The sequence below is a fragment of the Thalassophryne amazonica genome, chromosome 9, assembly GCF_902500255.1.
Source record: "Thalassophryne amazonica chromosome 9, fThaAma1.1, whole genome shotgun sequence".
NCBI classification, from domain to species: domain Eukaryota; kingdom Metazoa; phylum Chordata; class Actinopteri; order Batrachoidiformes; family Batrachoididae; genus Thalassophryne; species Thalassophryne amazonica.
In genome coordinates, this window is record NC_047111.1 from 66,014,029 (window position 1) to 66,086,117 (window position 72,089).

The window sequence follows — 72,089 nt, forward strand, 5'->3', positions numbered from 1 at the left end:
GGTTCTCCATGTTTGCATAGCTTCCTCTGCAGCTTCATGTAGTGGATGAGGTTTTAATCAGATGAGATTTTCATAGCTTTACACCATCTCAATGCCAGAGGAGTCTGGATATGAAAAGAGTTTGTGGGAATATGAAAAATGAGATTAAAAAGGCATCCCAACAGCCAGGGGCTGTGAGCATGGACCGGGCCGCTGGGCCACCCGCCCTCGACCGCCACCCAATCCTCTCTGCACCCGACCCCCATGGCCCCCTCTGCAGGTGGTGAACCCACAGGAGGGCGGGCCCACATCACTCTTTCGGGCTGAGCCCGGCCGGGCCCCATGGGCTAAGGCCCAACCACCAGGCGCTTGCACGCGAGCCCCAACCCCAGGCCTGGCTCCAGGGTGGGACCCCGGCTCTGCCATAAGGGGCGACGTCATGGTCCTTGATCTTTTACTGATCATGGAGGTTCTGGGGCGGTTTGCAGCCGAGTGTGAAGCGTCCGGGATGAAAATCAGCACCTCCAAATCCGAGGCCATGGTTCTCGACCGGAAAAAGGTGCTTTGCCCTCTTCAGGTCGGTGGAGTGTCCTTGCCTCAAGTGGAGGAGTTTAAGTATCTCGGGGTCTTGTTCACGAGTGAGGGCGGATGGAGCGTGAGATCGATAGACGGATCGGTGCAGCATCTGCAGTGATGCGGTCGCTGTATCGGACCGTCATGGTGAAGAGAGAGCTGAGTAGGGGGGCAAAGCTCTCAATTTACCGATCGATCTACGTTCCGATCCTCACCTATGGTCATGAGATTTGGCTCATGACCGAAAGAACGAGATCGCAAGTACAAGCGGCCGAGATGAGTTTCCTCCGCAGGGTGGTGGGGCGCTCCCTTAGAGATAGGGTGAGGAGCTCGGTTACTCGGGAGGAGCTCGGCGTCGAGCCGCTGCTCCTCCACGTCAAAAGGAGCCAGTTGAGGTGGCTCGGGCATCTTTTCCGGATGCCCCCTGGACGCCTTGCTGGAGAGGTGTTCCGGGCACGTCCCACTGGGAGGAGGCCCCAGGGAAGACCCAGGACACGCTGGAGGGACTACATCTCTCGGCTGGCTTGGGAACGCCTTGGGGTTCCCCCGGAGGAGCTGGAGGAGGTGTGTGTGGATCGGGAGGTCTGGGCGGCTTTGCTTGAGCTGCTGCCCCCGCGACCCGACTCCGGATAAAGCGGAAGAAAATGGATGGATGGATGGATGGATGGAGATTAAAAAGGCCTGTAACAGCGTATAGTGACCTTCACTGAAACTCCTACCTGTGAGTTCTTATGCTTTTGTCATCTTGTTAAGGTTGAGACGTAGACTGACATGTATGCCCTAATATGTGTATGTGATGCACAAGCAATTCAGTACAAATGGGAAACTGACATTGAAGGTAAAGCCTGCCATCTAGTGGACCATTTACACATTGCAGGTCAACAGCCAGGTACATTAACCAGATTTTGTATTTGATTTTTACCGTCACACTTTTTCATTTTACTTGTACAACAAAGTTATACAAGTATAGCAACAAATTTGACGTTATTATTCTGTTATGCATTGTTATTGACTATTTTTGGACTAGTCTGTCCTCCAGTTGTAATCTTCTCTGCTTCACAATCAACTCGGCAAGTTTCAGCTGTCCCAGAATTTTGATAAAATGTGTGTTTGATGTTTGTCCTTTCTTCAGTGGGTTAGCAGGAAATCTCATTTGAGATTCCCAAACATAACAAAAATCAAATGTGATTATGATTGGAAAGTTGACCTTAATATCTTAAAAGTTAACCAATCCTCACCAAAATCAAATCACGTCTTCACATCAAAAGGCTCAATGTACGGTCAAGTTCATAAGTATTTGGACAGTGGCACAGTTTGGTTATTTTGCCCGGGGCACTCCATCATAGTGGAGTTCACATTAAAGAGTGAAGTTGTAGTGTAGGCTTTTCACTTTAATTCAAAAAGTTAAAGAAAAATAACAGGAACCATTTAGGAAGCAGCCATTTTTTTTAAGTCCTTCCATTTTTACAAACCATACATGATTGGACAAGTTAAGTATAACATTTGTTGTTAATAATAATAAAAAAAAATCAACACTGTGACAACACAAGAAGGACTCTGCAGTTGTGAGGGAAGCCACCAAAATACCATGACAAGTCTGAAGGTGTTATAGGCTTGAGTGACCATTCAAAGCTGTGTGGTGGTGCGGACAAACCAGTCTCACGAGTTTTTTTTCATGCTCCCGTCACGCAATGAGACAAATTTTCGTGACTTTTTTTTTTAAATCTTACTATTATTAACCTTCTTCTGCTCACCCTAATCATAACTCCCCCCAGACCCCCGCAGCACTTTTAAATTCGTGCACCCCTCACGGAATGTCCTAAAAAAAAAAAAAGTGAACTTTCCACCACCAGAAGTCACGTGGGAGACCTTAGTTAAGATTTGATCTGTTTTCTTGTCTTAAAATCCTTCTTGATCTACTCCACTATGAACCTGTGACAGCTAGGTGACGAAACAGATGAATGTTGCAGTGGCACAATTTCTCCGGTCACAAAAACGGACTGTAACTGGGTTCTTGGTAGTTTCCCTCATAATCACCTTGGTCGCGCCGTTTTTGAGACCTGCCTGCTCCAAACAGTCTCTATCTATCTATCTATCTATCTATCTATCTATCTATCTATCTATCTACAGTGGTTTCAGTTGCTGCGCACAGACACGTGATTCTTGGACGTTAGCAGCCGTTTGTGGATCAGTTGATCCGTTTTCGTACATCCTCAGATGTTGGTTGGTTCACCGTGTGGAACACAGGCAGAGGTCGCTCGCTGTTTGTCTTAAAAAAAAAAAAAAAAATCCACAAAAGCACAGCTTGTGATAACTGGATTAATACAGTCTGTGATCAGTAGGTCAGCCGGTCGGAGCAGAGTTTAAAGGTTGCTGTTTGCTGTTAGCGTTAGCCATAAATGCTAATTAAGGTGAGTTTGTGGATGTGGCAGCTTTATTTAGCATCCTGTGAACTCTACTGGGCGTTTTCGCTGCATTATTCTGCTTTACACATGATGGACAGTGCTAAATTCCTGTTACCATGGCAACGTCATACCGTCGCATGCGTCTCGTGTGTGTGTGTGTGTGTGTGTGTGTGTGTGTGTGTGTGTGTGTGTGTGTGTGTGTGTGTGTGTGTGTGTGTAAATGTCTGATTAGCAATTGGGGAGTTGAACCCATGATGTTCTAGGTCACCACTTATCTGTTTCAGTTGAATAATTCCAAGAGTTCCACACTCCCCTCGCCTCCACACTGAACTCTTTGTTTGAAGAGAGACAGACAGAGATTGAATGGCGAGAAGCAGCTCCTCGCCTTTTAAAAGAACAGGTGCAGAAACGCTAATTCAATTTATTAAATTTATATAGCAACAAATCACAACAAAAGATGGCTCAAGGTGCTTCATACAAGTAAGGTCTAACCTTACTAACCCCTAGCGCAAGCACACAGGCGACAGTGCACTTGCTTCCAAAACAGAAGGTTCTGGGTTCAAGGCCAACTGTGCCCATTCTCCATGTAATTTGGAGGTGCATTAGGAAGGGTATCAGGCATAAAACGTGTGCCAAATCCACACGTCCACAGCTGTCATGGCCTTGAATATAAAGGTAGAAGCTGGAAGAACTTACTGGATCACACATGAAAAGGAATACACCCCCCACCTATGCAAAAAAGATTACAGAAGAAAGCATCTGAAGTAAGAGAACTCAAACATAAAAATTCACGCATTCAAGGTGAATGGCAACATTTTCATATACATACACTATAAATTTCAGTGAATTTTTACTGTGTTGCTCCATTGGCCCTGAGGCATTACAACATACATAATTACACCCAGTCCCATTCATGTATATCACATTGCATTAAAGGCCTCATTTGTATCTAAACCATTTTAAACTTGATTTTTAATTCTTTGTGATTTCCTATTTCTGAACATTTATTTGCAATTGATATCCTATTTAATAGTTAATAGTTAGTTAATCAGTTGTGATTACAATTCACCAATTTTGCAATTATCTGGTTCATTACTGACATTTTTAAGATACTAAACATATATTAATCATTTCTGGAATTATTTCAGATGGTATTATTCCTAAATTAATACCTTGGGCTCAGGCTTGGGTTGTGGTGTTGATGGATATAGTGGTGATTTGAGTTATGGTCTGGGGGCATTTGGATAGTCATTCATGCTGCCTGTGTGGTTGTATCAACTTCACAAATTTTAAAACCTGCTGTTGTAACATTCCACCAACAGGCATGACAGGTGTCTTTTCTCTTTCATTTGGATGTAATTTGTGTCAGTATGATGCAAACTGGTATTTAAAGGTGACTTCAGTGATTTTTCAACTTGGGCTCAAGTTTTCAAAGTTTTTGGGTTCATCGCTTCACTCTGGACAAAAACAGCTTTAATCAATCCAGGTTTGATTTGGAATGCAAACACCAATTATAGTTATTTGCTTACCTTAGCCAATTCTGTGGCGCTGGTCTCCACTGAGTCATTACAAGATCATTGTTGATATTCTGGGGTTTTTGCCTGTTGTAAAGTGTAGACAGAGTCCCTCATCAATAATCAACTTATAATGACCGAGTGGGGATCAGCAATGCTGAATGGGCAGCTTAGGTAAGTGACTAATTGTAGGGATTTTCTCGATGCTATCAGATGCTTCTTACTGTATTTTCACCTATTCGGTGTTGACAAGAAGCAGGTTACTGTGAGTGTTTTAACTTGCCCTAAGCAATTGCTCTGTGTCACTAGTAAGCCTGTGTCATTGTTTATATTGCACATCAATACTGGACAGATTAAAATCATGTTTTGTCCTGACTGAAAAGGTTCATCCAAAACATCTCAAAATAGAGGCCAGGTTAAAAAATTCTGGAATTCTCCTTCAATGTGGAATACATTCTTGACATTTAGTCATTTGACCAACGAACAATACACAAACACAAACAAATCAGTAAATTATACACATTGTGAAATCAACCCCAAATAGTACTTTTGTGGCACAAAGCAAAAGTTCTCCACACATATTAAAGTAATCACTGTCCAAAGTCACCATATCATATGCCTTACCCAAGATGTTGGTATATTTTTGTTCTTATATTGGATTTTGTTATGTATAGATGGTGTGAAACACTAAAAATGTATGCATGCTTTAAAAAAAATTTACACACACACACACACACACACATATATATATACTCAACAAAAATATAAACGCAACACTTTTGGTTTTGCTCCCATTTTGTATGAGATGAACTCAAAGATCTAAAACTTTTTCCACATACACAATATCACCATTTCCCTCAAATATTGTTCACAAACCAGTCTAAATCTGATAGTGAGCACTTCTCCTTTGCTGAGATAATCCATCCCACCTCACAGGTGTGCCATATCAGGATGCTGATTAGACACCATGATTAGTGCACAGGTGTGCCTTAGACTGCCCACAATAAAAGGCCACTCTGAAAGGTGCAGTTTTGTTTTATTGGGGGGGGGGGGATACCAGTCAGTATCTGGTGTGACCACCATTTGCCTCATGCAGTGCAACACATCTCCTTCACATCATCCGTGAAGAGAAGACCTCTCCAACGTGCCAAACGCCAGTGAATGTGAGCATTTGCCCACTCAAGTCGGTTACGACGACGAACTGGAGTCAGGTCGAGACCCCGATGAGGACAACGAGCATGCAGATGAGCTTCCCTGAGACGGTTTCTGACAGTTTGTGCAAAATTTCTTTGGTTATGCAAACCGATTGTTCCAGCAGCTGTCCGAGTGGCTGGTCTCAGACGATCTTGGAGGTGAACATGCTGGATGTGGAGGTCCTGGGCTGGTGTGATTACACGTGGTCTGCGGTTGTGAGGCTGGTTGGATATACTGCCAAATTCTCTGAAACGACTTTGGAGACGGCTTATGGTAGAGACATGAACATTCAATACACGAGCAACAGCTCTGGTTGACATTCCTGCTGTCAGCATGCCAACTGCACGCTCCCTCAAATCTTGCGACATCTGTGGCATTGTGCTGTGTGATAAAACTGCACCTTTCAGAGTGGCCTTTTATTGTGGGCAGTCTAAGGCACACCTGTGCACTAATCATGGTGTCTAATCAGCATCCTGATATGGCACACCTGTGAGGTGGGATGGATTATCTCAGCAAAGGAGAAGTGCTCACTATCACAGATTTAGACTGGTTTGTGAACAATATTTGAGAGAAATGGTGATATTGTGTATGTGGAAAAAGCTTTAGATCTTTGAGTTCATCTCATACAAAATGGGAGCAAAACCAAAAGTGTTGCGTTTATATTTTTGTTGAGTATATATATATATATATATATATATATATATATATATATATATATATATATATATATATATATATATATACGAGGTCTGTCCAAAAAGTAACAGACCTTTTTATTTTTTCAAAAACAACACCAACACCTCCGTGTTGGAAACCATTCGGAAGATTCAGACAGCTTTCGATGGCTTTTCAGTCGAGTGAGTATCCGAGAAATTGTGTAACAGCTGGACATGCCACAACATGTCCTGTGAGACTTCCAACACGGAGGTGTTTTTTTTTTTTGCGCGCAATGAGCGGCTCTGTGCCGACATGCGAAATCCTCCGCACGTCTTTCATTACAAAATCTCCTGTAACAGTGGAATGTGCCGCAAAAGTGCTATGTCCAGCTCTCTTGCCATTTCTGGTAGTCACACGATGTCCTGGATCAGCACAGCATTCAGTTTAGAAATGATCTGGTCGTTCCAGCCTGTCGATGGCCGCTCGGTGCGCCGCACGCCCTCCACCGCTGTGGGCCGTCTTTAAAAAGGTTTTAACACTCCTTAATCCGTGTGACGCCGGCAGAATCTTCACCGAAATCCATCTGAATCTTTCGAATGGTTTCCAACTGGCTGTCTCTAACAGTTTCTGAAAAAATTTTCATGGAACAAAGCGACAGCCTCTCAGCCATTTCACTAACAATAAAAATCCAACGAGGGGGCTGGACCAGTGCTCACTCAAAGCCTGCCCACAGGCGAATGACACAACCGACAGGCGTGAAAAAACTCACGCATGCGCACGAAGGTTCAAGCTTGACTGATGCAATCACACGTGATTCAAAGCCATATAGTTTTTGAAAAAAATAAAAAGTCCATTACTTTTTGGACAGACCTCGTGTATATATATATATACGAGGTCTATTAGAAAAGTATCCAACCTTATTTTTTTCAAAAACCATATGGATTTGAATCACGTGTGATTGTGTCAGCCAAGCTTGAACCTCCGTGCCCATGCGTGACTTTTTTCACGCCTGTCGGTTGCGTCATTCGCCTGTGAGCACACTTTGAGTGAGGAGTGGTCCACCCCTCTCGTCGTTTTTTTTTATTGTTTAGGAATGGCTCAGAGACTGCCGCTTTGCTTGATCAAAATTTTTTCAGAAACTGTGAGGCACATCCAAGTGGACACCATTCGAGAAATTCATATGGTTTTTGGTGAAAATTTTATGGGCTTCAAAGAGATTACGGAGTGTTACTGTTGCTTTAAGGACGGCCCAGAGCGACTGGTGATGCGCCACGCTCTGAAGCCGCCATCGACAGGCTGAGCGACCATTTCATTTCTAAACCTGATGGCTGTATGGATCCGTGACCATCGTGTGCAATTTCTCTGGTTATCACAAGAGCTGGACATCAACCATTTTCCGGCAGATTTCACTTTTAACAAGAGATTTTGTCATGGAAAGCTGAGCGGAGGCTTCACGCGTCACGATGGATTCGCTACTGGAACGAGACAAAACCACCTCCATTTTGGTCTCACAGGATGGCTTTGAGATGGCGTTCAGAAAGCTGTCGGTGGTTTTTCCATTGAGTGATTATCCGAGAAATTGTGGATGTGCCGGGACATGCCAGAACATGTCCTGTGAGGCTTCATCACGGCGTTGCTTTGCGCCATGCGGCACCGCCGCGACGCGCGGAATTCCTCCGCACGTCTGTCTCAATGTGCCGAAAAAGTGCTGATGTCCACGTCTTTTCACAATTCCTGTGCTAGCCAGATGACCTCCCGGATAAAACACAGCATCCAGTTTGGAAATGAACGGCACATTCCACTGTTACAGTTTTTGTCATGGAAAGAGGAGCAGAGGCTTCGCGGGTTGCGGCGGTACCGCATGGCTCAAAGCAACGCCGTGATGAAGCCTCACAGGACATGTTCTGACATGTCCAGGCACATCCACAATTTCTCGGATAATCACTCGATGGAAAAACCACCAACAGCTGTCTGAACGCCATCTCAAAACCGTCCTGTGAGACCAAAACGGAGGTGGTTTTGTCTCGTTCTAGTAGCGAATCCATCGTGACGCGCGAAGCCTCCGCTCGGCTTTCCATGACAAAATCTCTTGTTAAAAGCGAAATCTGACGGAAAATGGTTGACGTCCAGCTGTTGTGATAACCAGAGAAATTGCACATGATGGTCACGGATCCATACAGCCATCCATTTAGAAATGAAATGGTTGCTCAGCCTGTTGATGGCGGCTTCGGAGCGCGGCGCAACACCAGTTGATCTGGGCCGTCCTTAAAGCGACAGTAACACTCCGTAATCTCTTTGAAGCTCATAAAATTTTCACCAAAACCATCTGAATTTCTCGAATGGTGTCCACTTTGATGTCCCTCACAGTTTCTGAAAAAATTTTGATCAAGCAAAGCGGCAGTCTCTGAGCCATTCCTAAACAATGAAGAAAACGACGAGAGGGGTGGACCACTCCTCACTCAAAGCCTGCTCAAAGGCGAATGATGCAACCGACAGGCGTGAAAAAACTCACGTATGCGTACGAAGGTTCAAGCTTGGCTGACGCAATCACACGTGATTCAAATCCATATGGTTTTTGAAAAAAATAATAAGGTCGGATACTTTTCTAATAGACCTCGTGTGTGTGTGTGTGTGTATATATATATATATATCAATCAATCAATCAATCAGTTTTTTATATAGCGCCAAATCACAACAAACAGTTGCCCCAAGGCGCTTTATATTGTAAGGCAAGGCCATACAATAATTATGTAAAACCCCAACGGTCAAATGACCCCCTGTGAGCAAGCACTTGGCTACAGTGGGAAGGAAAAACTCCCTTTTAACAGGAAGAAACCTCCAGCAGAACCAGGCTCAGGGAGGGGCAGTCTTCTGCTGGGACTGGTTGGGGCTGAGGGAGAGAACCAGGAAAAAGACATGCTGTGGAGGGGAGCAGAGATCGATCACTAATGATTAAATGCAGAGTGGTGCATACAGAGCAAAAAGAGAAAGAAACAGTGCATCATGGGAACCCCCCAGCAGTCTACGTCTATAGCAGCATAACAAAGGGATGGTTCAGGGTCACCTGATCCAGCCCTAACTATAAACTTTAGCAAAAAGGAAAGTTTTAAGCCTAATCTTAAAAGTAGAGAGGGTGTCTGTCTCCCTGATCTGAATTGGGAGCTGGTTCCACAGGAGAGGAGCCTAGGAACTACAAGTAAGCCTGCAGTCTGAGAGCGAAGCGCTCTATTGGGGTGATATGGTACTACGAGGTCCCTAAGATAAGATGGGACCTAATTATTCAAAACCTTATAAGTAAGAAGAAGAATTTTAAATTCTATTCTAGAATTAACAGGAAGCCAATGAAGAGAGGCCAATATGGGTGAGATATGCTCTCTCCTTCTAGTCCCCGTTAGTACTCTAGCTGCAGCATTTTGAATTAACTGAAGGCTTTTTAGGGAACTTTTAGGACAACCTGATAATAATGAATTACAATAGTCCAGCCTAGAGGAAATAAATGCGTGAATTAGTTTTTCAGCATCACTCTGAGACAAGACCTTTCTAATTTTAGAGATATTATGTAAATGCAAAAAAGCAGTCCTACATATTTGTTTAATATGCGCTTTGAATGACATATCCTGATCAAAAATGACTCCAAGATTTCTCACAGTATTACTAGAGGTCAGGGTAATGCCATCCAGAGTAAGGATCTGGTTAGACACCATGTTTCTAAGATTTGTGGGGCCAAGTACAATAACTTCAGTTTTATCTGAGTTTAAAAGCAGGAAATTAGAGGTCATCCATGTCTTTATGTCTGTAAGACAATCCTGCAGTTTAGCTAATTGGTGTGTGTCCTCTGGCTTCATGGATAGATAAAGCTGGGTATCATCTGCGTAACAATGAAAATTTAAGCAATACCGTCTAATAATACTGCCTAAGGGAAGCATGTATAAAGTGAATAAAATTGGTCCTAGCACAGAACCTTGTGGAACTCCATAATTAACTTTAGTCTGTGAAGAAGATTCCCCATTTACATGAACAAATTGTAATCTATTAGACAAATATTATTCAAACCACCGCAGCGCAGTGCCTTTAATACCTATGGCATGCTCTAATCTCTGTAATAAAATTTTATGGTCAACAGTATCAAAAGCAGCACTGAGGTCTAACAGAACAAGCACAGAGATGAGTCCACTGTCCAAGGCCATAAGAAGATCATTTGTAACCTTCACTAATGCTGTTTCTGTACTATGATGAAGTCTGAAACCTGACTGAAACTCTTCAAATAGACCATTCCTCTGCAGATGATCAGTTAGCTGTTTTACAACTACCCTTTCAAGACTTTTTGAGAGAAAAGGAAGGTTGGAGATTGGCCTATAATTAGCTAAGATAGCTGGGTCAAGTGATGGCTTTTTAAGTAATGGTTTAATTACTGCCACCTTAAAAGCCTGTGGTACATAGCCAACTAACAAAGATAGATTGATCATATTTAAGATCGAAGCATTAAATAATGGTAGGGCTTCCTTGAGCAGCCTGGTAGGAATGGGGTCTAATAAACATGTTGATGGTTTGGATGAAGTAACTAATGAAAATAACTCAGACAGAACAATCAGAGAGAAAGAGTCTAACCAAATACCGGCATCACTGAAAGCAGCCAAAGATAACGATACGTCTTTGGGATGGTTATGAGTAATTTTTTCTCTAATAGTTAAAATTTTGTTAGCAAAGAAAGTCATGAAGTCATTACTAGTTAAAGTTAATGGAATACTCGGCTCAATAGAGCTCTGACTCTTTGTCAGCCTGGCTACAGTGCTGAAAAGAAACCTGGGGTTGTTCTTATTTTCTTCAATTAGTGATGAGTAGAAAGATGTCCTAGCTTTACGGAGGGCTTTTTTATAGAGCAACAGACTCTTTTTCCAGGCTAAGTGAAGATCTTCTAAATTAGTGAGACGCCATTTCCTCTCCAACTTACGGGTTATCTGCTTTAAGCTACGAGTTTGTGAGTTATACCACGGAGTCAGGCACTTCTGATTTAAAGCTCTCTTTTTCAGAGGAGCTACAGCATCCAAAGTTGTCTTCAATGAGGATGTAAAACTATTGATGAGATACTCTATCTCACTTACAGAGTTTAGGTAGCTACTCTGCACTGTGTTGGTATATGGCATTAGAGAACATAAAGAAGGAATCATATCCTTAAACCTAGTTACAGCGCTTTCTGAAAGACTTCTAGTGTAATGAAACTTATTCCCCACTGCTGGGTAGTCCATCAGAGTAAATGTAAATGTTATTAAGAAATGATCAGACAGAAGGGAGTTTTCAGGGAATACTGTTAAGTCTTCTATTTCCATACCATAAGTCAGAACAAGATCTAAGAAATGATTAAAGTGGTGGGTGGACTCATTTACGTTTTGAGCAAAGCCAATAGAGTCTAATAATAGATTAAATGCAGTGTTGAGGCTGTCATTCTCAGCATCTGTGTGGATGTTAAAATCGCCCACTATAATTATCTGAGCTAAGCACTAAGTCAGACAAAAGGTCTGAAAATTCACAGAGAAACTCACAGTAACGACCAGGTGGACGATAGATAATAACAAATAAAACTGGTTTTTGGGACTTCCAATTTGGATGGACAAGACTAAGAGTCAAGCTTTCAAATGAATTAAAGCTCTGTCTGGGTTTTTGATTAATTAATAAGCTGGAATGGAAGATTGCTGCTAATCCTCCGCCCCGGCCCGTGCTACGAGCATTCTGACAGTTAGTGTGACTCGGGGGTGTTGACTCATTTAAACTAACATATTCATCCTGCTGTAACCAGGTTTCTGTAAGGCAGAATAAATCAATATCTTGATCAATTATTATATCATTTACCAACAGGGACTTAGAAGAGAGAGACCTAATGTTTAATAGACCACATTTAACTGTTTTAGTCTGTGGTGCAGTTGAAGGTGCTATATTATTTTTTCTTTTTGAATTTTTATTCTTAAATAGATTTTTGCTGGTTATTGGTGGTCTGGGAGCAGACACCGTCTCTACGGGGATGGGGTAATGAGGGGATGGCAGGGGGAGAGAAGCTGCAGAGAGGTGTGTAAGACTACAACTCTGCATCCTGGTCCCAACCCTGGATAGTCACGGTTTGGAGGATTTAAGAAAATTGGCCAGATTTCTAAAAATGAGAGCTGCTCCATCCAAAGTGGGATGGATGCCGTCTCTCCTAACAAGACCAGGTTTTCCCCAGAAGCTTTGCCAATTATCTATGAAGCCCACCTCATTTTTTGGACACCACTCAGACAGCCAGCAATTCAAGGAGAACATGCGGCTAAACATGTCACTCCCGGTCCGATTGGGGAGGGGCCCAGAGAAAACTACAGAGTCCAACATTGTTTATATGTATGTGTATATATATATATATATATATATATGTATGTGTGAAGGGGGGGTATCATTTATTTATTCATTCATTCATTCATTAGGTGTTTATGTGTGTAACAAGCAACTTAGTTGGCCTGTCTGTCTCTATTTTATGTTTTGGTTATGGTACATGTTAAAAGATACCAACATGGTCCAAAATACAAAGTTCACTGGTCCTCATCTGCATCTATTAGTACCCAAAATTTCAGAGCTTAATATGTAGTAGTTTTTAGAGACTTATGGAAATTTTGACTGACTCTCTCACTGACTGGCCCCATTTATGATGTGCTTGCCCTGTTAATTTTATCCTTTTATTTGCATGCTTTTTAGTCAGTGTTTGTGTAAAATGCTTTTCGTTTTCTTTTCTCCTCATGTTGAGATGGACTGTCTGGGTAAAGAAAACATCCCACCCACTGCCAGAGCAGAAGCACTGCAGGTCAAGAGGACCAAACAGCGGACAGTGCTCGGTGTGTTGCCAGAAAACGAGTTGCTCAGCCAGTCCCTTGGACAGGTAACACGGTGGATAACAATAATGTTTGTACAAGTGAGCTCAGTTTGTATTTGATCAAATTTCAACTCATCCTCCCCAGTCAACAAAGCACAGCTCCATCTTGGACGGCTCTCAGTTCACGTTCTCCAGCACCGTGTCCAGCGCTAGCTGTGACGTCTTCATCGATGAGGCCTGTGAAGTTGTTATTTCTGCTTCTGGTGTAGAAGTGGTCTCAGACTCCAGTTTCCCAAATGCCAAATCTGCTGCCCAAAAAAATCAAGACTGGAGATACCTTCTGCAGCTGAGTTCAAGTGAGGATACGCACCGAATCAGCTAATCAGCAAAACTAACTTTTTCGTTAGTGGACTGGCATGGATTTTAGTTAACTCTAAAATCCATTAGCGGAAAAATGGGCTTCCACGAAATATATTTCCACTAACTTTAAGTCGGCTCCTTTTTTTTTTTTCTTTTTTTTTAAGAACGTTTAAACCTTGGTTACCTCCATGTTTATGCTACATGTTAATTTTCAGCTCTTTAGGTCAGCTTTTCAGGGTTTTAGACCCAATTACCCAAAGGCACCTAAATTCATGCAATAAAAGTTAGTGGTTAGTGGTTATTAGTAGCTTCAGCTAAATGTGTTATTGGTATCAGTTATTATTTCAGTTACCAGATTAGCGGTTATTGAAGCTAACCTTCAGGATAGTTTTGCCAGTCAGCCAGGTGTTTGTAACACCTTCAGCTTCCACCTCTTGACCACCTGTTGGTTTGTAGGTCCATGGCAGGACTCCTCTGACCCAGATGATCCGCTGACATCAGAAGAACTCCCCAGTGTGTCAGATTATGCAGAGGACATTCACATTAACCTGAGGAAGAGGGAGGTGTGAAATTACAGTCGATTGACCGTGAATATCCTCATACATTCTCTCCAAATATCTGAAGCATGATGCTTGTTGCAAACCTAGGTGAAGTTCAAGCCCAAACTGGGCTACCTGGAGAAGCATGCAGAGCTGACCAGTGATATGCGGTTGGTCGTTGTGGATTGGCTGGTGGAAGTGGTTCAGGAGTACAAGTTTGGTTCTGAAACGTTGTACCTCGCTGTCAACTACTTGGACCGCTTTCTCTCAGGGACAGTAAATGTGAGACGGAGCAAGTTACAACTCGTTGGCACAGTTGCACTACTCGTTGCTGCGTAAGAACACATTTAAGTGTTTGATTCCACTGCCTGACCGATAAGTATTCGTAATGTCACCAAAATTACGAGGGGCTGTGCAAGTCATAATTCATTGTTAGGCTCTCGCAATCACATGTTCTCCTTCCCTAATCATGTACAGTCAGGTTCATAAGTATTTGGACAGCACCGCCATTTTCTTTTGTCATTTACTTCACCACAACATTGAAGTTGAAATCATATGATCCAGATGTGTTTGTAGTGCAGACTTTCAACCTTAATTCAAGGGGTTTAACAAAATATTGCATAAAGCATTTAAGAATTACAACCTTTTTTAATGCATAGTCCATCAATTTTCAGAGCCATTGGGCAACAGGCAACAGAGATAATCTGTGTCTTTGACTAGCAACTCAGCCCAGTCTCACACTTTTTTGTGCCCCCATCATGAAAATGGGGTGCTTTTCATGACACATTTTTTTTTTATTTTAGTGTTTATAAACCTCCCCTTCTCCTAACACTAACCATAACGTGTCTCCCATCCCCTAACCACAACCCCCCAGACTCCCCATCACCCCGCATTTCATGCCCCGTCACAAAAAGCGGCCCATTTTCATGGTGATATCACAAACCCATAGATTAATTTACTTTTCGTAATGCTATCACAAACTAAGAGGAGGAGAACATTTCCACAAACAGCGGAAGAAGAGGAAAAATAGAAGGGTGGAAATGAGAGTGGGGACTTTGAATGTTGGTAGTATGCCTTGTAAAGGGAGAGAGCTGGCTGATATGATGGAGAGGAGATAGGTAGACATATTGTGTGTGCATGAGACCAAGTGGAAGGGAGGTAAGAGCAGGAGCATCGGCGGTGGGTTCAAGTTGTTGTGTCATGGTGAGGATAGGAAGAGAAATGGTGCTGGAGTCATTTTAAAGGAAGAGTATGTTAAAAGTGTGTTGGAGGTTAAGCGAGTGTCTGACAGGGTGATGAGTGTGAAGTTGGAAATTGAAGGGATGATGATGAATATCATCAGTGCATATGCCCCACGTGTAGGTTGTGAGATGAAGGAGATAGAAGCTTTCTGGAGTGTGTTAGATGAGGTGGTGGAGAGTGTGCCCAAGCATGAAAGAGTGGTGATAGGAGTGGACTTCAGTGGGCATGTTGGTGAAGGGAACAGAGGTGATGAGGAAGTAATGGGCAGATATGGTATCAAGGATAGGAATGTGGAAGGACAGATGGTAGTTGATTTTGCAAAAAGGATGGACATTGCTGTGGTGAATACCTACTTCAAGAAAAGGGTAACATATAAGAGTGGAGGAAGGTGCACACAGGTGGACTACATTCTTTATAAGAGATGCAAACTAAAAGAAATCAGAGACTGTAAGGTGGTGGCAGTAGAGAGTGTCATTAGACAGCATAGGATGGTTGTTTGTAGGATGATTTTAGAGGTAAAGAAGAAGAGGGTGAGAGCTCAATAAAGGATCAGATGGTGGAAGCTGAAGGAGGAAGACTTGTGTGAAATTTAGCGAGCAGGTGAGAGAAGCACTGGATGGAGGGGAAGCAATTTTGGACAACTGGAAAAGTACTGCAGACATGGTGAGGGAGACAACTAGGACAGTATTGGGTGTGACATCTGGACAGTGGAAGGAAGACAAGGAGACTTGGTGGTGGAATAAAGAGGTCCAGAAAAGCATAAGGAGAAAGAGTTTGGTGAAAAAGCTTTGGGGTAGTCGGAGAGATGAAGAAAGTAGACAGGAGTACAAGGAGATGAGGCATAAGGCGAAAATAGAAGTGGCAAAAGCGAAGGAAAAGGCATATTGCGAGCTGTACAAGAAGTTTAATAATAAGGAAGGAGAAAAGGACTTGTATCGATTGGCCAGACAAAGGGACAGAGCTGGAAAGGATGTGCAACAGGCTAGGGTGGTAAAAGATGCACATGGTAATGTGCTGACAAGTGAGGAGTATGTGCTGAGAAGGTGGAAGGAATATTTTGAAGAGCTGATAAATAAAGAAAATGAGTGAGAGAAAAGGCTGGATGATGTGGTGAGAGTAAATCAGGAAGTACAAGAGATTAGTAAGGAAGAAGTGAGGGCTGCTATGAAGAGGATGAAGAGTGGAAAGGTAGTTGGTCCAGATGACATTCCAGTGGAGGCATGGAAATGTCTAGGAGAGATGGCAGTAGAGTTTCTAACCAGATTGTTTAATAAAATCTTGTAAAGTGAGAGGATGGCTGAGAAGTGGAGACGAAGTGTGCTGGTTCCTATTTTCAAGAACAAGCGTGATGTGCAGAGCTGCAGTAACTACAGAGGCATAACGTTAATCAGCCACAGCATGAAGTTATGGGAAAGAGTAGTAGAAGCTAGGCTTATAAAACAGGTGAAGATCTGTGAGCAGCAATATGGTTTCATGCTGAGAAAGAGCACTACAGATGCAATGTTTGCTCTGAGAATACTGTACAGAGAAGGCCAGAAAGAGTTACATTGTGTGTTTGTGGACTTAGAAAAAGCTTATGATAGGGTGCCAAGAGAAGAGCTGTGGTATTGTATGAGGAAGTCTGGAGTGGCCGAGAAGTATGTGAGAGTAGTGCAGGACATGTACAAGAATAGTGTGACAGAGGTGAGATGCGCAGTCGGAATGACAGACTTATTCAAGGTGGAGGTGGGATTACACAAAAGATCAGCTCTGAGTCCTTTCTTGTTTGCAGTGGTTATGGACAGGTTGACGGATGAGATCAGACAGGAGTCCCCATGGACTACAATGTTTGCAGATGACGTGATCTGTAGTGAGAGTAGAGAGCAAGTTGAATCTGGTCTGGAGAAGTGGAGATATGCTTTGGAGAGAAGGGGAATGAAAGTCAGTAGAAGCAAGACTGAGTACATGTGTGAATGGGAGGGAGCCCAGTGGAATAGTGCAGTTACAAGGAGTAGAAGTGGTGAAAGTAGATGAGTTTAAATATTTGGGGTCAGCTGTAATGGAGTGTAAGTAATGTAAGTAATGGAGAGTGTGGTAGAGAGGTGAAGAGAGTGCAGGCAGGGTGGAGTGGGTGGAGAAAGGTGGCAGGAGTGATTTGTGACCAAAGAATATCAGCAAGAGTGAAGGGGAAAGTTTACAAAACAGTAGTGTGACCAGCTTTGTTGTATGGTTTAGAGACGGTGGCATTAACAAAAACACAGGAGCCAGAGCTGGAGGTGGCAGAGCTGAAGATGTTGAGATTCTCTTTGGGAGTGACGAGAATGGACAAGATTAGGAATGAACATATCAGAGGGACAGCTCAGGTGGGACGGTTTGGAGACAAAGTCAGTCAGGCGAGATAGAGATGGTTTGGACATGTGCAGAGGAGGGAGGGAGAAGGATGCTGAGGATAGAGCGACCAGGCAGGAGGAGAAGAGGGAGGCCAAAGAGGAGGTTTATGGATGTGCTGAGGGAGGACATGCAGGTGGTTGGTGTGACAGAGGAAGATACAGAGGACAGGGTGAGATGGAAACAAGTGATCTGCTGTGGCGACCCCTAACGGGAACAGCTGAAAGACAAAGAAAAAGAATGCTATCACGAACTGCTGTGAGACGTCTCTGAATCCAACATCCACTATTCATCGAGCAGCTGACAGACACGTCTACTGCATATTACAAAAATCAAAACAAAGTTGCTTTATGGATTGATCTAATGCAGTAAAATTCAGCAAATTTGAATGAGTTTTAATGTGTTTTAAATGTTTTTTTTAATCTATCCTTTACACAGTTATACTGAGCATATGTATGTGTGATAGATGGGAATGTGTGATTGGGAACACACAGATGTGAGAGTCTAAAAATCAGTTACAGCTTGGATGACCCTTCACAGAAAAAGTACTCACTTTAGGAATGATGGTAAACTACAGCCATGTCGTTGTCACATTGTCTGTCACCTTGTAGGAAACATGAGGAGATCTATCCTCCTCCATTGGAAGAGTTTGTGTACATCACAGACAGCGCCTACACAAAGAAGCAGCTGATCCGGGCAGAGAATGTTCTGCTAAAGGTGCTGGCCTTTAGGTTGGCGACACCAACTCCATTTCAGTTTCTTCACCAGTACATGTGCATTAGCGTGGTTTGTGTCAACACAGCAAATCTCGCACAGGTGAGTCTGATACGTCAAATATCAGCCAGACTTTCAGTTTAGGGCCGTGATGCAGGGAGATCATTCCACAGAACAGGGACATGATAATTCGGGGGCATATTGTTGGGAAAGTGTAAGTACACGGACCCACAACAGGGGGCGCAAATGAACGGACAATGAAGAAAGTCAAATAACAAAGCTTTACTGTTGTGAACACGCACAACAAACACAACAAATTACAATTTCGGTCACAAGTCGAATTCCAACGGTGTCGTGTGGGCAGGCTCGACGATAGGAGACGTCTGTCCAAGTCGAACCGGAACCACCCGATTTCCTCCACCACCGAACCCCGGGAATACTGGAGCCACCAAGTCCCGAACTCCCAGGTGGTCACTGCCTCCGCTCGTCGGATCCGGTACTGCTGGCGAGGAACAGAAACAGTCAGATGTGGGTGCGGCTGCACCCAACAACACGTGGGGTGGAAACACCACCTCCACCTCTAATCAGACACAACACTGTAATGTAGGAATAAGAGTACTTATCCAAATACGTCCTTCTCAGTCTTCAGTTGTTTTACACACAAGCAACAAGGTATTAATCCGTATGGCTGGCTGAGTTCGTTACCTCCTTGGTAGAGCGATATCTCGGCAATGAGGTGGAGATGCCGTCCAGCTGATATACCCCTCCGCTGATGGATGTCAGCTGTCTCAGTTGATAGGTGACGGCTGTCACCTTGGCTGCTCCTGTGAGGCGGCAGCGCCCTCTGGTGCCTGGAGCCCGCACTCCAGGCAGGGCGCCCTCTGGTGGTGGTGGGCCAGCAGTACCTCCTCTTCAGCGGTCCACACAACACATATTCAGAAATTCATTTTATGGAAATCCATTGATACTGTGGTCAAAGGTTTTTGACACCATCACTTAATGGTTGAATCTATTATTTTATTTTGAGTTTATTTATTATTATTATTTATTATTGAGTATTATTTTATTTTGAGTTCAGATCGGCCTCCCCGACCTGAACCCGAGTGGTGTTCAGTTGTTGGACTTCTGTGCTAGTCACAGTTTGTCCATCACGAACACCATGTTCGAGCACAAGGGTGCCCATAAGTGCACGTGGACACCCCAGGCTCGGGTCTGGGAGAAGTTCAGGGAGGCCATGGAGGAGGACTATCGGTCGGCCTTGAAGAAATTCTGGCAAACCGTCTGACGCCTCAGGAGGCGGAAGCAGCTCTCCACCAGCACTGTCTACGGTGCGGGTGGGGAGCTGTTGACCCTGACCGGGGATGTTGTCGGGCGGTGGAAGGAATACTTTGAGGATCTCCTCAATCTCATCGTCACGTCTTCCAAAGAGGAAGCAGAGACTGGGGACTCAGAGGCAGACTCATCCATTACCCAGGCCGAAGTCACAGAGGTGGTTAGAAAGCTCCTCGGTGGCAAGGCTCCTGGGGTGGATGAAATCCGTCCTGAGTACCTTAAGTCTCTGGATGTTGTGGGACTGTCTTGGCTGACACGCCTCTGCAACATCGCGTGGCGGTCGGGGACAGTGCCTCTGGATTGGCAGGCTGGGGTGGTGGTCCCTCTGTTTAAGAAGGGGGACCGGAGGGTGTGTTCCAACTACAGGGGAATCACACTCCTCAGCCTCCCCGGTAAGGTCTATTCCAGAGTACTGGAGAGGAGAATTCGACCGATAGTCGAACCTTGGATTCAGGAGGAGCAGTGTGGTTTTCGTCCTGGTCACAGCACACTGGACCAGCTCTACACGCTCCATCGGGTGCTCGAGGGTTCATGGGAGTTCGCCCAACCAGTCCACATGTGCTTTGTGGATCTGGAGAAGGCGTTTGACCATGTCCCTCGGGGCACCCTGTGGGGGGTGCTCTGGTAGTACGGGGTCCTTTGCTAAGGGCTTTCCGGTCCCTGTACGACCGCAGCAGGAGCTTGGTTCGCATTGCCGGTAGTAAGTCAAACCTGTTTCCGGTGCATGTTGGCTTCCGCCAGGGCTGCCCTTTGTCACCGGTTCTGTTCATTACCTTTATGGGCAGAATTTCTAGGCACAGCCAGGGTGTAGAGGGGGTCTGGTTTGGGAACCACAGAATCTTGTCTCTGCTGTTTGCAGACGATGTGGTTCTGTTGGCTTCGTCAAATCAGGACCTTCAGCGTGCACTGGGGCAGTTTGCAGCCAAGTGTGAAGCGTCCGGGATGAAAATCAGCACCTCCAAATCCGAGGCCATGGTTCTCGACCGGAAAAAGGTGCTTTGCCCTCTTCAGGTCAGTGGAGTGTCCTTGCCTCAAGTGGAGGAGTTTAAGTATCTCTGGGTCTTGTTCACGAGTGAGGGACGGATGGAGCGTGAGATTGATAGATGGATCGCCGCAGCATCTGCAGTGATGCGGTCACTGTATTGGACCGTTGTGGTGAAGAGAGAGCTGAGTAGGGGGGCAAAGCTCTCGATTTACCGATCAATCCATGTTCCGATCCTCACCTATGGTCATGAGATTTGGCTCATGACCAAAAGAACGAGATCACGAGTACAAGCGGGCCGAGATGAGTTTCCTCCGCAGGGTGGCTGGGCGCTCCCTTAGAGATAGGGTGAGGAGCTCGGTCACTCGGGAGGAGCTCGGAGTCGAGCCCCTGCTCCTCCACGTTGAAAGGAGCCAGTTGAGGTGGCTCGGGCATCTTTTCTGGATGCCCCCTGGACGCCTCGCTGGAGAGGTGTTCCGGGCATGTCCCATTGGGGGAAGACCCAGGACACGCTGGAGGGACTACGTGTCTCGGCTGGCTTGGGAACGCCTTGGGGTTCCCCTGGAGGAGCTGGGCGAGGTGTGTGTGGATCGGGAGGTCTGGGCTGCTTTGCTTGAGCTGCTGCACCCGCGACCCGACTCCAGATAAAGCGGAAGAAAATGGATGGACGGATATTTTGAGTTTTAAGCATTATTGAAACAAATATTTCCTAAATCGGTTCATTTCATGTTTTGTGCATCAAATTCCAAATAAATTAGCTCATTCAGTGTTTAATGTATTTCAGAACACTGAATTGTTTTATGAAACAATTCTTTCTCTTAGTGATTTGCAACATTGACAAATTTTTTCAGCAATCAGTTTATGTTGTTTCAAGGCTTTTGAAGCAAGGAATGGTTTTTTGAAGTAATTGGATTATTTTGTGTTTGAAATACTGACTCATTTCCTGCAGCAATTTGATTCAAATTTCCAGCATTTCGAACAGTGGCTTATGTTCTGAAGCAGTTGCTTTATTTAGTGATTCTGGTGTTTTGGAACAGTGAATATTCTCCTGGGATAGTTATAATATTTTTGTGTTTTGAAGTATTTTGAAATATTGAATAATTTTCTGAGGCAGGTGGTTCATTTAGTGTTTCAAGTGTGGCCTTAGCATTGAGCAGGACACTGAGATTAGCAACAAGGCTGCACAAGCAATTTGATAGGCCTGTCTGTACCTATTTGTTAATTTGTGGTTATTTTTGCATGTTAAAAAAATTGCAACATGGCCCAAAACCTGTGATTCACTGGCCCCTTACCCGTATCTATCAGAAACAAAAATTTCAGAGCCGAACATGCAGCCATTTTTATGGTGTTACTTACAGAAATTTTACAGACCTGCTCGTTCACTTGCAATGTATATCATAGGGAATAAGGCCGTAGATCTAGGTTATTAGATTTATTTGGCAATAAAAGTAGGGGAAACCGGGGCACGGTGAATCACGGGCCACATTGAATCTGTAGCTTTATCTGCAAAACTACATATATATTTGCAGCAGTTATGCCATATTTTTATGCATAAAGACATCCCCCTTATAAATTAGTTTTTTGTTTTTGGATACATTAAGGGTAAAACTAAGTGGCAAGTGAAATCAGTTTTTTCCTATCAAAAGTCAATTTTGTGGATGTCAGTGTCTTATTTCTCACAGCAGAGGAAAGGTGGCCCAAAAATGTTATTAGTTAGAAGACTACCCCCATCCAACTGATGAGCATGTGTTATGTCTTCTCCAGACTATCAGCTATTTGATAACATGTCTCGTGTGTCACATGCACCCGGGGCACAGTGAATCAGTCTAGAAAGTGATTTTCTAAGCCCCAGTATCAAGTGGATGACAAATATTACTTGTTGAAACTTATACATTTATTTTTACATTAATTATTTTTATAATTTCTTTATATAACTGAAATTGTGACAGTTGTAAAGGACTTGTATCACTATATAAGACACTCACACATTACATAGCTGGTTTGCTGCATTATAGTTTGTATATGCATCAGCATATATTTAATCATTTTGAAGAAATCTTTATAATCATGTGTTTATTCATTATACATTTCTAAGTTGATTCACTGTGCCCCATGAATTAGTGTCTAGGACACAGTGAATCAAAAATTTTAAAATCAATTTGTAAATTACACTTGGGGAGAAATAAATACCACAGCCTTATAAACAATAACTTGCTGTATTAAATCCACAATATAATGACCTAAACCTATGCATAATGTGTTTATGCTGCCACAAAACAACATTTCTGATCCACTGTGCCTCAGCTCCCCCTACATGTACATAAAATAAATATCGAAAGATCTAAAGCAAAATAACACCCTTTCTTTGTATTTGACCATCAATTCAATTTTTCAATTTCAATTTATTTTCATTTATATAGCGCCAAATCACAACAGAGTTGACTCAAAGCGCTTCACACAGATAAGGTCTAACCTTACCAACCCCCAGAGCAACAGTGGTAAGGAAAAACTCCCTCAAGCAGACCAGACTCAAAGGGGTGACCCTCTGCTTGGGCCACCCCTTTGAGAGGGGTGGCCCAAGCAGAGGGGGCCAACAGAACATAATTAAAAAGCAGAGGGGGCTAACAAAACATAAATTACAGAAACAATTCACAGAACAATTCATGGACGAATATACAAGAAATGCTATTGGCGCACAGGACAGGAGGATCGCCAACACGAATACAACTCCCATCTCTGGATGGAGCTGCACCTTAAACAGAGAGAAAAAACAGAATCAGGCATCAGAAAGACAAAAAATACTGTATAATTTTCCATCATTAAACAACAAGAAAAACAGAGAAATACTAAGGTGATCGCCGGCCACTAGCCCTAAACTTCACTAAAAGACCCAGAATTTAGGTAAAGTTGAGGCCGCGGCCCGCTCCAATTACTAATAAATGAATTAAAAGAGTAAAAAGCGTAAAACAAAACTGTACCAGTATGCTAGCCATATGAAAGGGAAAATAAGTGCGTCTTAAGTCTGGACTTGAAAATCTCCACAGAATCTGATTGTTTTATTGACGCAGGGAGATCATTCCACAGAACAGGGGCAGGATAAGAGAAAGCTCTGTGACCCGCAGACTTCTTATTCACCTTAGGGACACAAAGTAGTCCTGCACCCTGAGAACGTAAAGCCCAGGCCGGTACGTAAGGTTTAATTAGGTCAGCTAGGTAGGGAGGTGCCAGTCCATGAATAATTTTATAGGTTAATAGCAGAACCTTAAAATCTGATCTCACTGGGACAGGAAGCCAGTGAAGGGATGCCAAAATGGGTGTAATGTGGTTGTACTTTCTGCTTTGTGTCAAAAGTCTGGCTGCAGCATTTTGATCCAATTGGAGACCCCTAATGCTAGACTGCGGTAAACCAGAAAATAGAACATTGCAGTAGTCCAATCTAGAAGAGATAAATGTATGGATCAGGGTCTCAGCATCAGCCATAGACAGGATGGGACGAATCTTCGCTATATTTCGCAGGTGGAAGAAAGCAGTCCTAGTAATATTTCTAAAGTGGAGGCCAAAGGACAAGGAAGGATCAAAAATTACCCCAAGGTTCCTCACTTTGTCAGTGTGATGTATGACACACGAGCCGAGGCTGAGCGTTAACTGGTCAAATTGATGCCGATGTCTCACTGGACCAAGAACCATCATTTCAGTCTTATCAGAGTTTAAAAGTAGGAAGTTTCTAGACATCCAACTTCTCACTGCTGCATCTCATCTGCACCATCATTTTATAACTGAATTCTTTTTTTAAGCAGTTGGCTCATATGTTTAACATTTATATACACTCAACAAAAATATAAACGCAACACTTTTGGTTTTGCTCCCATTTTGTATGAGATGAACTCAAAGATCTAAAACTTTTTCCACATACACAATATCACCATTTCCCTCAAATATTGTTCACAAACCAGTCTAAATCTGTGATAGTGAGCACTTCTCCTTTGCTGAGATAATCCATCCCACCTCACAGGTGTGCCATATCAAGATGCTGATTAGACACCATGATTAGTGCACAGGTGTGCCTTAGACTGTCCACATTAAAAGGCCACTCTGAAAGGTGCAGTTTCGTTTTATTGGGGGGGATACCAGTCAGTATCTGGTGTGACCACCATTTGCCTCATGCAGTCCAACACATCTCCTTCGCATAGAGTTGATCAGGTTGTCAATTGTGGCCTGTGGAATGTTGGTCCACTCCTCTTCAATGGCTGTGCGAAGTTGCTGGATATTGGCAGGAACTGGTACACACTGTCGTATACGCCGGTCCAGAGCATCCCAAACATGCTCAATGGGTGACATGTCCGGTGAGTATGCCGGCCATGCAAGAACTGGGACATTTTCAGCTTCCAAGAATTGTGTACAGATGCTTGCAACATGGGGCCGTGCATTATCCTGCTGCAACATGAGGTGATGTTCTTGGATGTATGGCACAACAATTGGCCTCAGGATCTCGTCACGGTATCTCTGTGCATTCAAAATGCCATCAATAAAATGCACCTGTGTTCTTCGTCTATAACAGACGCCTGCCCATACCATAACCCCACCGCCACCATGGGCCACTCGGTCCACAACATTGACATCAGAAAACTGCTCACCCACACGACGCCACACACGCTGTCTGCCATCTGCCCTGAACAGTGTGAACCGGGATTCATCCGTTAAGAGAACACCTCTCCAACGTGCCAAACGCCAGCGAATGTGAGCATTTGCCCACTCAAGTCAGTTACGACGACGAACTGGAGTCAGGTCGAGACCCTGATGAGGACGACGAGCATGCAGATGAGCTTCCCTGAGACAGTTTCTGACAGTTTGTGCAGAAATTCTTTGGTTATGCAAAGCGATTGTTTCAGCAGTTCTCCGAGTGGCTGGTCTCGGACGATCTTGGAGGTGAACATGCTCGATGTGGAGGTCCTGGGCTGGTGTGGTTACACGTGGTCTGCGGTTGTGAGGCTGGTTGGATGTACTGCCAAATTCTCTGAAACGCCTTTGGAGACGGCTTATGGTAGAGAAATGAACATTCAGTACACGAGCAACAGCTCTGGTTGACATTCCTGCTGTCAGCATGCCAACTGCACGCTCCCTCAAATCTTGCAACATCTGTGGCATTGTGCTGTGTGATAAAACTGCACCTTTCAGAGTGGCCTTTTATTGTGGGCAGTCTAAGGCACACCTGTGCACTAATCATGGTGTCTAATCAGCATCTTGGTATGGCACACCTGTGAGGTGGGATGGATTATCTCAGCAAAGGAGAAGTGCTCACTATCACAGATTTAGACTGGTTTGTGAACAATATTTGAGGGAAATGGTGATATTGTGTATGTGGAAAAAGTTTTAGATCTTTGAGTTCAACTCATACAAAATGGGAGCAAAACCAAAAGTGTTGCGTTTATATTTTTGTTGAGTGTATTTATTTGCTTGTTTTAAAATCATCTTTCTGCCATCACTATGTCGACACCTATGTTCTGACTTGAAGGTGTGTTTCAGTATGTGGCAGAGTTGAGCCTGCTGGAGTTGGATCCCTTCCTGAAGTACGCTGCATCTCTGGTGGCTGCTGCAGCCTTTTGTTTAGCAAACTATACCATGAACAAATCTCTCTGGGTACGTTTGACAACATTTTACATGCATTATAGTCTAAAATAGTAGTTAAAACTTTAACTATATTTTCATATTTTAAGCCGGAGTCCTTACAGGCTTTCACCGGTTACAGCATTGGTGACATCATGCCGTGTCTGACTGACCTCCACACACTGTACCTGAGGGCAGAAAGTCACCAGCAACAGGCCATCAGGGATAAATATAAGAGTTCAAGGTAGGTGGTGCAGCTCCACTTCTTTAATATCCAGATAAACCCTCACTCTATCTGGCTCTTGCTCTGCACTTGTGTAAAGTCCCAGTTTAGTTTTTTTTTTTTTTTGGTGTGACTGATTTCTTGATAAATCAGGGTATTTGCAGGGAATTTCACATCAGAAATTATTTACTTTGATATCACCCCATTTACACCGAGTCCAAAACCGAGTTGCGATCGAAAAATGGCCTCTGCTCGCCGTCGCTCTCACTGACTCCCAATGGGGTTGTAGGCTGGTCTGATAAAAGATCCTTCTTGGTCACCATCACTCCCCATCAGTCTCCAACAGGTGTGCAGGTGTATTGAACTGGTCAAAACACTCACACAAGTTGTGCTACCAGTTAACAGATACAGGGGTCTCAGTCTTGATAAACTCTCACATCTCAACTCACTCTCAACCTGATGCTATGAGTCGTAATAGACTCTCAATTGAATCTGTATGGGGTTGCATCAATGATCGCGAATATTAAGATATTTTTCACTTGCACATTTCAGTCACAATGCAAGCTTGGTGTAAACGCAAATAACAGATCACAGTGGACACCAGCCAAGACTTGTGAGAGTTGACAAAATGTCATGACCTTGTAGGTCGTATATGGGTCTCAGTCTGGTGTGAACGGGACATAAACAAATGCTGTCTTTGGAGAACCGCAGTGAATCAGAGCTGGTATTTTCAACTGTGAAGACTTTGTAAGACTTTGTATCCTTCACCCAGAATGTAAATGAGACCCTTTCTGAAACAGAAATAAGCAAATCCACAAACTATAAAGCAACATTTTTACACACATAACGTCTATTAGATTTAATTGCATTAATTAATGTATATGGGATCAAGTGCAAAATAACATCTGCATTTTAACACAGGGATCTCCAATTGTTGGTCTGTGAACCAGATACGTCTTGTAAGCCAGTGGTTTATGAACCACGACACACCATATTCTGTATTATTAAATAGGGTTTGTATTTTCTTTCTGCTTGTGTGGGATGTGCTTTAATACAAAACATGATAAACCATCATCTTCTGCATCTAATCTGTCGGTGCAATTATCAACTAACAAAACAAAAAGTTTGATATTGCTCGATAGTCTCAGTGCCCCAGGGGTGTATTGTGTCCCTTTGACCACTAGATGGGGTGTTTGCTGCTTGTTTTTATTGTTTCAACAAAGCACTGGATCATATTCTCATGGAAATGGTTCATTTGGTTCAACGTTTTAGAAAGCTTTATTTACAACATTTGTGAGTGTGGGATATTTCGAGACAGGTTTAAGCTTCAAATCCACCCATGAGTGCAATTTGGTGGGGGATGGGGAGACATGTCCCCCCCCACCTTTTCAACCAGGGGGGACAGAATATGGTATGTCTCCCCCCACCTTCTGACATATATGTGTGTACTTGAAACATGCTATGCCAGTCTTATGTGCAAACCATGTCAGTCTTATGTGCAAAACCATGTCAGAATAGTATCTTTGTTTCTGCAAGTTTGTATTTTTAGCAGCATTGACTTGTTTACAACACCTGTTTCTTTTTTGTCACATTCGGAATTTTCTGGGACTGCATTTGCCCAGATTTGAAACCAAAAATAGTTGCCTCTAGGGACTAGTGTCTACTATCAATGGACCATATACTAATTTACTAAATTCTGAAAGTTAGAAAAGGAAATCAGAAAAGCTATCTGGGACCTCAGAAAGCCCATCTGCAATTATTGCGTGATCTCCAAAATCAGTCTATGCAAGTGAAATTATGTTCAGTATGAGTGTTGTCATTAGTGCCACTTCGAAAATTAAATTCGTGATAAGTAATTTATCCTAAACTTATGATCTGTTGTTTTTTCAAACTTATGCAAAAACAGATCTTGAGAAAAAAAATACAGTATGCGATAGTTAATAATTATTAAGAGCCTGTTCTTTCATATTTCTGAATACATTTTACCACATTGCAGTTGTTTTTTTAATGAGAACTCAACCTATCATTCTTTTTGAGTTCTACACATGTGGTGATAACTTATTTACACCAGGATGTTAATAAAATCAATGCTGGCTATTCTCAGAATAAAGTACTTATATCCACAGTTTCATATTGCATAAGTCAAATGGTGTTCACTTTATGGTCTTCTCAAAACATTAAAATTACTGTTCTGGATGCTCAGAATGCATCTGAGCTTATCTAGAAACCGTTGGCTTCTGGGGGCCTAAAGCGGCCCCCAGACCCCCAGCCTATGGGCTTCAGCCCTGCGGGCCTCGCACTTTATCCCCCCAATTTCTAGTTCTAAATTGCACTCTTAAATCTACCTCCTCCTGGCAACACCTTTAAAAACCTGGCTCCTGGTCATCAGGAAGTTTGAGTTTGTGTCTCTGAATTTATAGCCCTGATGATATCTGGGACTCCTTATGACGTTCTATTTCCAAACAGGTGTTATTAACGGATGCAGAGCAAAATGCTTCGAGATGCAACAAGGAAGAACTACAACCAATCTGAGCATACAAGCCGCTATGAACATTAGTAACATGACGCAGTGAATACAGTAGTGGTGTGATTCAGCCTGCTGCTTTATTTGCATTGAGGTTGTTAACATATCATAAAATCAACACTACAAGTACTTGCAAGATGGCTAACATGGATGAATGGATGAGATTTATTGTCATTGTCATTACAAGTGTAACAACGAGATTACGTCCACACACAAATTACCACAGACAAGATACAGCATTTAATCCACAATTATTACTTGTTTACCGTAATAATGGAACACATCAGAATCAAGACAACACATATACATTTGACATCGTTTATGTGCACTAAACTTGAAACAGTCCATTTTCTGAATTGAGGTGATGTGAGTGTGTGGTAGCCACTGCAACTGGAGTCGCGCTGCCGCCAGCTTTGGGGGAACGGGGACCTACCGCAGCTAAAACTGCGCAGCCCCCGGATGGGAAAAGGGGTGGCGTGAGCGGTGGCCGGGATGGGGTGTGTGATGGGGGCAGGAGGGGAGGTAGGGGGGAGGTGGGGCATGCTTCAGTCTTTGTCCATGTGTGAGTCAGTATCTTTCCTTGTGTGCTGGAGTTAGAGAGATAAGGAGGCAGTCAATCTTCCCAAGGCCGTAGAGATTCTTCTGGAGGAAAACAGCGGGGCATTTGTCCTTCAAAGGCTGATAAGCCTGCCGTGTTTGTGGTTGAGCAGTGAAAACACTTTTACAGCTTCACATGAACAAACCAGATCTCAATATATAAATTTTCCTGGTCTCTGAAATCTTTCACCTTCCCCTGCAAGGTGCGCATTTGCGGCAAGATGTTATCCAATTTGCGTCTGAGTTCAAGGGTTAACACAGTCTGAGAATGCATTGCCTTGCCCAACTCAGTAATCATGATGGACAAGCGAGGGGTCGTGGTTGTTGCGGCAGGCGTCTTGCCAATCTTCCGGTAGGTCAGGGCAGCACATAAGCCAATAAGTACCAGCCCTCCTACTATGAAACCAAATATGAATAAATCCTCGACGTCCTCCACAGAGAATGGTGCAAAGCATGCGACACCCCACTTCTCCCAGGCGTCGAGAACATAGCCAGCAGGGTAGATTCCATCTGGGCATGCAGGGTCCCCCACCCCTGATCTTCTTTTAGAAAAAATGGTGTCAATAGCGTTCAGAGACCAGCTGATCAATTCCATGGTTAATCCAATCTAGTTTGAAGAATTCACAGTGTGGTGAAGTAGGGACTTTTAAGGTTGGAGCAGAGATAGAGGAGAGAGGAGGCAATGCGACCGCCCTCGCCAGAGTCCCAAGCAGCTGTACTAATCTAATCTAACATAACTACAGCTATGCTAGGCCATGTTATAGGAAACTAGTTGCAACTTCCATTTCTTATGGCTTGAAGTTCAACACAATACACAGACCTTTGGTCTTTGTTTTTTTTTTTTTTTTGGAGCCAGCTCTTAGCATTTGTACATAAGGTGAAGTTTATTCACGATGCTCCCCATATGGTTTTCTTAGAAAAACTTGGAGATTAAAGCTACAGTGTGTAGGATTTGTGGGTGTTTGTGGGGCAGAAATGAAATGTTGCATTCATAACCATCTGTTCATTTGTGTGTAATTACCTGCAACAATCAATCAATGTGTTTTCATAAGATTAGAATGACCCCCTCATGTCTACATGGGAGTTGACATGGAGGCTGCCATGTTGCGTTGCCATGTTGATACATAAGCCCGAAAAAGGACATACCCCCTCCCTCCTTTCGCATTTTTGCAGGATGACCAGAAGTGTCACGCACACTGTTTCGTAGTGGCAGGACACAAATGCAGGATTCAGATGTTAAAGCTTCAGAGATTAATCTTGAGTCAGGCTGGGTTTGATACACAGAAAGGCAGGCTGTTAAGAGCAACAGTGTCTGAAACATCAGGCAGAGACAAAATCTAAAAAGCAGGCAGACTGGTCAGTACATGGGTAAGCAACAAAACAGGACAAAATACTCTGAAGACAAAATAAGGCTTGAAAGAGGCACAAGGCACAACAATCTCACAAACGCCTAAGGTAAAGGGCGTGATTTAAATAAAGGGAGTGATTGGCGATTATCGGCCCAGCTGATTATCAGTCCATCGGCTGGGCCAATTATCAGTCTATCCCATCGGCTTGGCTGATTATTGGTCTATCACTAGATAAAACCTACCTCTTAAAATATAAATTGTTGTGAATGGCCCATCCAAGTTTCAGCTTAGTGGAAATCAGCTGCAAAGAGAGAGAGAGAACAGACGTATCTGCAAGAGCAAATCAAATACAACCTCAAATATGAGATTTGTCTGGTTCCCAATTTACTGATTTTAGGTTTCAGGAAGCGATCAGAGACAGATTTTCAAAAGATAAAAAGAAGAAAAAGCACCATTATGAAACAAAAATATGAACTTCAAGAACATAACTTTCTACCTCACTGAGACTTTATCTAGAAGCAATAAATAATAATTTATTTCATTGTTGCCTCTACAGGTATTGTGGTGTTTCATGGATTACGCCACCTGTTGTCCTTTCCCCCTGAATCTCCTCTCCGCCGTATTTCTGATGCTTCTGCCAGAACATGATTCATATTCCCAAAGTGCCACACCCTTCTGCACCTCTGCACATTTTAATAACACAAAGTCTTTTAATAAATAGGTGGATGCAAATGCAGCAATGTTATTAACAGCATAATTAATTGGTTTTAATGCCTGTAGGTCTTCATGCAGTAAGATTTTAACATTGGGGAGTCATATTTGTTCCGTGTGTATTAAAACAATTCATTATAACTGTTTCAATCAGGTTTTTCTAAAAACATTGTCCACATGTAGAAAATATTCCTGTGCTGTTTAGATATATATTCACTTGTAAATATTTGTACCTCACCAAACCACCAGGCTTCATGTGTTGTCACTGCATTTTGTGTTTTAAGTCAGTTTGAAGCCTGGATGTTACCACAAACATCATCTTATCACCTGCTGTATAACTACTACTTTTTTAGCTTTTTGTGGTCAAGATATGTAAACATAAAACAATAAAAATATGACTTACTTTACCACTGATTTCTTAGAAATAAATTGGTTTCTTCTGCTGGGGTGGAGTGGATGCCTGTGTTTTATTGTGAAAGTGAGCTTTTGTCATTCTGGTTAGTGTGACGCTTGTGTTTAGTCACAGGAGGTGTGCCACCATCACGCAGTGAACAGTGCATAAGGAAGACCTACATTTAAACACCGAAGAATTTGGGAAACACAAATCGTGTAATTCGTTTATTGTTCAGATCTTTCCATTCCGGGGACTTTTAACGCTATCTGGGTAAGTTTCCAATATTTTTTTTAATGTCATGGTGTGTGCCTGTCTGTCTGTTTTGTTTTCTGAACCCAAATATACTCATTGATTGTTTTGTTTTTCTAAAGGTCAATTGGGCACTGGAACCTATCCTAGTGGTCACTGGGTAATATAAGACTTGACAATAGGATATTTTTAAGCATATATATATATATAATGACTTGACAATAGGATATTTTTAAGCATATATATATATAATGACTTGACAATGGGATATTTTTATGCTTCAATATATATATGATATTGGTGTACTTGTTTCAGTGTGGAGGGTTCCTGGTTCAAACCCCACCCCTGCCACATTTCTTCATGCAATGAGGAGTTGTGTCAGGAAGGGCAAACTTGTGCCAAATCAACATGCAGATCCACCTTGGATCTGCTGTGGTGACCAAAAGTGAAAGCAAGGGAGCAGCCGAGGGGTCTTACTAATATATATGTATGTGTGTGTGTGTGTGTGTGTGTGTGTGTGTGTATATATATATATATACATATATATATATATATACACACAACACACGACTGTCACATTTCTATTTCAAATATTAACGTTGGTGTTCTGTACAGACTTCTGCTGACTGCTCATACAGACACATTGTGATGTTGTCATTCAGGTAAAACCTGATCTACCTGATCAGGTAAAACCTGATCATCTGTTACCAGATTATCACAGCTGCCAACAAGATGTACATGACAAGGATTTTTCAAACATTAACTCATCTTTGCCTGTTGTCAAAAGTCAGCTTTTTTTGTCAACAGAAATAACAGCTTTTACTCTTTTTAACACCTTTCATGTTTTTCACCTGTTTCTGCTACATCGGATAAAAGTAAAGCGTTTTTAAGGGGGTCACCTGGTGCAAAGCTACTTCTTGTGCACAGCTCCCTCTTCCTTTAGGCGTGTGACTGGCAACAGCTTTTTTTTTTTCCATTTAAAGTGACAGGCACAGAAACAGACTTGACATTGGGATATTCTTAGGCTGCACCAACTCAGCATCTATTGGGATTTTGGGGGATTTTAACTATATCCAATTTAACCATATCATCATTTATATTTTATTGTGGAAAATCTGAAGTTGTTTTGTAAAAACAGTTTTGTTAGTATAAAAATTCACGTCTTGCTCGCTGTCATTTTTTTTTTTTTTTTTTTTGTGGTGTCTGTGTCCCGTCCGTTCTGCAGTATGGCCGAGCCTGCTGAGCTGCTGATGATCAGGGATCAGTATGAGGTGGCCTTTCATTCTGTGAGTCGTGGCCTGACTGCCGAAGAGGCTGGCAGAAAGGATGAAGCCATGGAGTGTTACAGAAAAGGGCAACAGCACCTCAAACAAGGAGTAGAAGTTCCTACAGGAGGAGAGAGGCAGCAGGGAGCCGCCTGGGACACAGCCAGGCAGTTGCAGCAGAAGATGAGAGATGCTCTAAACAAGGTCAGCGCCCATCTGTCTGACATGGAGACCTCTGAGGTGAAAGCAGGAGGCCAGAGGCTGCTGCTGGGTCTTCCTTCAAATTTTTCTACCAACCCGGCAGCAGGCAGTCAAGCTCCTCATAGCTACCTCCACCGTTTGTACCCCGCCGTCCCAAACGCAGCCCCTCCTCCTAATCACACACCCCCTGCCAGACCTCCTCCTCCTGTTCCTGTTTCAACCACACACAAGCCCGCTGAAGCAGCTCCAGGAACTATGTCCAAGCCTGCAGACCATCCTCCAGTCTATACGCCACAGGCCACAGATGGCCACCGCAACCTGGCGTCAGGACACCAGGGAGCAGTTGGAACTGAGCTGCTTTTCATACCCTCTGGGGTACAGATGTTTTTCGTGGCACCAAACGGGCAGGTCAGCTCCCTGTTTCATCCGAGTTACCTTTGCATCATCACCTTTGACGATCAGCACAATGGTAGACCCTCGTCCTTTCTGCATGTAAGAATCTGTGAAATTACTGTGAAGCATTAAGCATTTGTTCTCAGCGTTTGGTCTGCAGGCACGAAGAGCATTATCATACAGTTTAACAGCAAAATTCACTTTGAGTTACTTAATGAAGTGAAACAAACTTGACTGATTCTTGGTGACTGTAGCAGACATAATGACATGCAGACACAGTCAGGGATAGATCCTCAAATTTTTTATATGGAAAACTACAAATTACTTTGGTTTTAGATCTTCACGTTTCTCCAAAGTCAAGATTTGCATTAATGTTAAAAAAACAAACAAGCAAAAACATCAAAGAACATGCAGTATGACTGAACTGAAGTCAAATAAACTGGAGCTTCACATATTTATTAATTCATTATTTTAAATTAATAATAATAATTATTATTTTTTAGGAAATGTATGTGTGTATTTATCTGTCTGTCTTTTTTTACACAATAGAATACGTAATTCCTTTTAGTTGATGTTTTGCATTTGATAGGAAAACCAGGCTTTGCTTAATCAGTTTTATTTTCAATTATCAAGTGATCAATTGTTTGGAATAGTACACTCTAAAAAAATGAACCGCTGTCTCATTGAGGAAAAGTGATGTATCAATTTGCATTTGATTTTTTTACACTCAACAAAAATATAAACGCAACACTTTTGGTTTTGCTCCCATTTTGTATGAGATGAACTCAAAGATCTAAAACTTTTTCCACATACACAATATCACCATTTCTCTCAAATATTGTTCACAAACCAGTCTAAATCTGTGATAGTGAGCACTTCTCCTTTGCTGAGATAATCCATCCCACCTCGCAGGTGTGCCATACCAAGATGCTGATTAGACACCATGATTAGTGCACAGGTGTGCCTTAGACTGCCCACAATAAAAGGCCACTCTGAAAGGTGCAGTTTTATCACAGCACAATGCCACAGATGTCGCACAATTTGAGGGAGCGTGCAATTGGCATGCTGACAGCAGGAATGTCAACCAGAGCTGTTGCTCGTGTATTGAATGTTCATGTCTCTACCATAAGCCATCTCCAAAGTCGTTTCAGAGAATTTGGCAGTACATCCAACCAGCCTCACAACCGCAGACCACGTGTAACCACACCAGCCCAGGACCTCCACATCCAGCATGTTCACCTCCAAGATCGTCTGAGACCAGCCACTCGGACAGCTGCTGGAACAATCGGTTTGCATAACCAAAGAATTTCTGCACAAACTGTCAGAAACCATCTCTGGGAAGCTCATCTGCATGCTCGTCTTCCTCATCGGGGTCTTGACCTGACTCCAGTTCATCATCGTAAACAACTTGAGTGGGCAAATGTTCACATTCGCTGGCGTTTGGCACGTTGGAGAGGTGTTCTCTTCACGGATGATGCAAAGGAGATGTGTTGCACTGCATGTCGCAAATGGTGGTCACACCAGATACTGACTGGTATCCCCCCCCCAATAAAACAAAACTGCACCTTTCAGAGTGGCCTTTTATTGTGGGCAGTCTAAGGCACACCTATGCACTAATCATGGTGTCTAATCAGCATCTTGATATGGCACACCTGTGAGGTGGGATGGATTATCTCAGCAAAGGAGAAGTGCTCACTATCACAGATTTAGACTGGTTTGTGAACAATATTTGAGGGAAATGGTGATATTGTGTATGTGGAAAAAGTTTTAGATCTTTGAGTTCATCTCATACAAAATGGGAGCAAAACCAAAAGTGTTGCATTTATATTTTTGTTGAGTATATTTAGTTATTTCAATTTAAAGTTATTTCAGCTCAACTAGAGAAGTCTTGTGGCATTAACTTAGTTGAAACTTGAAATAACTAAGCTGAAATAACAAAAAAAAATCTATGAAAATTGTTAAATCAATTTTTCTTGATGAGACAGCGGTTCTTTTTTAGAGTATATACAAATAATGAATGTTTATGAGTAAAATGGTACGAATATTTCATGAGGTGACAGAGGAAATGTTCCATTCAACAAGAATGGAACATTTCCTCTGTCACCTCATGAAATATTCTTTCTGTTGAACAAATGAAAAAACATTCATTATTTGTTTTACATAACAGCTAAAAATTTGACATTTTATTACTTTATGAACTAGAGAAAAGGGACTTACATTTTGGTGTGCGTCGCTGGTCCTTTGACCGTCAACAGGTTCCAAACACTCCAACACAAATTTTAAATAGCAATCCAATCCAATCCAGAATTGTTCTTAGTCACCTTGCAAATACAGTCAAATAGTTCAAAAACAATGCTGACGATGTAGTCCAAAATTGATGCTGTGCACTGACTTCTTTGTGTACACTGTCGTCTGCTTTTCTCAGTCCAGCGAAAATTTGCGACAGACATTCGTTTCGCTCCTCATCTGACAGCAGTTCCACTTCACCTAGAGATGTCTCAGACGGCTTACAGCACAGTGGATTTGTTTTCTCTTTTGTGTTAAAAGAATGAGCAGCGTCAAGAAGCTGCTAAGCCCTGTAGCTGCTAGTGTGCATGCGCAGTGGTCGCAGCGTGCAATGGTATAGATCATATGGAACCAAATGTGCACGTTAAATGGAATCAAAATCACAAGCTATGGAATACAATGGCAAACGGGATGAATGATCAATATCACGTGACATACAATCCACCAATCAAATGACAAGGATCTATTCAGCCATGATATAAACCAAATGAAGTCCCAGCATTGTAAATTTTAATCGTCAATATTTATTGTGTTGGTTAAATTACCCAGCTGTACAGAATTTCCAACTTTGTAAACAGTCAGTGTTTAGAGTCTGTATTTCCTCCAGCTCTATAGAAAATGAGGATTTGAAGGTGTTGTTACTGTCCAATTTAATATTAGCGGACAATAGATTTTATTTTTTTGTTTTTTGACCTTTAAATTACTGTCCCATTATAAATGTATTTATGCCAACGTGATATTAATTTGTAGTATGCCTACACTGAACAGACCACATTACTTACTTAATGTTCCACTAGGACTAATTAGTTATTAATATTTTTCACATAATACGTGTAATAAGACCTTTATTGCAAACAGCCACACCTGCAGTACATCTTTGTTAATGTAATCTGCTCTGTGTGGAGCTGGATGGGACCTTTTGTGTTGTTGGTGGTGTTTGATTCATTTTTATGTTGACAGAAGAGCTGGGCAGCTTTACCAAATGCATATTATCATCACAGGCTCTGTGCAGCTCGTGATGTTTTGCACCAGACCGGACTCGATGGTTGACCTTCTTGTCTCCTTTGTTTCCATGCAGAACAATAGTTTCATTAACAGATGACTCTGCACTTGTGTTGTGCTGCTTGTCTGTGCAGTGTGCCCTCACAGGGGTCATCATGTCACGTGGTGTGTTACTGGAACAAAACAGTACCAGTCCTTTGTGCATGAGTGGTGTTTGGTCAAAATCTAGTAATGTTGGCATGACACAGTGTCAAAGGAATAGTTGGGAACTGACAATGCATCTCCAGTCCACAGTTGATCTGATGTCTAAGTTTCCTGTCTAAATTCAGCATTTGGTAATTATCATTAAAACGAGTAAACATGCTTTTTTATTTTCACCAACTACAGTAGTAACAGTATACATGTGATGGGTTTATGTAATCAGACTACAACAGGAACAAAAATCCATTACGTTTACAAAGACAAAACACAAAATCTGAATGCAGAACAATTTGAATGCAGTAAATTTTGCATAGTAAAACCAACTCTGTGGGGGACTACATTTGGTCCCACTCCAAATAGATTTCAGTAAATTGTCATAGTGTTAAATCCACTCTGTCATAATGATAAATCAAGTTATTAATCTATAATAAGAGTCATGATAGAGTTCATTTGTTTTGAGTGGGAACAAATGTGGTGTTGACAGTTTGTTTTACTCAGCAAAATTTAAGGTTGTCTGTGTGATTTTGATATTTGACATATTCTGTCAAAAATGGACCCACTTTTTCCTTGAGTAGCACACAACCAATTTCACCATGCTTAATTAATGTTTGAGGTAAAGAGTTATGATCTTGAATTTAACCTTTCAAAAACACCCAAGGTTAAAAATAGAAAATAAAGTGATATATGATTTCATATTGGTGTTTAATAGTAGCCATAGATGTACGCGTATTTTTAACTAATTCCTCAAAATAGCCATAATCATCCCCTTTACTGTAAATTAGCACTGGGCCCAATTTTTGACCTTGGACTATTACTTTGAGTTTTCCCCAAATCAATTTACTTTGACAACATTGATTCAAATTACATCAGAACTCTTTGATTTGTTTTCTTCAGACATGTGCACGCATGCACACATGCAACAGACAAGAACAACAAAATCAAAAACATAAATTAATGGCATAATATGTCATATGATTGGCAAAATTTTCTCAAATTTTGAACAAAACCGAACTTTCTGGAACTCCATTGGGCGCAGCAAAAGAGGGCTCGATCTCAATGGAACTAACCTGGTTAAATAACATAAATAATGAGTAAATGCAGTTATAAATGAATTAAACCTTTACTCATGCTGCATTCCCAGTAAAATAAATGTGAATACAAGTGCATGACAAAGTATAGATTATGAACATCTGAAGTGATGATAAATGATACATTTTTCATCAAGTAGAGAATGATGATGATGCTATAATAATAATAACAATAGAAATCATTTATTGTGTGAAAATTTTACTTTTATTTTGTCAATTAAGATAAAAGAAACATCACAGCGTACTTCACTCTTCATTTCTGTACTATAGTTACTGTACATTGTTAAATGGTAAATGGACTGCATTTATACAGCGCTTTTCCATCTGCATCAGACGCTCAAAGCACTTTACAGTTATGCCTCACATTCACCCCGATGTCAGGGTGCTGCCATACAAGGTACACACTACACACCGGGAGCAATAGGGGATTAAAGGCCTTGCCCAAAGGCCCTTAGTGATCCTGACCCCATCCTGACCACCGAAATCAAAAGTCTATAACTGCTTTATTATATGGTAAACAAGAAAGGCCGTGGCTATTCACACGGCGGCCGTGTCTGTAACTTTCATTTGGCTATTCGCACGGCAAGACTCTGGTGGCAAAAGGCCGACCCTATTCGAACGGCGGCCGTGTCCATAACTCTCATTTAATGCAGTATGTTTGTTTATACAAGTAGTTCCAAGTTTTGCCACCAGAGTCTTGCCGTGCGAATAGTGAAATGAGAGTTATGGACACGGCGGCCGTGCGAATAGGGTCGGCCTTTTGCCACTAGAGTCTTGCCGTGTGAATAGCCACTTCCAACAAGAAAATTGGGAGTTTGGCAAACATACTAAAACTGAAACATCAATCTCAAGTTTCAGCTCTTTATTATTGCTGTCAAACTGCACCAACTGACATCCCATCCATCGACTGGAGATGCCTGTTAAGTCCGTGACGAAGAGTCATCAGGCTTGTTTTCTTATAAAGTTCGTCATTCGCCTGTCTAGCTTCTGCGTAAAATCGACCGAGTACTCCGTCGAGCATCCGTCTGTCATAAGTTTCAAAGTTGGCCGCATGTCTCTTTTCAGTGACATTCTTGCGACACAGGTTGGCTGCTGACTGTGTATTTCTGTGGGTGTTCTTCGCATCTTTTTCATGTCAAATTCGTTTGAAGTCAGCATCGCTAACAGACACAAACCTGTCTTCTGCCATCTTGTCAACAAGCTGACAGCCAAAGTAGGCATTATATCGTGTTATCTGATTGGTCGTTATTGATAGAAGGCGTTGCTCGATTAGCTAGCACTACGCTGCACGCGAGGGGTACTCGTTTCGCACGCGCGGTCTACTCGGCTCCACCAGCGGTCAACTCGGCATGTAGTACAGCTCAGAAAGTGGTGACTGGGCCAATCAGAAGTTGGCAAAATCCCATACCATATAATAATTTACATTTTTATCAGGTCATTACTAACTTAGCTGTAACACATTTATAGGATAATCCTTCAAACTCTTGTTTTAGGTAATAATGGCACATAATGTAGGTGAAGATGTCTCTCCCCAACTTGTCTTTAATAATTATTCATCATTAACACTGATTGTTCGAGGACACTAGATTAAATTTGTCTGTGTTTTCGAGGTTTGTAACTGGATGTACCCGCTGACGGCAGACACCCCGGTCCTGTTGGCAAACTCTGGGATCTTCATGTTTCCTGACACCTTGGCACAGACTTCGGGGTCCTACATGGGCATCGTGCTGTCATCCAGACTGCCTCCCAGGACACGAGACATGTTTGAGGACCTCCTGTCACAACTGACTGAACTCAGGATCCAGGTTGGGGTTTTAGTACCTACGTAAGGATGATTGTGTGCATGAGGGTGGAGCACATGTTGACAACAGAACTGTTGAGGGCGTTTGTGGATGTTTGAGCTGGGTGTGGGATTATTGAAAAGGGTGTTTTTGTTCTTTTGATTTGGCTGATGGGTTAAATGGCACAATAGGTGATAAATAATTATAGGATCAGCTGTTTTTTCTTTTCTCTGTGTGGCAAAGCAGACAAGTTACTCCTAATCGTCAAGACAATTAGGAATCATGAATAAACATGATATGTTGGACTTCTGACACCACCCTGGGAATTCGACAGTTTGAATAACTTCAACCTAAGACACACAGGTTCCTTGCAATTGAGACAGAGACGTGGTTCCCAAATACAAAATGAATTTATTAATCAAATTTCTAGTTAAAAAGTCTATTTTATAAAAACTAATTTAAAACACCACCGATCAGAGTTTTCCAAAATGTCCACACTGAGCGTAAAGCCGGCGTGGCAAAGAGGGCACATCCACCGGTCTCACAGGATGAAATCTTTCAGCAGAGCACCAGAGCAAAGCAGCAGGGCCTCCTTCCACAGCCTGGTCCAAAATCCTACATTTTAAACAGAGAAATATAAACAACAAATATCTGAAAGGGGAGCTTACTTTGCGCTGTACATACTGAACCGTCCGTCACAGCAATCAGCTGTAACTCGACACCACCCCAGAGCGTCAAGAGCACCACAAACTCAGCAGCGCACCGCCAACGACAGCCCACACAGAGAGGTCTCTGTACAACAAAACCATTTCCTTAAACACTCACCACTACACCTCAACGAGCCTGCAGCTGTGGCCGGCGCCTACCTGTCTTCACGGGAAAGTGGAAGTGAACACGTCCAAACACCTGCAGTCAATCTCCAGAAAGAGAAAGAAGAGCACACACACTCCCTCTTTTATACAAACACTCCTCTGCCACAACCAGCTGCACTCAGTCCACCAGCTGAACATCATTAAGGTCATCCATCCTGCTACATCTGGAACTTTGTCCTTTTACAACCCCCCCCCCCCCCACCCCCCCCCCCCCCCCCCCCCCCCCAAAAAACCCAAACAAACAAAAAAAATGAGGTAGTGTAAGTTTAAAGTAGTTTGCCTGTTGTAAACACTCTAAAGAAACTGAGTCACAGCATGCTAGAAAGTATTCAGCCTGTTTGGGCGGCATCTGTGTGTGTCTTCTCATTAAAAATGTTTCTTTATTCTATGGATTCAGGGTCCAACAGGGGAGTTGGACTCACAGATCATCAACCTCAGTGAGAAAGTCCCCCTCGGCCCTCCACTAGATCAAACGGGAATGGCAGTGCCAGTAGGAGAGAAGGAAAAATTACTTCCAGGATGGAGTGAGAAGATGGCCCAGGGCATCTTGACAGGTGTGACTCACTGAGTCTTAAAAACGAAGGTTTGCATTACTGCTTCATTGCTTCATTGACAAGTCAGCAAATAACAGGTGTTTTGTTTTATGAACACTTACTGATTTTACACGCTATTCTGGACATACTCAGGTCTGTTTAATTAGATGAAATTCAGCTGCCAACATTAACATTATAGCTTTATTCACTTTTGATACCCTGTGTGCTTCTTACCCTGTGTGCTGCTGTACAATGCTGCTGGAACCTCAATTTCCCTGAGGGAGTCTTCCCAAGGGCTCAATAAAGTTATATCTAATCTAATGTAATCTAATCTAAGGGCAGGCTGTCACCATTAAAAAACTGAGTCACTTTAGACAAAGGAAAATGGTGAGGAAAGCTACCAAGACACCTCTGTCAGCTTTGAAGGAGTTACAAACTTAAGTGGATGTAACGGCAGAGACTAAGCAAACAATGAATTTTACCTGTTGCTTCACCAGTAACAGCTTTATTATAGAATGAGCATTGCTGCCAGGCATCACCCAGGTGAAGAATAAATAAGGCAATAATTCACAAGTGGATATTAAATATTTCGCTGGATAATTCTGCAGAACCTCGGGATAAACCAATTTCTTTGTTTTTCCATCACTGCAGCGTACATGAAGATTTCAAAGTACCTCTGTACACAGTCAGCTAAGGCTATAAATAAATTACAGCACTCAGCACTCTTGTTTTTATAATCGCTGTGTGCTCAGACTTTTTTATGTCCTGTAGTTACCTAATTTTTTTAGCATTTTTCCTTGTATTGTTGGGGTTTGGTTTATGGCCGGGGTTTTTTAAGTGTCGGTGCCTTTTATTTCCTGACCTGTCGCCACTTGGTCTGTGCCTTTTTGTGTGTCCTCGGCCCCTGTCCTGTTCTGTCTGTCATGTACGAGTGTGTGGGGGTGTCATATATGAGTGGGTGTATGTGTGAGCCCCCGTGGTCTGCGTGTGTGTGTGTGTGTGTGTGGGGGGGGGGGGGGTTGTCAAGGTTACCCCTGGCTGCTGCGTGTGGCCGTTGACAGTTGTGTTCCTTGGTTTTGTGTCCTTGTTCTTTGGCCATTATGAGTTATGCTGTTGTAGATATTGTTCTTGTCTCTTGCCTGTCATGCGCGTGTGTTTTGGCGCTCCTGCTGTGAATGTCTTCCTGGTCCCCAGCTGCGTATGGTTGTCTGGGTTACGCCTGATATCCACATACACATTTTTTCAGTTCTGCATTGTGAGGGTTCCACCCCTCAGGAACTGTGGTGTCAGTTCTGTCAGTGTCTTAGTTCTGCTTTGTTCGTTAATCTTTTAGTTCCAGGTTTGTTATTTGTGTTCTGTCAGTGCATTTGATGTCACGATTTTGGGAATTGGTTTTATTTCCACTTTGATCATTAGGCCTTTATTCCCTTGTGTTCCTTTTTGTCCACCCGTGCTTCCTTTCCTTCACATAGTCCTCACACCTGTTTGCAATTGAATAGTTTGTATTTAAGTCACACTGTGGTGTATGGTCTTTACCAGTCTCCAATTCAGTTCATGCCCGTCTCACCTGATGTCTCACCTGATGTCCATCTGCAAGTATCACACTGTCACTTTTGACAGTTGGTTTTTGATTCGTGGTTTTTCACGTTGTCTGTCTTTTTCATCGTTTTGGATTTTGCCACCTTGAAGAGTTTTTGTTTCACAATCTCACTGTCGTTTTTGGGCAGTTGCTTTTTGGTGTTGGTTTTGTCACTTTGTCTGTCTTTACCTTGTTTTGGGGTTTTGCCAGCTTGGAGATTCTTGTCACCATTGTATTTATCACTGTCACCAGAACATTAAACACCTTGTTTTTGCACTTACCCTTTTGTGTCTGGCTAACTGGTCCAATTCCTGCTCTCTGTGGCACTAACCACTACAGGTATGCACTCTTGGAGTGCTGTAGTTTATTTATAGCTGAAACTGACCATTTCGATGCCCTGATTCCAAAAGTGTACTTACTTTTTTTTTTTTTGACACCTTGTATTTACCGAGTTTTAAGTGTTTTTCCTTGGCATGGGTATGTACTCTGTGAGTGTTGAGTGTTGTTGCCCAGTAGTTCTCAACTTAGAAGTGTTCCAACCAACCAACCAACACTTGCCTTTGGATGGCACAGAGAAAGATACTGTTTGAAAGAAGAAAGAGAAAATGTAGGCTTGTGTTTACTCTCTGCCTTCTATCAAACTCTAACCTTGATTTCATATAGGGTGATGGTTCAACCCCATGGTTGGGGTCATTTCTCCAAAAGGCTGAGAATTGATTTATAGTGATATCCAACTACTCTGAAGGACGTGGGGCAAATTTTCCAAGTAATGTGCTGCAGGCTGAGCATTTATTAGTTTTTCATTTTCGAAAAAGATTTGCAAGGAGATTTTGAAATTGAAGATTTTCTTAAAAAAAAAAACTTTGTACAGAAAATGTATGGGTTGCATTTGAATTTAAAAAGTGATTGTATGCAGGATTTACTGTCATCTAGTGGTGAAGTTGTGGATTGCATTATGCTATGCCTGTCACAATTTTGGTTCTCTTAACATTTTTGCTTCTTTAACAGTGGGGATCCATGGGCGGGCACTTCCACGTAGATATGAAGTGCTCATTTTAAACTCATGAAAACACATTGATTTGTTGTTGCATGTAATTATACACTATTGTCCAGATGGTTATGAATATTGTATTCCATTACTACAAGGAGACATTCCTAAATCCTACACACTGTAGCTTTAATATTCACAGGAAAGTGATTACTGTTGTAAGCAGCTGTATTTGTTCTTCTTTGAACTCTTGTAACTGTGGCCACTACAAAAATCTATTTACTAATGCATCAACGTTTCCTCAACATGATTCATTGCTGCATGAAAAAAGTTGCAAAACCACAACTTAACTTTCCATAAATTTTGTGACAAACTGACAGTTAATTTTGAACTTTATAAGTGAATATTTCCTACATTTATTCATGTATCTCTGTCTGTCTTCAGGAACTACACGGTTAAGTGAAAGCTTCATTAAAGGAGCAGAGGCCACTGGCAGGGCCGTTCATAGAAGCGGGTATAAGATCCGGGACCACATCACACCTGAGGAGACACCTTCAGAGGTCAGCCCCAGAGTCACCAAAGGTTTGGAGGTAGCCAAAGTAGCCACTGGGGGTGCTGTGTGCTTCAGCCGGTTCTTAGGTAAGAACTCAAACTGAGGGCCCCTTCACACATAGCATGAATAAGTACGATCCATCCATCCATCCATCCATCCATCCATCCATCCATTTTCTTCCACTTTATCCGGAGTCGGGTCGCGGGGGCAGCAGCTCAAGCAAAGCCGCCCAGACCTCCCGATCTACACACACCTCCCCCAGCTCCTCCGGGGGAACCCCAAGGCGTTCTCAAGCCAGCCGAGAAACGTAGTCCCTCCAGTGTGTCCTGGGTCTTCCCCAGGGCCTCCTCCCAGTGGGAAGTGCCTCCTCCCATTGAATAAGTATGAATCAGGGCGAATCACAGCAAAACAGCCCGAATGAGTGAAGCACAAAAAACACTGAGCCAGTGTCAGGAGGGACACATGGTCGGGCAGGCGTGAGTGATCCCGCTACGATGGTTTCATGCATGATCGTGCACGAACACAGTGTGAGCAGCTGCAACGTGTTGCACCACATCACGCTGATACTGTGGAGAAACAAAATGAAAACCACACACCATATAAAACACCACAAGTTCTAATATTGAATCCCTATTATGTCCAGCCAGATATATAAATAATTACTACAATCACCGGACACTGATAGACTAGATATTGGTGTATAATTAGTGAAAATCACTGGGTTGATTAGAAATAATAAATAAAAGGGGACGCAATACAGAACCCTGTGGTTAAATAACCCTGGCTAAAATAAAAAATAAATGCCACTCGCAGGATTCAAACCTGCAATTTACGAAAGCTCTGATTAACAGACAGAAACTTTACCACTGCACTACAACGCTGTCTTATAGTGGGAGCGTAAAATGCCTAAAATCAACAAGGAGATGAACGTATTTTTTTTAAATGAGAAATTAGACGATGTATAGAAGAGGAAGTGTTCGTCATCTTTAATTACGCCGAAAAAAGTGCCGTAAGAACTGACAAAATTATGTTTGTTATGGTGTATTTTTGGTGATACGTTACTGAAAGTGGTGTATTTGTGGCACTGTTGGCTTGTCATAGTCCTACGGCATGCCGCTAACAGGACAAGTGTGTCCTCTGAGTGGCGCGCCACAGGACAGACCCCATATCATGTGGAACAGAGCTCACGTGGGTGACGTGACATTCAGATTGCCCGCTGCGTGTTCACATGATCTGAGCCCGTCGCAAAAGCGATATATGATTTTATGTATTTCCATGTGAGGACAGCAAGCAGACACGCGCGTCATGGTGGACAGTTGACAGGTCATGTCCTTCAGAACACGTGTTCCCCAGCTGGGATATCCAGGACCGGAGACCTCAACAGCTGCTGCTGTTGGCGGCCACGCCCCCCTGTCCGTTCAGCGTACAGACCAAAGTGTCACTCTCTGTTTCTGTGTTTTATGATCATTCATTTTAGTTATTCGGCATGTAATTGTATATGTAGTTATTGTTGTCATTATCATCTTTTGTGTTTTTAATGTGACACATCGTGTGCACTGAGCTGTCATTTGCAGCTGTCAGTGAGTCTCTGGCTGGTGATCAGCTGAGCGGTGCCTCGGCATGCTGTGTGTGCTCAGACATGGCTGGCTGCTCCCCATCTGTACATTCATATCAGAATTTCATGCAAGTGTGCTCCCCCCCACACGCCACATGTGTTGTGGAGGGAGCTGACGCACTGGCACGCTACATGTGTGTTGCTTTGCAATGCCACACTTGTGGGGGTACTTAGACAAATTTCACAGCCAGCTCGAAAGTGGTCGCATGGTCTCTATTTTTGTCCTGACTGCGTGAATGGCCTCACATTTTTTTAAGTGTTCAGCGAGCGGTGTTGGATATTCATGCGTGTCACCTGGAATTTGGCCGACACCTGCCGCGAGAGGGATCGAATGGGCTCTCACAGGGCACGCTCTGTCTTTCAGCCGCTAAGGTGTGCGAATAGTTGTAGCGACAGGTGTACAAGGCGTTAGACGCGGCTCCGACTTTTCACAAATGGCATGGAATTCCTCTTTGTGCGCTAGTCGGATTCAATCATGTTATGTGTGAAGGGGCCCTGAAGCATGTTACACTTGCAAACATTAATCCATCCATAGGAACAGCACAAGACCCAAAATTCAGTTTCACCACCATGATTAAATACAGTAGTTACGTTACTTTACCTCAGAGATACTCATGCACACTGAGCTACGGTCATCAGTATATTCAAAAGCAAGCATAATCAATAACAATAAATGTAGCAATAAAATTCTCTCCATATTGACTCTCTGACTCTGTAGGTGTGGTGAACTGTGTGCAGTACTCACAAATATTCACAGACGATATATTTGGTGTAAATACAATCCTTACAACAAATTTATCAATGATCAAGTCAAAATTTTGTGTTGTTTGTAACACCATGTGAAGATCTGCGTGAATGAATGAAAATAATTCCAGGATGACATCTTCAAGGAAAATTGGAATTTTGAATGTTGTGTTTGATTTTTGCACCACACTGAATATTGACTTCATAAATGCCACACCCCCAAAGTTGCCTTATAGATTTCCATCAAACTTCACACAATGGAATCACACCATTTGATGATATATTTATGAAGGAAACTAATTCTGGTATAATTGGACTTTTATTTATTTTACTGCATGATATTTGTCAAGTACATGTCCAGATGTTGACCAACTTGTTCCTTAAAGTATAACATTTCATTCTAAAAGATTTGCTGTCACTTCTATATGTAGCACCCGGCCCATCTAGCTTTTTAGGTATGAAGAATAAAGGGGGTGTTGAATTACAACAGGCGGGACCCTGAGTACATTTAATTATAATGGGCCATACTAATATGTTTAACTGTGACAAATTATCTCCCTTTTAAACTTCATCATGGATTCAAATAGTTTTTGTTTCACTTATTTTTTTATTTTTAATAAATTTGCAAAAAAATTGTGTTGTGAGTGTTGTGAGTAGAATCTTGAGGGGAAAAAAAATTATTTACTCCATTTTGGAATAAGGCTGTAACATAAGATGTGGAAAAACTGAAATGCTGTGAATACTTTCCAGATGCACTGTAAATGCCGGTGCCTCTACTTAGTAGAAAAATATCAGTTATTTTTAAAACCCACTAAGAATTTTAAATCCAATTTACACTATTTATTACCTTTTACTCTCTATTTCAGCTTTACACAGTTTAGACCCTTATTTGCATATTGCCTTTTTATACTGTTACACCTTTTATACTTTTGTAACTTTATGTTTGTTTATTTGTGAGCTCTGCGCAAGAATTTCAGTGTACCAAAACCTTGCGTGTGAGTACAAATGGCAAATAAAGTATCTATCTATCTGTCTAGTTTGTACCTTAACTAAAAGAATGAGACAACACAAAGTACTTTAAATGCACAAAAAGTAATTTAGTTTCTTTGAAATAAAATAAAATATGAAATTAAAGTTCACAGTGCCTGGTATTTGTTACAAAAATTAACACTTTGTTTTCAGGAACAGTCTTTGACAGTAACTTCATTAAACCAATGAGTTCAGTTATTGTAACCTTCTAAGCAAAAAGTGACTCACTCTCACTCACTGTCCTGTTAAATACAAATATATAAGTAAAAAGAGTCCTTTACCAAAAATGTTACAGGCCTCCTGAGTCAATGCTTGTGAGCGCTGAGGTCTAAAACTTAGTGACCCTTTCACTTTTGAAGCAAAATTAAGTAAAATAATAAAAGACACGTGCAGAGTTTACTCGCAACCTTTCAGGACAGTCAGCTGGCAACCTTAGATGGATAGGTGATGGAATAATGAGGATGAGGGATAAGAAGTGAACACAGTGAGGGCAACACCAACAGTCAGCAGGCAGCGACCACACCCTGGTGTGGTGGAATTATATGGCAGTGAAATCAAGGCTATGCTCTGCAGTTGAATGTCTCCTGTTCCAAGTCCTTCTGCAAACCTCAGAATTTTCCCTTTACCACTCGGCAAACTCTGCATTCACCAGCTAATGAAGAAACTCCTCCCGCAGCTCCGAACAGCATCCGCTCGGCCCGACTGCCCAATGGGGCAGGGCAGTCTCATTTCAACTACCCCACGTGATATCACAGGATTTGACCACTTACAGGGACGGCCTGCCAGTGCAATCATAGAAGCAGCCATGAAAAGTTCAGTTTTTTGGGGGTGTCCTTCAGTGGAGAAGGGAAGATGAGGCAAATGGGAAAGTTTGTGTCAGTAAGTTTTAGCAAGATTTCATGTGAATAATGATAATGGAGCTGTCTCCGGAAGTACAGTTTTTGTGTCATATTCTCTTTCATTTAACCCCTTTATTGCCCACCCTCAAATGAGATTACGGTGCCCAATTCATTTGCTGTCTCCTGCAGCTTGTACACCCATCTACCTGTTGCTCGCTCTCTCTATGTCCCGCCCCAACGCTGCTCTGATTGGTTGACAGCCCATCAATATTCAGTAGGAACAAAGAAATATCATGACTGATGGTCTGTTGCTCTGTGAGGTTAAATTATAAACACTGACCACGCTTCTGGCATGTATACAACAACCTATCTACATTATACATTTTAAATCATTTATGAACTGGATTTAAACACTATAAATGAACTAGAAAATTTGATAAATTCACAGAACATTTTAACAACTTCTACAAACGTTTTAACTACTTTTATGAATGTTCTTATCACTTACTTATCTGATCTTATCTTACTGATCCTTAGTTTTTGAAGTACTCATATCACCATGGTTATGTACTTGTGTTTCAAGTGAATGGAATGAGTGCAATTATGGAACGGGTAACAGACAGTGTGGCACCCCATGTGAAAAAACATGGCTCAAAACTCATCCCAGAGTCTATAAAGAAGACCAAAGATGGCAAACCTTCCACCGTGGATGGGGTCAAGCATGTAGCAGCCACCAGTGTGCACGGTATGTCGCAATTCTCAAATTAGAGCTCGGCAGTTAACCAAAAAAAAAAAAAAATGTATTGAAACCGACAGTTGACAACCTCTCACCCAGTCAGTGTTGCTCATGTTGGTTAATTCAGTTAATACTACAGGGCTTTCAACACAGATTTTGACAACTGTCAACGTAGGAAAAGGTGCCCGTCGGCCCATTCTACCAATAAACAAGAGCAATCCGAGATTTCTGACATCCACCAAATTCGGATTGAGATCACCTCCAAAATTCAGTAGAGTCTTCCATTCCCTAATATCTCTCTGTGGTGCAAATTTAGTGGGAATCTGTGCAGTAGTTTTGATGTAATCCTTCAAAGCCTACATAAAGTGAAATCTTGATCCAGGATCCGGATTCAGATCACCTCCAAAATTCAGCGGAGTCTTCCATGCTCTCATATCTATCTGTGGTGCAAATTTGGTGAGAATCCGTGAAGTAGTTTTGACGTAATTCTTCAAAGCCTATATAAAGTGAAACCTTGGTCACACAGCATGACCCTTAACTGCATGTGGCATGAGAGCTGCCTTTCTGTTATTTTCACACAAAGGCAGACATAAAATAAAAACGTCTAAAACTTTGTGATTATTCGGAATAAGGTTTTGTGGTACCGAATGGACATTGGCTCATCAACTCAACCACTGTGCAATGTTTCAAATTGGGTAAACTAGGGCTGCTGAATTTGGGCCCCATTTTGGCGCAGGTAAAAGTTTGAAAAAAAATCATGATATTGATTTAGAATCCTATCGCCCAACCCTATCTCAAATCACTGCTCAGTGAGTCAAATATTTCATAGCACTGTATAAAAAAATAAATCAGTGATAGACATCTTTTTGGAGTGCTCTATATTTTATTATTTACCTCCAAACCAGGATTCTCCAGTGTTTGGTCGAGTCTGGAAACAGGAGCAAAGCTTGTTGGGAAAAGTGTATCAGCAGAGACGGTCACAACTGTGAAATACAAGTAAGTTCTAACACATCTCATTTATGTTTCTTTATTCATAAAATCTTCATAATCTTTCATATATTTACAGTTGATCTTGTTTGAAGCCTGTTTCTGTATTTCTCATTTACTGGCTGTCTCAAACAAAAGTACAAACTGGCTTCAAAAAGCAACCTGGTTGTTGCTTATTTTGTGACCGCCTTGGTACGTTGGGAACTGATCTGTTTTCACATGTTCTTTTTTCAGATTTAGGGGCTTAGCGAATTTACTAAACATGTCCACCAAGATATGACTGCACGGGGAGTAATGGAACACATCTGTAAACTAACATCTGCTCAAATGTCTTTAATGAACAAATCAAGTCAGAAAATAACCTATATTCAGACAGCTTTCAGATCTAATATATCTGGGAGGTGACAGTTACCCTTAAAATAATTTATTTATGTTTGACTGATATAGTAATATGCCTTTTGGTTTATTTTCTGACTTGCTTCTGGTGTGCATGTGTGTACTTGCCAAACCTTGGTGAAGTATCTGCTTGCTTTGGGTGGCAGTGTTTCTGTTGTTGGTGTTTGTAACATCATTTTTCTGCTTTGCTGTTAATAAAACGTCTATAAAGTGAAATGTGCTTATCTGTTGTTCTTTACTCATTACGTGGTGATGTGACTGACGACAACCAATAATCACATTTTTTGTGCACCAGCGCAAGAGTTTAAAATCCATATGTTTCCGTAAGCGCATTTCTCTTCCCTAATCTTCACCGTTAAGGTATGGTGATGATGCAGGTGAAGCCACTGACACTGCACTCCAGTCAGTTGTCAATATTGGTTTGACTGCATACAACACTGACAACCTGGGCTTGAAAGCCATCCTGAAGACAGCAGGGAAGCAGACAACCAAGGTCATGGACAAAGACCAGAATGCACCACCAGAAGGAACTCAGAAGAACCAGATCCAGAACCAAGGACAGCAAGCAGTGACCACTCAGAATGACGTGCAGGAGAAAGAAGAAAAAAAATAAATGTCAGCATCAATCATTATTATGAAGAAAGATTAAAAATTACTGTATTGATTAATCATAAAATAGACCATTACATTTTTGGTGAGGCTCTGCACACAGGCGTTAAATCAGCATTTTCATCACTTTTGTCAAGTCTTAACATTTTTTGCTTATGATGTAATAAAGGTACATTTGGGCATTATTACTTTTATTGTTTGAAAGAAAACTTAAATTTCCCAGCGTCATTGTCCCAGAAAGTTAATAACCTAGCATTGCATAGTTGCATATTGCTGATCGATATAATTTGTTATCCATAATCATGCAGTCTCAACAAAAACCGGATATTGTACTTATTTACCCTGTTTATACCTTATTTACCCTGTTTTAGTTATATTGCAATTTATTTATTGCAGGATAGTCACACTGCACTTAAAATATTACATTAGTTTATTATAGCTTGCAACTTCCATATCAATAAATGGTGTTGGATTCCTTAATGCTGAGATAAGAGAGGCTAGAAAAATGTAATGGTGATGTGTATAAATTTCTACACTTTTTTTAGTCCTCTGTGAATGTTATTTTTAATGTATTATCCTAAACATTGTGAATAAAGCAGGAACACATGCCAAGGAGAGAAATGACAGATTTAAACAAAACCTAAACCAAAAAAATAAAAATAATAAAAATATATCATTACTTGACACCACTGCAGGAGGGTAAGAAGATTTGCATTGATACTGTGGGGAAATTCTCTGCACTTAAAATGGAATTCAACAAATACATTCATTCATTGTCTGTAACTTGTCCAATAGACCAAGCAGCTCATATGGCACTTACCTATTCTCAGCCAAGTTGTCCAGCTCTTCCTGGAGGTGTTCCCAAGCCAGCTGGGAAATATAATTCCTCCATTGTGTCCTGGGTCTTCCCTGGGGCCTCCTACCAGAAAATATATATTTTTTAGAATTAGAATCACCTTTATTGTCATTGTAATTTGCATTGCAACGAGATTTGAGTGCAACTCCAAAAAGGTGCTTTTCCGAGGTGCGAGTAATTTTTAGCCAAATAAAAGATAATAAATAATAATAATAATAAGTGGTTTGTTATTGTTCAGTGCAGTGATCGCTCTGGGGAAAAAGCTGACCCTGAGTCTGTTTGTCCTAGTTTTGATTGACCTATACCGTTGGTCGGAGGGTAGTAGGTCAAACAGGTGGTTGCTGGGGTGGGATGTGTCTTTGCAGATGCTGGCAGCTCTGCTGAGGTAGCGAGAGCTGGCAATGTCTTCCAGGCTGGGCAGAGAGCACCCAGTGATCCCCTGGGCCATTTTGATCACCCTTTGCAGCGCTCTCCTGTCTGCTGCTGTGCACCCCCTGTACCACACTGATGCAGTACGTCAGGATGCTCTCAATGGTGGCTCTGTAGAACAACACCAGCAGCTTCTCCTCCAGATTGTTTCTCCTGAGCACCCTCAGGAAGTGGAGTTGCTGCTGGGCTTTCTTCACCACTGTGGTGTTGGCAGTCCAGGAGAGGCTGTCAGAGAGCTGCACTCCCAGGAACCTGATGGAGCTGACCCTTTCCATACAGTCCCCAGATGTAGAGTGGGGCTGGGTCAGCCCTGCCCTTCCTGAAGTTCAGGATTATGTCTTTTGTTTTTGTGGTGTTCAGCGGCAGGTTGTTATCTGAACGCCATGCTGTCAGTCGATTGACCTCGTCTCTGTAGTTGGTCTCATCCCCCCTGAGATGAGCCCAATCACGGTGATATCGTCCGCAAACTTTATGATCGTGTTTGTGGGATCGGTCGGAGAGCAGTCGTGCATGTAAAGGGTGAACAGGAGGGGGCTCAGTACACAGCCTTGAGGGGAACCAGTGCTGAGTGTGATGGTGGAGGAAAGGTGGGGGCCAAGTTTCACAGACTGTGGGCGGTTTGTGAGGAAGTCCTTGATCCACAGGCAGATGCCCAGATGTGTCAGTTTCTGGACCAGGATCTCCGGGATGCTGTGCTTGAAAGCTGAGGTGAAGTCCAGTAAGAGCATCCTCACATAGCTCCCCTGGTGCTCCAGGTGGCTCAGCGTGGTGTGGAGCACTGTGGTGATAGCATCCTCTGTGGAGCGGGTTGCCCTGTAGGCAAACTGGTGGGGGTCCAGAGTGGGAGGCAGACAGGCCCTGATGTGTTGAGAGACCAGTCCTTCAAAGCACTTCATGACCACAGGCGTAAGTGCAACAGGCCTGTAGTCATTTTTGCTCTCCACTGCTGACTTCTTTTGGACTGGAATGATGGCCTGCGACAGGGACAGGTTAAAGATGCGGGTGACAACTCCAGCCAGTTGGTCAGCGCACTCTTTGAGTACCTTGCCAGGTACACCATTGGGGCCGGCCGCCTTCCTGGTTCACCGCCTTCAGCACACGTCTCACTTTGTGTTCCTGAAGTGTTAGCATGCTAGTGCTGGAGGGTGGTGGGTGTGGAGTTGCTGCTGGTCTGTCTGCTTCAAGGCGGGCAAAGAAGCGGTTCAGCTCCTCTGCCAGCAAGGCATCAGACCTAGCATTTCCTGGGTTGCTGCTTCTGTAGTTGGTTATATGATTTATTCCCTGCCACATCCTTCTGGGGTCATTCACAGCCAAGTGTTCCTCTATCTTTTTCTTGTAGGCAGCCTTGGCCTTTCTGATGCCTCTTTTCAGGTCAGACCTGGCCGCACTGTACAGGGCCCTGTCCCCTGATTTAAAGGCGGTGTTGCGGCTTTCTAATAGGGACTGGACTGCACTGTTCATCCAGGGCTTCTGGTTCGGAAAAACCCTGACCCTTTTGTTGATGGTGACAGTGTCAACACAGTTCTTAATGTAAGAGAGTACGGTGTCGGTGTACTCCTGCAGGTTGTGGCTGGAAAATAAATCCCATACAGTCCGTGAGAAGCAGTCCTGTAGCTGGGAGAGCGCTCCCTCAGGCCAGGTTTGGATTGTCTTTCGTTGTGGCTTTGTTCGCCTCAGCAGGGGGGTGTAGGTGAGGGTGAGGGACAGGCAGAGATGGTCTGATCCAGCGAGATGGGGGAGGGGAGTGACTTTGTACGCATGTTTTATGTTTGAGTAAACATGGTCCAAAGTATTTTCCCCTCTGGTGGCACACTTCATGTACTGGACGAATTTAGGGAGCACAGTCTTTAAACACGCTTGGCTGAAGTCACCATGCAACAATACAAACGCCATCCGGGTGGGCCAGCTGCTGTTTAATTTCTCAACTAAAGCATATGAGTACTATTGAATTTGAATTATTGAATTTATTTCGGCACACATGGATCCAAGCAATTAACAAAACATACAAAGAAAGAAAAAGAAAAAATAGTCCAACAGCGCACCCATGCGGCCGAAAGGGGTTAAGCAGAAGCAAAGCTTGTAGATGCCTACCCCATTAATCAAAGAAATAAAAATTGTACATATGTATATAAAAATTACACATTCATCCAGTTAAATCCAGTCCGAAAAGGAGTGTGTGTGTGTGTGTGTGTGTGGTGGGGGGGGGGGCAAAAACCCATTTATTCCCACTCTCTAGTTCAACTGCTCAATCACTGTAACTGTTCAGTAACAATGGGACACAATCCCAATGTTACTGAACAAACTACATCACAATTCAGCAACTCATAGAGCGCAAACTCATTTTTAAACTGAATAATATTTGGACATCGCTTGAGTTCCTCCGTCAGTTTATTCCATATTTTAGGGCCACAAATGGAGACACAGAAACCTTTCCTGGTCGTCCGAGCCCTGCAATTTTAAAATAATACAAGCCCTTTAGATTATATTTCCCTCTCTCCGTGAAAAATTCTTGAATTCTAGACAGCAGTTGCTTATTTTTCACTTTATAGATTAATTGAATTGTCTTAAACACAATCATATTGTGGAGTTGTAATATTTTAGATATAATGAACAATGAGTTGGTGTGGTCTTGATAACCTGCATTGTGAATTGTTCTTAATGCTCTTTTTTGGAGAATGAATGTAGTTTGTAGTTGCAGTGTAGTTTTATAATTGTTGCCCCAAACTTCAGCACAGTAAGTTAGGTAGGGTGCAACCAATGAACAATACAGAGTATGCTTTATTTAACACTGCAATACTTTTTGGTACTTTCTTTTGAATATATTGAATATGAGCTTTCCTATTAGTAATACATAAATGTGTTTTGTGAGTTCACCCAAATTTGTGTAATTATGTTAATTTTACTTAAAATGCACTGAAATTCATTCAAAATCTGTTAGTTCATTTTAAAAATGTATTAAATAAATGCATTACATTTTAAAATGAGCAGTGTCCCATAATGTTGTGATGTATCAGTGTTTTGGTAAACATGACTACAATTATGAGAACATTAAAAATGTGACAACAAAATGAGAAAAAAAAAACTGTACTTTGTATTTCATGTGAAGAAACAGAGAGGACAGAATAATCAACTGACTAAGTAATTTGCCCATCGTAACTGAAGAACTGATGGTGGAATTGATGTGAACTTTCTCAAAATGTACACAAGAAATATTTCAAAGATGCCATCAGCAGTTGAGAACAATAAACATGTAGAAGCAGAAGTTCAAATTCAACGGGACTCACAAAATACTTCTTGTTTCTTCAGAAAATAGAGATGTTTGCTTGTTAGCAAACCAGCTAGATTTAGCATTTTAGCAACTGTTTTACTCGTACATCCTTGAGCTTTTGTACATTTAATTTATAAATTTTAAATATATATTTCAGGCTTCATGATATTAAAATGTCTAAAATTAGGGGGAAATCTTTACAGCATAATAAAGCCAGCAGTCTGCAGAATTACAATTAGCTTTATACGTATAATGTTGTGTGGGCCGCCCGAAGAGGAGGTACTGCTGGCTCACCACCAGAGGGCGCCCTGCCTGTTGTCGGGTTTCAGGCACCAGAGGGCGCAGTTGCCGGAGGAGTCCACCAGGTGCTCGGAGCTGACAGCTGTCACACATCATCCATCATCACAACCATCCATAAAAGCCTGGGAGAGACATCAGAACTCTGCTGAGTTATCAGCTTACCCTTCAGGTAAACCTACTCAGCCGCTTTGTGCCGTTTGCACGTTATTGCTACTGATCTTTGCAGTCGTAACCTTTTGTATACTTGCAGCTTGGAGCTGGGTTTGGGGAAGTTTGGAGGAGCTGGCGTTTCCACTCCTCACTTTCCTAATTTTCTAAGTATTACATTAGGCACTGCACATACTCAGTTTTCCTGCTTTCTGGGAGTGGTTTATTTTTCCCTCAGGAAGGAACTGTGACTATTGGTGACTGTTTGCTGGGTGTACACACACCCACCTTAACCTGTGTCTGTTCCTGCCAGCAGTACCGGATCTGACAGCTGGAAGCAGTGGCCACCTGGGGACTCAGGACTTGGCGGCTCCGGCGTATTTCAGGTCTCCGTTGGTGGTGGAACATCGTGGGTTCCGGCTCTTCTCTGGTTAGGCGTCTCGTACCCTCAGGCCTGCCCACACGTCATCTGGTTACTTGATTGACAGACTAAAAGCATTTTGAACTTTTGTGCACATTTGCAGCAATAAAAATTGTATTTATTGGAATCTCTATTGGCCATTCATTTACTCCCCCTGGTGTGGGTCCGTGCATTTCACGTTCCCCAACATATAACGCAACTAAATCATCACTTTTACAGCCAGTTTTTTTTTAGAGAGGTCAGGTGATGGACCCATAAATATTTCCAAATTACTGAATATGTGTTGGACTTTACTGAAGAAATACAAGCAGTGTAAATCTGTCTGGAGAAGGCAGTTCTAAAAACTGTGTGACTGTAAAAGAAGGAGACTAGTGAGGGAAGCCACCAAGCCACCCATGATAGTTCTGGAGAAGTTTTAGACTTCTGAGGCTGTGATTAGAGAAAACTGCCTCATTCAGCTTTTTGTCTGTTGCATCACTACTCACGGCTTCATGGTGGATTAACACAGATTTTCAAGAAAACAGAGCAGAGGTAGGCTAGCTAGGTCTCTCATGTGCCTTCTGGCAAACTATAGCTGTAGCTATATAACTGCTGAGTGGATCCTTGTAATTTGATTGGTGCTTTGTATGTCACGTGACATGGATTATTCATCCCAGTTGCGTTGCGTTTACTGTGCAAATTGGTTCCATTTACTGTGTAAATTTGGTTCCATACGTTCTGTGCCATTGCACACTGCGACCACCACCCCCTAGTGGGGGCTGCGTTTAGCTAAACATGGCGGGGTTTGTTTTGCTGACAGACGACGATTTGAAGGAGCTAATTGATGGTGCTAATTCTTCTAACACACACACACACAAAGGCATTAAGAGCTGGACAAATTTCTGGCGTGATTTTTCACTGGACTGAGGAAGTACAGTCTTTTTTTGTTGTTTTTTTTTGGAAGTACATGAAGTCAGTGCACAGCATGACTGACTCACTGATCTGAATATAATATAGAGATCAGTGGACTGACTACATCATCAGAATTATTTTTGAATGGTCTGGGGCGGATACACGTCATTTCTGGCAAAGTGGCGAATCCGAAGGCGAGAATTCATACTTCCGCAACTGGTCGCCCAATGAAAACAAACTCGGGCTGCACTGATTGTTGTTTGTCTCTAACTTGCTTCTAACAGCCAGCTGACAGCTCTCACTGCCTGTAAAGACGAGAGTTATACACCAAGCTGACCTGAAATGAACCGTTGTACATTAAATTGACTTTACTGACGAGTCTGACCCCTTTGAAAAGTGATCAAATTACATGTATTTGTATTGTGCTATGTGATGTTTTCATCGGCCAAAAATGGTCACCAGAGGGCGTTCGTGTAAAGTCAGCAATATGTAAGTCCTTTTTCTGTTGTTTATAAATTAATAAAATATCAAATGACAAGGATCTATTTTAGCCATTATATAAAACAAATAATGAATGTTTTTACATTCTGTCAATGGAACGAAAATTTAATTTGGTTTTCTCCTCACTGAATGGAACATTCCAGCTTTCACCTCATGAAATATTCATACCATTGAACTCATAAACATTCATTATTTGTATACCATCCTACATAATGCTCTCAAATATGAAAGTAATTTGATCTTTTTTTACAGCATTCCAAATTTTTGAAAGTTCATTCAATGTTAAAAATTTTCCAGTATTTTTCCTGACTTTGCCCTTTGACCTTGAAAATTGAATCAGTTCTTGCCTATCAGGATATGAGTATTCAGTAAAAATTTAAATATATGAAAAATTGTGGGTGCCAGGCTGTTCACGAAGAAACAGACAGACAAACAAACCAACAGGGGTGAATCCATAACCTCTTCCAATGAAATGACGTCTTTTTCGTTTGGTGCAAAGTCCAAATAGAAGGGCACTCATTTTCATTAACTGACAAGTATCTGTTCATGCGCAGAGTTGCAAAAGTACAATTAGTCTAAATAATGTGGATGTTTTGCAAAAAGTACAGTGTCACTAACTAATCATAGGCGCTTGGTATATTTATTCAAGAACTTATGGAATGATTTTCAGGAAACTGAAAGGGCTTTATGGAGTGTGGAACAAGAAAGAGTCCCTCAAACTAAAAGGTTGTTGGATGAGTAAGTGGAATGAAGTGGATGGTGTCCAAAATTTGAGCAGAGTGATAACTTCAAACTGAAGGTGGCAGAATAGTGATGCTGTTTGTTTCTGCAAGAAAGGTGGGAGAAAAAGCACAAGGTTTTTAATAAAGAAGTCGCTTTTTTGGTCTGCTGTATTTGTTTGAAACTGAGCATGAAGCGCTTATTGGCAATGACAAAGACAACTGTGAGATATTTATTTAGTTCAGAATTTAATTTTAATTGAGTTAATTTTTAACATTATTTATTGTAAATTAAGGGCAGCACGGTGGCTTAGTGGTTAGCACTGTTGCCTCACAGCGAGAAGGTTGTGGGTTCAATTCCCGTGGCCTTTCTGTGTGGAGTTTGCATGTTCTCCCCGTGTTTGCGTGGGTTTCCTCCGGGTGCTCCGGTTTCCTCCCACATCCAAAGACATGCGGATTAGGTGGATTGGAATCTTTAAAATTGTCCGTAGGTGTGTCTGTGGGTGTGTCTGTGTTTGTTTGTCTATTTGTGGCCCTGCGACAGACTAGCGTCCTGTCCTGGGTGTACCCTGCCTCGCGCTCTATGACTGCTGGGATAGGCTCCAGCCCCCCGCAACCCTTAATTGGACTAAGCGGTAGAAGATGGATGGATATTGTAAATTATTTGGAATTTAGAAGTTGTTTTTTATTTTTGCGGCACTTTAATTTATCACTTTAATGTGCATATACTGTGCAGTTCACACAGATAATGTGACTAATTCACATGTAAATGAGTTATAATCAGCTGGTTGGAGGCAGTTTTTGTTTTATTTATTTAGTTTGGATTTTTAGCCCCACTGTGACCCTTCATTGGAGTAAGCGGTTGCAGATGAGTGAGTGAATGAGTGAGAGTTTGGATTTTTAAGGGTTGAAGAACACATGTATTGACAGAAGCATGTGCTCTGCTGAGTGCCACTTTGTAGTGAAATTCTGCAGCAATAAAGAAAAGTTATTATTTTTGGAGTATCTTGCCTTTCTTATTGTTTTCTAATCACACTGAAGATTTTTGTGCAGTTTTATTTATATATTGGTTGATCGGTAGATTCATTTTGGGGTAATGTTGGGGTAATGTCACTATAAGTGTTGACAGATTTGACATATGTCAATTGACTATTTAAGAAGCACAGAATCATCTGAATCATAGCTGAGGTAAAGAATGTGAAACAATGCAATACACAGCATTGTTTTAATTCTACAGACTCAATGATTCATTGTTAGAGAATAACACTATATGTGTCTGTCTTCAAGGCACAAAAAGAGAGATAATATTAAAGTACAGCTTTATAAAAGTATAAAATGCACAGTAAGAATATAGGACCAAAATACTAAAATATATTTGTAATTCTACACCCTTTAAATACACAAAATCTGGGAGGATTGTGGGAAATTTATAACTTCTGAACGCAATTCAGCTCAAGCCTGTTCGCCTTAAATGCATAGCTTTAGCTTCGGTTTTCAAAACTGATTCAAGATCAGCAGATTCAGTGTTTTTGTATTGCATCCGCCCCCTAGCGTTCACACCGAAAACTACAAGTGGCTCCAAACAGAAGGGGGCGGAACGACTCTACATACTGTGTATGAAAAATGTTTAATATACAAATATTCGAAAGGAAATCACTCAATAACTGCGCATTTGTGGCGTAGGTTTCACTTAATTTATGCACTTTTACAGTCAAACGTTGTGCACAACATACCGAACAAACCGGAAACAAACGTCTCCATGGAAACAGACGGAAACACGCTTCTATTTGTTTTATGCTTTTGTGTTTTTTCCCTAGAAACATGAATGGCGGCTGCAAGACTACAGATTTTGCACGACTGCAGGCAGAACTTGAACAAGAGAAGGAAATGAAGTAAGTTTTCTCGTAAATACTACATGTAATAGTACCAGTCAAAAGTTTACACACACTGGAAAATGTGTTCAAACCATTGAGTTCTATTCAAACTTTTGACTGATGCTGTAAAAAATGTATAAAATAATGCAGTGCAAATAATTTTGAAAGTGCAGTTTGTGATTTTTTCTCTCTCTCTTTTTGTCCTAACAGTAGCGCAAATTAAAGCACATGGAATTCACTAGAACATTCTATTTTTTTAAACTTCTATTTTAAAACTACATATGGAAAAACACGTCAAAGACAGTTTGCAGGGTGCAAGGCATAAATTAAAAACATTTTTCTTTGTAAAAACCTGATTAAATACAACATCGTTTTCTTACAAATTGCAGAAGATTTTTTTAAAAGTGAAAATCAAGGTTAGCAGTTTTTCTTTATTTTTCAAATGTTTTAGGTACTGTAAAGTTTGTTTTCTTTTTGTTTTTTTCTTCTTTTTTTTCTTTTTTTTTTCTTTTTTTTTTTTGAACCTTTGCAAAATTTGGTGCTGTCTGATTGTGATTGCAGAGAAACGCTTGAAGAGTCTGTGTCTGACCTGCAGAGCACTATGTGTGAGCTGCAAGAAAGACTGAAAAGTGTGGACGTAGAAGGTGAGCGAGGAAAATTTTATGTGGCCATTTTACAATTTAAAGGCATCTTCAGTGACTCACAGTAGGTACAATAGTCACTAATTACAGCAGTGGTCAGACATTTACATACAGTCACTGTGGACATGAATGTGATATCACTATTTCATTGAATTTGTTGAGCTGTTCTTTTTATGGAGCACAATAATTTATATGCATTTAAAAAAGAATTTGGTGCATATGTTTCAAAAAATTAGCGATTTATTTATTTATTTTTAAATGGCAGTTTTCACCTTGAGCAGCCACTTGTGGCGGTCATCAACCAGCTTCTGGCAGAATTCTGGTTGGATATTTCTCCACTGTTTTTGGAAGAATTTATAGAGTTCTTAAATTAGTTAGTTTTCTGACATGGGCCCAAATATTAAGCACAATTAAAATATTTTCAATAGTGGTGAGATCTGTCTTTTGGGAACACCATTCCAAAAGCTATTCCAAACCAGCTTTGATATATGTTTGATGTCATTTTCCTGTTGGAACATTTAGTTGTATCCAAGTTTTAACTGTCTCACTGATGGTTTGAGGCTTTGCTGAAGAATTCAGAGGTAGTCCTCATTCACTTATTTCTTTCACTTTGTGTGAGGCACCAGCACCAAAATATGGCAGTAAAAAAAATAAATCTCACAAAATTCTTCGAGTTTCTGTTAAAGACATACTATATTTTGTACAAACATTCTGCCCCCAAAAAAGTACATAAAAAAAACATTGGAAGCTCAGTATTGTCATGACAGTAATAGCGTTCATGAGTGTGTATACACTTATGACTACAAATGTATATGTTAAGCAGCCACTTATCCTGCTCTTAAATGTTGCTCTGTACCAACTGATTGCAGAAACCAGGGAAAATTTCAATAAATTACACCTCGAACAATATATATAAAAACACCTACACTGCATTTAAAAACATTGTTTGTTTCTACTTTGCATTCACACAGAGTGACTGAACAAGAATGTGAAGGCTTTTATAAATGTTTTCATGTGTCAGTAAAACAAAATGTCTTACATATTTTTAAAAGTTTAGTTTATTGTATGTAAATGTTTTTTCAGTGTGATTTTTTTAAATGGTCAGCATTTAACTAAAATTTGGCCATTGTCCACCCAAATAATTTTTAACAACTAAATGCATTTTGTAACAAACCAACCAACCAGCTAGCCTTTGGTGGTTTCTGTAATACCAATACAAACCATTTTAGATATTGTTTCCAGATTTAATATTTTTCCACAATAGAAAATTCTCTTTAACATTGAAGACCTTTTAAAATGTCTGTAATATTGACACTGACTTTTTAGTGTGATCCAGCAACAGATCAAAAAGAAAATCAGTTGTAATTTTGGCATTTACATTTCTCATTACAGGACTTTTATTTTATCTCTGATTGGTGGAACAGGTGTTGTTACAACTTTCCCTTCTGCATCCACTGTATATTTGTGATTTACCAGGAAATGAGTGGAAGACACGGTACGAGACACAAATAGAACTAAACAGACAGCTGGAAAGGCAGAACTCAGTCATTCATGAGAGACTGGAGGACCTACGAGGAAACCCCATAGGTGAGTTCAGTTTTTGCACTTGCAGGTTTAATTTGAAGTCACAATCCTAATTCAGACAAATACCACAGAATCTGACATGGCTTGAGAATACATGATGAACTACAAAAGAAATAAAATAAAATAAAAAATCTTGCAATGCCAAACATAAAATACTGTACAGATCGTCTTTCTGTGTGAACAAAATAACTCAAAGACCTTTCATTCAATTTGGATCAAACCTGGTCTCAACCAGGGACAACATAATATGATTCTGAAAAAAACTGGTTAAAAGTTGTAGTTGCTGGTCAAAAATACACCTGTGGTTACTATGAATGGTTACTATTAAACACTAATATAAAGTTATGTATCACATTTCTATTTGCCACATGACCTTTGACTTTGATCCTGAAAGGGCAACTTCAAAATCACAACTGTTTAACTCTGAAACATATGTCACAGCCAGGGTGGCATGGTGGATTAGCAGTTAAAACTGTTGCCTCACAGCAAGAAGGTCGTGGCATCACTTCCCACCTGTGCCTTTCTCTGTGGAGTTTGCATGTTCTCCTCATGTTTGCGTGGTTCCCTCCAGGTGCTCGGGCTTCCCCACACAACCAAAAGGTTAGGTAGATTGGTGACTCTAAATTGACTGTAACTGTGTTTGTTTGTCTATATGTGGCCCTCTGATAGACTGGCATTCCATGTAGGTTGTACCCTGCCTCACACCCTATGACTGCTGGAATAGGCTCCAGCACCCCCTTGACCCTTAACTGGAGTAAGAGGGTATAGAAAATGATTGTTGGTCACAACCACGTAGAACCATATACTGCGGCATCACAAAAACATAATATTTTTGAATCAGTGTCAAATGCTTAAGGCTATGCAGTCTCTGAGTGCTCCTATACCTTCTAGTTATTGTTATTATTCTTCCACAGATCGACTGGCCTCCATCCGATCTTATGATGAGATGCCATTAGTAAGTGGAGACATTTTTTTTTAAATCAAACTTCCATTTCTTCTTTTTTTGAGTTGGATATGCACTGTATATTTAATAAACAGCACTAACCAGCAGAGGGAGCCAGAAGTCTGACAGCAAATGACTAATAACGACTTCAGCTCTCCATCCTCCTTTATGCCTGTTTGTGCAGGCAGAACAAACTGCACTTTAATCAGTGGCCCATAATCACCGGATTGCAATCCATGGGAGAGTATGCACCCTAATTGCAATGCTTTAACACTCAACACACACACACACGCACACATGAATGCATAACTCACAAGTAAAGATTACGCAAGACTCTCAATATATGGACAGTTACTCAAGGCTAACAGATGCTCATTAATTTATCCAACAATGGGAGGGATTGTGATCTGCAAAACCCATAGCGGCGAGAGATCGAAGAGTGTAACACAAAGACAGGCCAAGTACAGTGATTATAAACATCCTTGGGGCTTTTACACATTTTTACCCGAAGCCATCAAAATATGGCCATTGGGTAGTGTGAAGGCTTTACATCCGTCTGTCTGTCCTTCTGTCTGTGCTCAGCATAAGTCCAGTCCTATTACTGTCAGGGTCTTCAAATTCACAGGGAACATTCTTGGGACACAGACCTTGGATAAGTTCAAAGAAGGCTAACCTCGACCTATTTTAAGAGGGAAATATATATATTTTTTACTGGGATACCAATTAAACAACTGCAAATTATAAAAAAGACAATGCTCATATGGCCGAGGGTATTTTAGCATTGCGTTTATATTAATTTCTTTATAGCATTTTGAAATAAGAGAAAGAATTCAGGCTTCTGAATTCAGTTGAAGATTCAAGCTTCTCTACAATTCAGGCTTCTGTATATTAAAAGTGATTAGAAATTTTAGTCTCATGTACAAATATATTTTCTCTCCTTATACATACAGTGAGGAAAATAAGTATTTGAACACCCTGCGATTTTGCAAGTTCTCCCACTTAGAAATCATGGAGGGGTCTGAAATTTTCATTTTAGGTGCATGTCCACTGTGAGAGACATAATCTAAAAAAAAAAAAAATCTGGAAATCACAATGTATGATTTTTTAAATAATTTATTTATATGTTACTGCTGCAAATAAGTATTTCTTTACCTGTATTAATTGACCTGTTTGAACTTGTTACCTGTATAAAAGACACCTGTTCACACACTCAATCAATCACACTCCAACCTGTCCACCATAGCCAAGACAAAGAGCTGTCTAAGGACACCAGGGACAAAACTGTAGACCTGCACAAAGCTGGGATGGACTACAGGACAACAGGCAAGCAGCTTGGTAGAAGACAACAACTCTTATGATTATTTATTAGAAAGTGGAAGAAACACAAGATGACTGCCAATGTCTCTCGGTCTGGGATTCCATGCAAGATCTCACTTTGTGGGGTAAGGATGATTCTGAGAAAGCTCAGAACTACACAGGAGGACCTGGTCAATGACCTGAAGAGAGCTGGGACCACAGTCATAAAGATTACATTAGTAACACATGATGCTGTCATGGTTTAAAATCCTGCAGGGCAGCAAGATCCCCCTGCTCAAGCCAGCACATGACCAGGCCCGTTTGAAGTTCACCAGTGACCATCTGGATGATCCAGAGGAGGCATGGGAGAAGGTCATGTGGTCAGATGAGACCAGAATAGAGCTTTTTGGAATCAACTCCACTTACCATGTTTAGAGAATGAGAACAACCCCAAGAAAACCATCCCAACCATGAAGCATGGGGGTGGAAACATCATATTCTGGGGGTGCTCATCTGCAAAGGGGACAGGACGACTGCACCGTATTGAAGGGAGGATGGATGGGGTCATGTATTGCGAGATTTTGGCAAACAACCTCCTTCCTCCAGTAAGAGCATTGAATATGGGTCATGGCTGGGTCTTCCAGCATGACAATGACCCCAAACACACAGCCAGGGCAATTAAGGAGGGCCTCATGAGGGGCTTATCAAGGAGGAAGCATTTCAAGGTCCTGGAGTGGCCTGGCCAGTCTCCAGACCTGAACTAAATAGAAAATCTTTGGAGGGAGCTGAAACTCCAAACCTGAAAGATCTAGAGAAGATCTGTATGGAGGAGTGGACCAAAATCCCTGCTGCAGTGTGCAAACCTGATGAAAAACTACAGGAAACATTTGACCTCTGTAATTGCAAACAAAGGGTACTCTACCAAATATTGACATTGACTGCTGGGGGGTTCCCATGATGCACTGTTTCTTTCGCTTTTTGCTCTGTATGCACCACTCTGCATTTAATCATTAGTGATTGATCTCTGCTCTCTTCCACAGCATGTCTTTTTCCTGATTCTCTCCCCTCAGCCCCAACCAGTCCCAGCAGAAGACTGCCCCTCCCTGAGCCTGGTTCTGCTGGAGGTTTCTTCCTGTTAAAAGGGAGTTTTTCCTTCCCACTGTCACCAAGTGCTTGCTCACAGGGGGTCGTTTTGACCGTTGGGTTTTTTCTGTAATTATTGTATGGCTTTTGCCTTACAATATAAAGCGCCTTGGGGCAACTGTTTGTTGTGATTTGGCGCTATATAAATAAATTTTTTTTGATTTGATTTGATTTTCACAGGTGTTGAAATACTTATTTGCAGCAGTAACATACAAATAATGTTGTGAAAGTGTAGTGACACGACCCACAACAGGGGGTGTAAATGAACGGACAATGAAAGAGTCAAATACGAACACTTTACTGTTGTGAAAAGCACAACCAAACACAGCAGATTACAGAATATGTACAATAGTCAATTAGCAAAGGTGACGTGTGGGCAGGCTCGAGGATAGAGGACGTCTGTCCTGAGAAGAACCGGAACCACACGATTTCCTCCGCCACCGAACCTGGAGAATACTGGAGCCGCCAAATCCCGAACACCCCAGGTGGCCACTGTCTCCGCGTGTCGGATCTGGTACTGCTGGCGAGGAGCAGAGACAATCAGATGTGGGTGTGTGAACACCCAGTAACAACAACGGTGGGAATTCCACCTCCACCTCTAACACACACTCGTGCAGTGTCTGAGTAACCACTTATCTGGATATGCAGGCTGAGAAGGTTACCTCCTAAGGTAGACGATATCTCGGCAACGAGGTGGAGATGACGTCCGGTCTTTATGGAGTGGGATGATGAAGTGTAGATGGGTGACAGCTGTCAAGAGATAATGAGTGACAGCTGTTACCCCCGGCTGTGTCCGTGGCGGCAGCGCCCTCTCGTGCCTGAAGCCCGCACTTCAGGCAGGGCGCCCTCTGGTGGTGGGCCAGCAGTACCTCCTCTTCTGGCGGCCCACACAACAGGACCCCCCCCTCAACGGGCGCCTCCTGGTGCCCGACCAGGCTTGTCCGGGTGACGGCGGTAGAAATCAGCCAGGAGGGCCGGGTCCAGGATGAAGCTCCTCTTCACCCAGGAGCGTTCTTCGGGTCCATATCCCTCCCAGTCCACCAAATACTGGAACCCCCGGCCCATCCGACGGACGTCCAGGAGCCGGCGTACTGTCCAAGCCGGCTCCCCGTCGATGATCCGGGCAGGAGGCGGCGCCGGTCCGGGAGCACAGAGGGGTGAGGTGTGGTGGGGTTTGATTCTTGACACGTGAAAAAACGGGTGGATCCGCAGTGAAGCTGGGAGTCGGAGCTTCACTGCGGCAGGACTGAGGATTTTGAGGATTTCATACGGTCCAATGTACCTGTCCTTGAGCTTTGGAGAGTCCACCTGGAGGGGGATGTCCTTTGTGGATAGCCACACCTCCTGCCCGGGCTGGTAAGCAGGGGCCGGGGACCGCTGGCGGTCTGCATGGATCTTCGCCCTCGTCCGGGCCTTTAACAAGGCAGAACGGGCGGAGCGCCACACCCGACGGCACTTCCGCAGGTGGGCCTGGACCGAGGGCACACCGACCTCTCCCTCCACCATGGGAAACAACGGGGGCTGATGCCCCAAACACACCTCAAATGGGGAGAGGCCGGTGGCAGAGGACACCTGGCTGTTATGTGCGTACTCGATCCAGGCCAGATGTTCACTCCAGGCCGTCGGGTGGGCGGACATCACACAGCGCAGGGCTTGCTCCAATTCCTGATTGGCCCGTTCTGCCTGTCCATTGGTCTGCGGGTGATACCCGGACGAGAGGCTCACAGTGGCCCCCAGTTCCCGGCAGAAGCTCCTCCAGACGTGTGAGGAAAACTGGGGACCACGATCAGAGACGATGTCGGTAGGTATCCCATGCAGACGGACGACGTGGTGGACCAGGAGGTTTGCAGTCTCCTGGGCCGTGGGGAGCTTCGGGAGGGCCACGAAGTGGGCCGCCTTGGAGAACCGGTCCACTATCGTGAAGATGGTTGTCATGCCCTGGGACGGCGGGAGGCCCGTGACAAAATCCAGACCGATGTGGGACCAGGGGCGATGAGGCACAGGAAGTGGCTGAAGAAGTCCCTGTGCCTTCTGGTGGTCTGCCTTGCCCCTGACACAGGTGGTGCAGGCCTGGATATATTCCCGGACGTCGGCCTCCAGGGATGCCCACCAGAAGCGCTGCCGGACCACTGCCACGGTCCTTCGCACCCCCGGATGACAGGAGAGCTTAGAACCGTGACAGAAATCCAAGACAGCAGCTCTTGCCTCTGGTGGGATGTAGAGTCTGTTGTTCGGCCCTGTTCCAGGGTCCGGGCTCCGTGCCAGGGCCTCCCGGACGGTCTTCTCCACGTCCCAGGTGAGGGTGGCCACGATAGTGGACTCCGGAATGATGGGCTCCGGTGGATCCGACAGCTCAGTCTTGACTTCATCTTCATGCACCTGGGACAAGAGATCCGATCTCTGGTTCTTGGTCCCGGGGCGGTAGGTGATCCGGAAGTCAAAACGCCCGAAGAACAGTGACCAGCGGGCTTGCCTGGGGTTCAGCCGCCTGGCGGTCCTGATATACTCCAGGTTCCGATGGTCAGTGAAAACCGTGAATGGCACAGATGCTCCCTCCAACAGGTGTCTCCACTCCTCAAGAGCCTCTTTCACCGCAAGGAGTTCTCGATTGCCGACGTCATAGTTCCGTTCAGCTGGGGTCAACCTGCGGGAAAAATAGGCACACGGGTGAAGGACCTTATCGGTCTCTCCGCTCTGGGATAGCACAGCTCCTATCCCTGAGTCAGAGGCGTCCACTTCGACCACAAACTGGCGGCTAAGGTCGGGCTGCACCAGCACTGGTGCAGTCGAGAACCGTCGTTTCAACTCCTTGAATGCGGCTTCGCACCGATCCGACCAGGTGAAGGGGACTTTAGGAAAGGTCAGGGTTGTCAGGGGGCTAACTACCTGGCTATAGCCCTTTATGAACCTCCTGTAGAAATTTGCAAAGCCGAGGAACTGTTGCAGCTTCCTCCGGCTTGTAGGTTGGGGCCAATCTCTCACCGCCGCAACCTTGGCCGGATCAGGGGCGACGGAGTTAGAGGAGATGATAAACCCCAGGAAGGACAAAGAAGTGCGGTGAAACTCACACTTCTCGCCCTTCACAAACAGCCGGTTCTCCAACAACCGCTGCAGGACCTGATGTACATGCTGGACATGAGTCTCAGGGTCCGGGGAAAAGATGAGAATATCGTCCAGATATACGAAGACGAATCGGTGCAGGAAGTCCCGCAAGACATCGTTTACCAAAGCTTGGAACGTTGCGGGGGCGTTAGTGAGGCCGAACGGCATGACCAGGTACTCAAAGTGACCTAACGGGGTGTTAAATGCCGTCTTCCATTCGTCTCCCTTCTGGACCCGAACCAGGTGATACGCATTCCGAAGATCCAATTTTGTAAAGATTTTGGCTCCATGCAGGGGGGTGAACACGGAATCCAACAAGGGCAACGGCTATCGATTGCGAACCGTAATCTCATTCAGCCCCCTGTAATCGATGCATGGACGGAGTCCGCCATCTTTCTTGCCCACAAAAAAGAAACCTGCACCCATCGGGGAGGTGGAATTTCGGATCAACCCGGCAGCTAATGAGTCCCGGATGTAGGTCTCCATTGATTCGCGTTCAGGGTCGTGAGAGGTTGTACAGCCTGCTGGACGGGAACTCCACGCCTGGTATCAAATCAATGGCACAATCGTACGGACGGTGCGGAGGAAGGGTGAGTGCCAGATCCTTGCTGAAGACGTCAGCAAGATCGTGGTACTCAACCGGCACCGCTGTCAGATTGGGAGGGACTTTGACCTCCTCCTTAGCCTGTAAACCGGGAGTAACCGAGGATCCTAAACACACCCGATGGCAGGTTTCGCTCCACTGAACCACCACCCCAGACGGCCAATCAATCCGGGGATTGTGTTTCAACATCCAAGGGAAGCCCAAAATCACGCGGGAGGTAGAAGGAGTCACAAAAAACTCGATCTCCTTCCGATGATTCCCAGACACTACCAGAGTTACTGGTTGTGTCTTGTGCGTGATTAAAGGGAGAAGGGTGCCATCTAGTGCCCGCACCTGCAATGGTGAAGGAAGCGCCACCAGAGGGAGCCCTGCTTCCCTAGCCCATCTGCTATCCAGCAGATTCCCTTCTGACCCTGTGTCCACCAGTGCTGGGGCTTGAAGGGTTAAATCCCCACTCAGGATTGTAACTGGGAGTCGTGTGGCAATACCTGTGTGTCCCACGTGCATGTTATGACCCCCCTTTAGCCCAGTCTCTAAAGGCGAGTGTTGTCGTTTTGGCCGTTTGGGGCAGTTTCTCTGTATATGCTCCTTTGAGCTGCAGAAAAAGCACTCCCCGTGGACCAGCCTCCTCATTCTGTCATTTGATCTTATATTTGCCCTGCGCGTTTCCCTAGCAACACCAGCAGGGGGTGTTGTTGCCCCACGGAGCGCTGCGGCTGTGGAGCGTGGGGAGGGCGGAACCTTTTCAGACCCGGAAGGGAGAGGGACGGCGCGTGCCCGGCCACATCCTTCGTCTCTCTCCCGACGGCGTTCCTCTAACCGATTGTCTAACCGTATAACGAGATCAATAAGTCCATCCAAATCCCGCGGTTCGTCCTTGGCCACCAGGTGCTCCTTCAGGACCGACGACAGTCCGTTTATGATGGCGGCGCGGAGCGCAGCGTTATTCCAGCCGGACCTCGCAGCTGCAATGCGGAAGTCGACTGCATAAGCGGCTGCGCGCCGGCGTCCCTGTCTCATTGACAGCAGCACAGTTGAAGCGGTCTCTCCCCTGTTAGGGTGATCAAACACAGTTTTGAACTCCCTAACAAACCCAGTGTACGTATGAAGGAGCCGTGAATTTTGCTCCCAAAGCGCCGTAGCCCAAGCGCATGCCTCTCCTCGAAGCAGATTAATTACATAAGCTACTTTACTAGCATCAGACGCGTACATGACGGGACGTTGTGCAAAGACGAGCGAACACTGCATGAGAAAGTCCGCGCACGTCTCCACACAACCTCCGTACGGCTCTGGGGGGCTTATGTATGCTTCAGGGGATGGTGGGAGGGGTTG

General features: G+C 42.8%; 3 protein-coding genes across 5 annotated transcripts in view; all 3 read left to right on the forward strand.

Annotated features, from left to right (window-relative positions):
* Positions 1-2,902: 2,902 nt before the first annotated feature.
* ccna1 (cyclin A1) lies at positions 2,903-31,699 on the forward strand. Its single transcript, XM_034178264.1, has 9 exons — positions 2,903-2,963; positions 13,089-13,220; positions 13,300-13,510; positions 13,971-14,077; positions 14,162-14,388; positions 18,274-18,478; positions 26,214-26,327; positions 26,405-26,538; positions 31,544-31,699. The coding sequence occupies exons 1-9, from the start codon at positions 2,952-2,954 to the stop codon at positions 31,590-31,592; spliced, it is 1,191 nt and encodes a 396-aa protein (XP_034034155.1). The 5' UTR covers positions 2,903-2,951; the 3' UTR covers positions 31,593-31,699.
* Positions 31,700-32,163: 464 nt separating this feature from the next.
* Positions 32,164-52,218, forward strand: sparta (spartin a). Of its 3 annotated transcripts, none has more exons than XM_034178261.1 (8): positions 32,164-32,362; positions 33,567-34,299; positions 40,388-40,582; positions 41,828-41,984; positions 44,975-45,169; positions 49,894-50,055; positions 50,952-51,042; positions 51,790-52,218. In XM_034178261.1, the coding sequence occupies exons 2-8, from the start codon at positions 33,568-33,570 to the stop codon at positions 52,040-52,042; spliced, it is 1,785 nt and encodes a 594-aa protein (XP_034034152.1). In that variant the 5' UTR covers positions 32,164-32,362; position 33,567; the 3' UTR covers positions 52,043-52,218. The 3 variants fall into 3 exon arrangements, with proteins under 3 accessions (XP_034034152.1, XP_034034154.1, XP_034034153.1); XM_034178263.1 differs by lacking the exon at positions 51,790-52,218 and adding an exon at positions 51,268-51,645 and having other exon boundaries at positions 32,177-32,362; XM_034178262.1 differs by lacking the exon at positions 32,164-32,362 and having other exon boundaries at positions 33,528-34,299.
* Positions 52,219-60,194: 7,976 nt separating this feature from the next.
* Positions 60,195-72,089, forward strand: part of ccdc169 (coiled-coil domain containing 169) — a 19,479-nt gene continuing 7,584 nt past the window's right edge. The window contains exons 1-4 of the mRNA XM_034178270.1: positions 60,195-61,462; positions 62,006-62,088; positions 63,562-63,672; positions 64,584-64,624. Of these exons, the coding sequence (XP_034034161.1) occupies positions 61,365-61,462; positions 62,006-62,088; positions 63,562-63,672; positions 64,584-64,624 (333 nt within the window). The 5' untranslated portion in view covers positions 60,195-61,364. The remainder of the gene's footprint in view (positions 61,463-62,005; positions 62,089-63,561; positions 63,673-64,583; positions 64,625-72,089) is intronic.

Coding starts and splice junctions, on each gene's coding strand:
- sparta (XM_034178261.1), top strand. CDS start 33,568: ATGGCCGAGCCTGCTGAGCTGCTGATGATCAGGGATCAGTATGAGGTG. Junction 45,170..49,893: donor GTGCTTCAGCCGGTTCTTAG/GTAAGAACTCAA, acceptor TTGTGTTTCAAG/TGAATGGAATGAGTGCAATT. Junction 51,043..51,789: donor GTCACAACTGTGAAATACAA/GTAAGTTCTAAC, acceptor TTCACCGTTAAG/GTATGGTGATGATGCAGGTG.
- ccna1 (XM_034178264.1), top strand. Junction 13,511..13,970: donor CCTTCTGCAGCTGAGTTCAA/GTGAGGATACGC, acceptor GTTGGTTTGTAG/GTCCATGGCAGGACTCCTCT. Junction 18,479..26,213: donor ACACAGCAAATCTCGCACAG/GTGAGTCTGATA, acceptor GGTGTGTTTCAG/TATGTGGCAGAGTTGAGCCT.